Raw genomic sequence first — 52,727 nt, 5'->3', positions numbered from 1 at the left:
CTAATCTAGTGTGGCATTATTTCACCAAGCTTGTCAATCTGGCCCTGGTGGCTGGGTAAGATGTTCTCTGGTCTCTAAAAGCATTATATCTAATGGTGGACAATTTTGCTCACAATTAATAGAGCTCCTCAAGAGACCAGGAGCCTATAGACTTGTGGAAATACTGTAGCAGCCTTCAGGCAGCTGGCTAGATGTGGCTTTCTTCCCCGTCACTCACATTTGTCGTAATGGCACAAGAGTCTCACTGGCTATTCCCCAATGCTGTGTGTATGCATGAGTGTGTGTGAGCCCACTGCCCCAAGCATGTCTCATTTCAAAGTGCTGTCACTCCGTGCTTCCTGGCATCTATTCACACCCACCATTATCATGCTAATCTACGTTGTATGATTACATAAAGTAATTTATGCACAGTTCTATTCCATGGCTGCTAAGGGAGGCTTGCGCCTGTTGTTGAATGTTTCAAAAGGAAGATTTTTATGATCATCAGATTCCTTTTATTTTCCTTCTTCTTTGAACCTTATCTATTTTGCTTTCTTGCACTTTTTACACTTGCCTCCCTACTTTATAAACACAATCCTAAAAGCTCTCACAAAGATTTGAAGGCCTGTGCCTACTGAGAAAATAATAGCGAAAATCTAACTGAGCCATGCTGCTTTGTTCATGAGGAGCACGATGAGTTGAGCTCACTTTCCTCACAGTCCTCTTTAGCTCCATATTGGAAATGGTAAGAATGTGTTTTGTGTTGAAAGCAGAGGGCAAGAGATGAGCTCTCTTCCTCATTTATTCACAGCTAGTGGAGTAATTAGGAATGCAGAGGGCTGTTAAATTAAAACCGAATTGCACTTATTAACATTTTAACTACCAACCCCACCCTCTTTAGACACTAAACAAGGACAGTTTCAGCTCTAATATGCCTGAAGAATCCCGCTGAGGGGACTCTTTATGTATCTCTAAAACAAAGACGTTCTTTAAAGTAAGATCTCCCTTTTGTTTAAACAACCAAGCATTTAACATTCAGTGTAATATGCCAAGGCTTCCTCCATGCTGTCAGGAGACGCACCACCAGAGCTTCTCAAACTCTTTGCTTAATGGAACACTATTTGTGGTCAGATTGGATAGCTAATGGTGGTCCCTTTGAGGGTAACTCTCCAAATTAAATAGCATGGATTCACATCTGTCAGACAAAACCAGGAGGCTCTTTGTAATCAATGACCCAAACCAAGAGAGACTCCACAGGAGGCGCCTCCTCTATGATGGCAGCAAGCATAAGGAGCCACCAGGGACAGAGGCAGCTCACCTGCAGTAACAGCCACTGTGCTGGGCTTGTGGAGCACTACCAGGGTTAATGTACATTTATAGAACAGGTCAAACTACTTAAGCCGGCCACTGATTTATAATGCAGGAGTGCAATGTGACTAAACTGTAAAGGGAATTCTTGTTTTTCTGTGCAAACACTGCCGTCGGTGTTGTGTTAAAATGTTGAACCCCATTAATTTTATCACTCCCCCTCTCTTGTTTCTCTACGTCTTTAAATTTTGTTTGGAGGAGAGACTAGCAAGACCTCCCGCTGTTGTGGAGAATTTCCTCTCGTTGTTAATTTTCCCTGCTCCATATGGCGCCGCAGACACTTCACCTGCAGGCTGTAGCAGGCCGCGTGGCAGCCAGCAGACATCCTCGGGCTCAGGCTGTCATTTACACAGGCCTGTGCATCTGTCTGAGCAGAACAGAGCACAGCAGAACAGAGACAGCAGTTCCTTTCACCTCACAGCCTGAGTCCAGCACCATCCACCTGACAAAATCAGATGCTATTTCTGAAATACAGTGAAACAGAAAGATGGTGGCAGGTTAGACAAGACTCCATTCAAGCATTAACCTCACACCTTCTCTACCAGGTTGTAAAGTCAAGATGGAAAACAGCCAGAGAGGTCATGCCAAATGTGTGCATGTGTCTGTCAGTCTGTCTGTGAGTGTGTGTGTGTGTGTGTGTGTGTGTGTGTGTGTGCGCGAACGCACGCGTGTGTGTGTGTGTTTTCAGGGGGCTTGAAGTTTGCCTGTAGCAGAGCCATGGAAGAGAGGGTTTCATCCTGGCTTGTCATTGATTAGAGAGGGGTCTTTAATTCCATCCCACCCCATGTTGTGATTCATTTGCATTCTGTGTCAGGAGGTAATGGAGTTTGCTCTACGCCTTGCTCTGAAAATCTTGAAGATGTGGTCTAATGTGCATGCAGCCGCTAGCAAAGAGCTTTCTGATTTATTATGTCTGGTGTGTTAACTCATTTTTCCCCTTCTTCCTTATCTTTGGGTAGGACTGTGAGCTTTGAAACAGCTTGGAGACAGAAGAGGTACAAACGCTGTAACTAGATTGTGAAACTGTACAGCACAATAGAACCATGTATGCTCAGATTTTCTATGCGGTATTTAGAAAAATTCTGTTTTTTTTTTTTGGTTGCAATTTCAGAACCATTTGTCTATTGTCAGATTTGGTAACTTCCTAGATACAATAACTTGTCATTTATTCTTACCAGCCAGTAATAAATTATTTTACTTACTTTCTAACTTTCAATGTAGTGCAATAACGATAATGGCCTAATACAATTTTGGATTATTTATTCTAAATATTTAAGTCACTTTAATTAATTATTTTTACGTTACTTACTAAGCGAGCTGGAAGTTTGGTTAAAAATATAGTAATCTGAATATTAATTCTCTGTAGTAAAGGCTGTAAGAGCTGACTGACTCTTATCATTCCAGGACATGCCCTTATTTTTCATGAATCTTAAAAAATTCCTGTTAAGATAAGTCTGATTTTCCCATTATGTCTGAGATGAGATATGAGGTTAGGGGAAACCTAATGGTGGGGCTGAATTGGTTGTGGGTTTGTGAGCCGGGTTGGTTTTCCAAGCGAAGTTGGGTAAATGTGGTGATAAAATTTGGCAACCTCTGGGGGAGGCCGTGCTCAGGGTCACAGCTAAATCTGTGTGCCGCGGGCAAAAGGCTAGCCCATAATTCCAGCACAGATGAGCAGAGAGCTGACCTCAGTGCAGCTGAGGCCAAGCCACACTGATTTCTGCCCACCTGCAGGATCATCAGTGGGATAACAATGAAGGTGAGGAGACAGATGGGGGTCTCTCTCTCTCTCTCTCTCTCGCTCTCTCTCTCTCTCTCTCTCTCTCTCTCTCTCTCTCTCTCTCTCTCTCTCTCTTCTCACCCTTTCTTCTTGGCCTGTCTGTGGAGACACCTGAATGTCCTTGCACAGACCGTCTTCCTGCTATTTCCTTTATTCCTGCTCAAAAGAATATAGGCGTTCACATAACTGTGTGCCGCTTTTGAAGTAGAAAATGAAATTTTCAAGGCATCCATACAAATACTTACTCTATCAAAGAAATAACTCAATAAATAACTAAAATGGCACTCTTACAGTTGCTCTCCATTTTCATCCACATATTGATTTTCTATTATATTAAAATGTTGTATCAACAAGCAATCATGTTAATACATCTTACCTATTGTGAGTCATGGCTCATTCAACTGATAAATATGTAAATTAAAATGTTTTATAGTTGATAGCCAAACTTAATCTCATTTTGGGTGTCTTAAGCTAAATTAAATGCGAAAGTGTAGCACATAGCAGTTTGGAAAGTGTGCTGTGATTTCATCCCTGAATTAAAAAGAAAATGAGCAGGGGACAGAACTTGTTTTTTTATATTACAAATGTTAATGAAAAATGTTATTGACTTGAACAAATGGAGAATACACCTGGAAATGTATATTAAAACCCCTTTCCAATTTCTCTCTCTGTGTAGTTTGCAATTATAGTTATTTCAGCAATAGTGGTGGAATTAATTTTGCGTGCAGACTGATAATGTTAGCAGGGTAAGAAGAATGGATATTGTGTTGGATAGGGGGTCTCTAGGTATTTACAAGGAGTGGAGAGAGCAAAGCTTTATTTAATTGAAAGAATGAATCAATAACAGCTGTAGTGCTTTGTCAGAGAAGGCCTTGTGAAATGAGCAAGTAATTTACTGTGGACAATCTGAGGCCCAGTGGATAACTGATTGAAGGAGTGTATTCTGAGTGTAAAACCAATAAGGACGGCTACATGCAGGTGGGTATCTTAAGAAACTTAACAGATTACAAGGACAAGCACTTGCATGATGGTTCGCTTCAAAGCTGAGTAGTGACAGAAAAAAAAGTGTCTGCTTTTTTCTTATCACTAGATATCGATGACAACAACGACAACAACACAGGATGCATCACAAAGTGCATAAGTGTTTTTAAATTCATAATTAAGAATAAGTAAAGGTGCTTTCCATTTTCAGGTGGACCCCTCTGCCACAGCCATGAAGTCCTCCAACTATCTACACTGTTTGTTTGTGAATGTTTCAAAAGTTTGAAAAGTGAATTTGTTTACTTTCATATTTGTAAGTTTGCAGAAACTCATCCTCCTCTGTAAGAAAAGCTTGCCAACTATGCATGAATAGAAGCAAAATTTGTTTTCCATCACCAGTTACATCTTGAATCCAGTTTTTATTCCTGCTGGATGTTGGTAAATGTTTTCTCAGATCTAACTTATGCATCATTGCTCTCACGCCGTCACTGAGATCCTTTTTTTTTCTTTTTTGTTTTTCTTTTTTTTTTTTTTAAATCAATCTTTAAGGTAAATTAGTCTCCCTGCACACTGGCAGCCATCCCAGTATGTAAATTCATGTGCTAATTCACAACATGATTTCATTTCAACTTCCAAGCAAATGATATTTTAATTGAAAATGAGATCTTCCACAGAGTCTCTCACTGGAGATGTGCGGCAGGGGAATGATACTTTTCACGGATTGTTTTAAGAGACAAGGAGACTTTTTTTTTTTGTTCTTTTTCCTATTTTTCCAAGCTATTTAACCAAACATTGTATGTTTTCATAGCCTGGCATTTCCCCCCCCTACCTGCAGGTTAGTGAAAATGCTCTGTGAAATTAAAAATTGTGCTTCAGCTCCTGGCCTGTATGAAGAGGCAGGCTGTTAACATTTGTGTATTTTCATTATGTTAATGGTGTTAACACATGCCTACAGATTGCCACCAGTGGTGCAGTAATTTTGTCTTGCTGATCATAAAGTGTCCGAGTGGGTCATTTTGATTATGACACGCTAATTACATATTGCTTTTCCTATCTGTGTACTCTTCCCACCAAAGTCAGGGCAACCTACATTCTTTAATGGTAAGCTTTTATGAGTTGGAGGAAAGAAAATGGCAGAGAAAGATCTCTGTCTATGCTCCTGACGGCTATGTTGCACACATGCTTCACTGCTTCCCTTTAAACTTCCTAAATTGTGTTTCACAATAAATAGATGCCCAAGCCTTTAACTGCCAGTATTAGATTAGATACCATTAGGTGTAATAGAAAATTCTCTGCCTGTAATATTTTCATAAGAGTTTGAGGCATTTGATTAATCTGACCACATTTTATTGCATTAATGATTTTTTTTTCCTTTCCACTCTGCTGTAAAGACATTGTATACAGGCTAATGCTGTTTTCTCTCTCCCCTCTCTGCTCAGTCTCATTCATCCTCAGCCGTTATTGCAATGCATTGTTGATGAGGTGAGTCGGCGTCTTATGTGCTTTCACTCCTAAAGTCATTCCTAATGGAGTGGAAACCTTATATTTTGTTTCCTAATGAAGCACAGGAGTGGCAGACAGCTCCGCTTGGGCTGTCCTATGGCTGCCTGCAGGTTGAAGCCACCGGCCCGAGCCAAGCTGCTCTGAGGGAGTCAGCAGGGGACGTTAGGCCGGGGCAGCAGACAGTTTACACTTTATACACTTATACACAGTCCAGAGTAAATCTGCAGACAAAAAAAAAAAATGTAATGTAGGGAAAAGGATTACGATCTGTTACTAAAGTAAAAGTGCTAACACTGCAATTTAAAAATATTCCATTCCAAGTAGTGTAAAGTTTTTATCAAGAAAATGTGCTTAAAGCTAACAGCAATCATTGTGCAGGCCCTGAGAATGATACTGTATGTGGTAGAGTTGTATTGTTGTAGCCAAGTACAAGGAAACACATTTTAAACAAATTTATTTATATATATATATATATATATATATATATATATATATATATATATATATATATATATATATATGTATATGTATATATGTGTATATGTATATATGTGTATATGTATATATGTATGTATATATATATATATGTATATATGTGTATATATATATGTATATATGTGTATATATATATGTATATATGTGTATATATATATGTATATATGTGTATATATATATGTATATATGTGTATATATATATGTATATATGTATATATATATATATGTATATATGTGTATATATGTATATATGTGTATATATATATATATGTATATATGTATATATGTGTATATATATATATGTATGTATATATGTATATATGTATGTATATATATGTATGTATATGTATATATATATGTATGTATATATATATATATATATATATGTATGTATATATATATATGTATGTATATATAATGTATATGTATATATATGTATATATGTATATATGTATATATATATATATATATATATATATATATATATATATATATATATATATATATATATGTGTATATATGTATATATATATATATATATATATATATATATATATATATATATATATGTATATAAAAGTTGGGTTTTTTAATCTGTGACTTGCATCACATTTTAGAAGCTAATGACACTTGTATGTTCAATGTCTGAAAAATTTTATAAAAAATATCTAAATTATGTATCATTTATTTTGGGGGGAGATACTCTTACTGGTTTACCTGCAGAGAGTTAGTGATTTATTGACATCACTCATGTCTTTTTTATCATCTAAGCCTCAGCAAGAAAATGTGCACATTCTTAAAATGCCAAACTATTACTTTCATGTGGATATAGTATTAGCTGTCAGACAAATTAGTGGAGTTAAAGCTACAATATTTTATTAAAAAATTTGGTGAGGTAGAAGTTGCAAAAAACTAATTGATCTCTGTATTGTTCTGAAGGACTAAATGTATTACAGTTACACACCTGTGAATTAGGGAAAGCTAACTGTAAAAACTAGGCACTGCAGCTGTAAATAGACAAACACATGAAATGTATCACAATTTCACCATAATCTTAGCCTTTTTAAAAACAGAAACTACAGATTATATGGCCCTGTTCACTCCTTAAAACTCAGTTTAATCAGAACCTGAAGTGAAATGTCTGTGCACTGAGAGTTCATGGAAAACTATCTGAGCTATTCTGAGCTGCAGGTTTCATAGCAAGGTCACTTTTAAAACAAAATGTCTCCTCCTTTATCTAGGTCAGAGCAAATTCTGTTACTTTCCCTGAAACTTCCTTCCTGCCACAGCTTATAATTAAACACACACAATTATCCCAAATTTAATGGGATTTCAGAACCAGGCTTTTATTTAAGAGGTAATGAATAATATTTTAATTGCATATGTAAGTGTGAGATCGAAATGTGCTTCTCTCATCACGTGTAATTACTACACCGGATTTGTCTAGTGTGATATTCAGAGAATGCGATCAATAGCAGATGGGTCTCTTTTTCTGTATTTTTAAGGTCACTGTGTGACTGTTCCTAATAGTGAACTGATCCAGTTGGGAAAAGAGGAGGATTAAGCACACTTAAAGTATATGGACAGTGTACTATTATTTATTGATGTCTGTAATTAATGATATAGTGCATAGCACTGAAGTAGTTTGACCTCTGAACTGATCATTATTCAGAGTGTAGCAGTATCAATCAAATTGTGCTTTTCTCAAATCTATTTCTGCACACCCCCTCAGGGACAGGCTGAGCACCCACTGTATCCTCATTTGTATTCAGCTGACCAAGGCCTTGGTATGAATGATTTAAAAGTCTGTATGACACATAAACTGGATTAGAGGAAGTAATGTGAGATTTTACAAGCTGCTGCTGAAGTTCATAAAGCGTCTGCTTGCTGCCTCAATCTCCAAAAAAAAGTCATTCTCTTTATAGGACTTTGGTGTATTTACTGATTCTGTGTCTCTCCGTTCCACCACAGAAATATTATGTGGTTTCTGGGGGTCCGGTAATGACTGGCTCAGCAGTGTTATTCACCCTCTCCACATTATAATGACCATATAAATGTCTGCCTTTTGGATGGAGTGCTGGCCAGATTATTTGGGCTATCTGGAAGGAGCGGCACGCATCACTACCCAGCCTGAGGTTCAGAGGTGGTGTGCAGTGTTGATGTCCCACTCCAGCAAGCATCCCAGGCTCTCCTCGGGACGGGCGTATTAGAATAAGTCATTCCATTGTTAATTTAAATGGCTTAATACATCACTTCAAGGTAACAGAGTGATGTGAGAAGCAGAGGGAAAGAGTATGAGAGAGGCAGTGAGATGCCAAAGGGTGTTTCTTTAATATCAAATGAAATTGAATCCTGCATTACCTCACTTGTGCCGTTTCTCAAGCAGCTCCCAGGCTATTAATGGAACGCTGTAACAGGATTGGTTCAGTCTTTCGGTTCTTTAATTTCACTGCAGCTCCCAGATGTTAGGTCTTTGTCTCATTGCTGATCCCTGCCTGATCTATAGTTTTGTCTTCATCCCGCCTCCAGTCCATTGTGGCTGTGTGTTGTGTTATTGGGTCAGGTGAATCTATCAAGGACGGAGAGTTGTGCAGTTCACACACCAGGGGGATAATTACAGGGTGATTGGTGTCCTTACGCTCTCTGCTCTCACTGTCTTTGTCTCCTCTCTGTTAGCCTCGCCCTTACATAAATGCACACAGCACGTCTGCCCATTGGAAGTCGACCAAATAAGCTGCTCAGTCCCAGTATCCCGGCCCTCTTACCTGTTCCATCTCCAGGGCCCTATTTTAAACAGCTGTGTTTGTTTGATAGGAAACATGTGCCCCATTGTTTACAGATGTTTGTGGACTTACTTACACCAGCCGATCGAGTGGAACACAAGAGACGGTAGACTTTAATTCTCCACCACCACATCTACTGCTATTATTAACCTAACCTCCTCCCATAGATAATTCATCAAAGTTACCTTCCAATCACACACTTTTTCTGTCTCTCTCATCCTTGAATCCTCATCTATCCTTTCTGGGTCACGATGACACACTCTCACAATCTGCTGCTCAAGTTCACATAGAGGGGACACCAGTTGAATTAATTATTATGTAAAAGCAGTTCCAGTTGTGACCCTTAAAGTAACAGGTAGACATTTTGGGAAATACCCCCGTTCACCTCCTCGCTGAGAGTTACTGCACTGTAGCTTAGAAGAAAACACTTTGTCTGTTCCTTAAATGTGAAGCTACATTGAGCACCTGGTTAGCTTTGTTTAGCACGAAGACAGTAAAGACAAGACAAATGCTAATTTGTGGAATGGTACTGATCTTGTGAACCGTGCAATTTTTAAGCTTTGGGTTTTGTACAGAACAAGCAAACACAATGCTGGAAGTCTTGCTTATACAATTCCTTAGACATTTAGCTGGAGACAATGGTATTGTGTCAAGTCAGGACTCTCACAACGGACCACTACAGCCTGCAAGACAAGGTCATATGTTGGAGCCAAAGCTAGGCTTGTTTTTGGGCGGCTTTATTAGCTTATATAATTGTTGATAAGTTAGTCAGCAAAGAAAACCAAAAAGGATTACAAGAGAAACTAACTTAAAAACTTCCGCCAAAATTATTAAAAAATAAAATATAAAAAATATAAAAATTTGTCCAAACAGAACTACTATTCAAACTTCTTTTAAAACATTTCTCTATTACATTTCTCTCTAGTACTTTTTGTGCAAATGTTTCACATACATTCTTTAACATTTCATGCACCACCTGTCAACCAGCAAAAGACGTCCATGAACTCTATTCAGAAAGTCAAGCTGGAAAAATCATCAGACAAAACACCTTAAACTTTATTTTCAGTTTTTGTGGCAACATAAACTAACTAGGTATTTGTAATCTTTAAACGTGTTTACCAGTTACCCAATATATTGAACTAATTCTTCAATCAGAACATCTCTGCTCCCACAAATGTTGGATACATCATATGTTTCTAAGATGTGTGTGCTTTTAGAAAGCAACATAAGAAAGATTTCCCCCAATCTCTGGTGGTGACAAAGTATGTTGCACACTCTCAGCTGCATGTGATCTTGATGGACATCTCTGGTCCTCACACACACACACACTCCCACAGAGGCCTAGCTCTTTGCACTTCTCTACTTTTAAAGCTATCAGCCGAGCAGCAGCAGGTTGTTTCAGTACTGTGGACAGTTCCTCCACCGAGACCTGCAGAGTTGCCAAACCAGAGGCTCTCACCTATCCCTGAAGTCTTATTGGGGACACCAAAACTGAGTCCAACACCGAGATTTCCCTTTTCAAGATCATGATGTGTGTATACGCGTGTACAAGTGTGTGTGGAGATGAGTTCACAGAGTCACCAAGCCCTTCCCCCATATACGCATATCATCCACCCAGAGCCATTCTATCTGTATGGAAATTTGGGCTCCACAGCTGGAATCCCACAAAGCACTGTCATCTACTAATAGTTATTATCTCTTTGGCCTGCTCCCTCACAAAAACCCTGCAATACAAGCACATCGCATCTTTATGGTAATGCCCTACAATACAGCCCCAAGCTATGGTGCATAGACCTTTGTTATCATTACGATAATTCCCATTCTCACTTGACTCCTCATTACACCACTGAAACTGCTCGAGGTTGGATACAGACAAATTCCTGCATTTTTTTTTATACACTATAGCATAAAGTGTTTGTACACAAAACTTAAACTCCCTAAATAAACTCCTGCTAAACATAGCGAAACATTTGGTATAATGACATGTAAATATGAGAGTAGTCAGTATGAACTAGTAATAGGGAGGCCTGTTTGCTCTAATCCTAGTGTTTATTTGTGTTAGACGGGGCTAATTATTGTCCAACACATATTGACTTTGTGATTAATCATGACTGCACTTATAAAAAAATGGATTTGTCCTGATTAATCGTGCACCAAAATGCTATCAACATCGTAGTGTGATTTTTGTCAACTATGGTTTCAAAGCTCAAAAATGAACTTTAAATCTCAACAAAATTAGGCACAGAGTTTGTACTTTACGTTTGTGAAGAGTTTTATATGATGTGATGCAGTGGATAACATTTGCACTTAACAGAAATAGTCGTTTTTTGCTGTATTTCTCATCATCAGATCATTGCCTTGCACATTGCACTTTTGTACTTGTCACATATGACTAATGTTTTGTTTTGTTTTTTTTAAGATATTTACATATTAAATTTCTCTCCCTTACAATTCTTATTTCTAACGGATATGGTGCATACCCGTCCCTTAGCCCCCCCAGAGTCACACCATCTTGCATTTTGATACACATATTGCTTACAATAATAACAGATAAACCTTTTAGTCTTTCCCATGTAAAATGTAATCCTTCTCATCTCTTTTCTTTCTGGTTGACATAATTCCAAAGAGAAAAGGGGGCGAATTTTCCAGTAGTTTTCTGCAATCAAATCAACAGAGGGTCAGGCGATTGCTTTAGATTTCTTTCATGATGAGCTTCAGGACACCTCTATATACCTAAGAAGCAAAATGCAGAGAGATGTGGATGCTCGTTGTGGCAGCTTGTGTCTTTGCATCTCCCAATGAATGCCCCCACAAGGCCTTTGGATTGCACAAAAAAGTAATTGCGGAGTGATTGGCACAGCTTGTCCCATGCAGCCTGTGTCCCACACTTTAAGGCTCTCCTCGGAGCACCCTCATTGTCACACAGCCTTTTAGCACCTTTGTTCGTCCCTTCCCCTAGGACCTCACAGCTCACCATTGGCAGATGAGTCCCTGTCTGTGACAAAAGGGTCCCTGCGCTCAGGCTCATTTGATGCAGTGATGAACTCCTCCAACTCCCCCACCTCACTCTCTCTCACACACACACACTCTCTCTCTTTTTCACACAAACACACATAATGCACACCTCCTCCTGCGAGAAGAAATGTTCCGTTTAGCGGTGGAGGATGTGGGGGTCAGGACCCAGGGGTGGGCTTTTAGGAGACAAATAAACATCAGAAGAGGAGAGAAGTGATGTCTTGTTTACACATTTGCAGCCATTTAGCAAGTTACTGTTTTCACTGTGGCTCTGCGGTGGTCTCTCAAACAGCTGATCTTTCTCTTTTCTTGTCTTTCCAGCTGAGGATCAACACTGTGGTCAACAGTGGAGGATCTGAGTCTAGCTTTAATTATCTACTTATACCATGCAAAAGGTCACATATTATGTCACGTTTCTGATAAATGACGGTGAATCTAGTAGTCTAATTTGGCCCGACAATACCACAGAACAAATGACATGACATGGCAGCAAAAATGATCACACAGTTGGATCAACACTGGTCATTATCACCTTCATGAAGAGGTGTTTATTGCTTTACTGTTGTATTAGGCTGCATTAGTTCTAGTCAGGTGGACATAACAAACTATTGGTAATGTCCAGACTAATTTGCCAGCAGCCCCTTTCTCACTGATTGTTAACAGTCTCAGCACATTTTGCTCCACTTCCACCCTTTTAATTTTTTTGTGATACCCAATCAGGCAACATATACAAAGTGGCACACACACTTACAAACTGCATCTTTCTAATCCCATCTAATGAGGTGATGACCAACCACTTGTTATAATTGCTTCAGTCTCCTTTTAATTTTCAAGCTTATTAATCATATGTAGAGTTATTTAAGAATGCATAAATTAATCTTAGATTAAAAAGCCTATCAAAGCCTCAAAACAATTAAAGAGTAAGGTAAGATTTCCCCTGGGCTGGTACTTTTATTTTAATAGAGTGTTCAGGTGATTATCATACTTTGATGCAGCACTGTGATTAATGCAGACACACTTTTAAATGAGCTGTTCTCTCCTGCACAAAAAGGTAGAAGCATGAGCCTAAAATTGACCTCTCTGACTCTTTGGGTACTTCACTTATTTCCTCATCTCATGTTTAGGTGAAACTAACCTGTTGCACACTACACCTGCTTCCTGCTGCGAATGAGTGTGTGAATGTGAATCTGTAGTGTCTGTGAGCATTTTTAAGACTTTATATCATTCACATCAGTCTGAAAATGTCAACACTGTCAATAAAATGAATCTTTTCAGTAACAATGACTTGTAATTGAGAAGTTTACGTTGATGACAGTCGGCGTTTAACGAACCGTGCCCGTTTAATAATCGATAAACAGGATGGTGGAGATTGCTGCTTGATTTGAATATGACCTGCAGAAGTCGCCTCAGGTTGGGCCGCTGCTTGTTTACGGACAACACGTGAACACGTACAACATTTATACTGCTTGTTGTTAACGTGGTCCTAATCCCAGGCGCAAATGGGTTAGTGTGTAAAATGATAATCATAACTACACAGAATGGAGTTGAACAAAATTATAGTTTCAGGGATCGAATTTTACATTTGCATTATTTCATTACAACATGGATACAATTCGTAAATGTAATGTTAGTCGTTTACATTAAATTATTTGTATTATTACTATTGTATTATTATTATTATTATTATTATTATTATTATTATTATTATTATTATCGCATTTAGTAACGTTTTGGGTTTCTTTCTTTTTTTGAAATTGTTGCCTATGATCTGTCTGCATTTACACTGCACTTCCCTTTCGTAAAACAATAATTATGGACACATTGTCATTAATCCTGTACAGATCTGTCCCTGTGCGTCAACAGGACCGACAGGAACGTGTCCTGTTACCTTCATCAATATTGCATCAGTGCTCTGCCCCTCACGTGTGCCACATGAAAGTGATTAAGCTGAACCTTTTATTGACTTTAAAAAGTTAAATGTCCGTCGCTTATGGCTCAAGGGTGTCCCTATTGTTCTTGTGTCTGATCTTGGTCTTTCAGCTTGGGGGACAGAATTGAGCGCAGATCACAGAGAGTGACCTTTAAAGCAGCTGGTTATTGTCAGAACGCGTGTAGGCGGTGTTTAGCTTGTAAACGGTGAATCCGTGGGAACTCAGCACATGATGCAGGCCTGCACCCTGTATTCACCAGCGGGCCCCGGCTCCATGCGCACAACAATGTGTCGGTGGGTCCCTGCTGTTTTTAGCGGAATGCCAAATCCCACTACAACCTCTTCCATGCATAATATCAATAGCGCTGCAGTATCTTAACAGGAGAGCGAAAACAATTAATTTAATGCTATTTTTTTTCTTTTTGTCGGCACAATGCGCAACAATGTAATGAAAGATTAATGAGGTTGTGTTTTATTTTTTTAAATGTTGAATTTATTTAAACCTATTTTAGTAGGTTTAGGTGATTAGTAGGTGTTTTTATTTATTACTCGAACCCCTTTGTAGCCAGCACCATATCCATGTGTGTAGACCTGCAGGCTGTCATAAGATCAAAAAAACTCAAACCACCTTCACTGGCCACGAAACCATATAGTTAATGCTGACTGCCTGTGTGAGTGGGAGTGCCTCGCCATAAGTTTTCCCGTCACTTGATTGTTGTCATGTCGTAGAGGGGGCTGTACTACAGTCTGTCTGCCATGTGGACACTGCTACTGCTGCTGCTGATGATGATGCTGCTGCTGCTGATGCTGGCGCAACACAAACTATCCGCACACACCGACACCACAGCAGAGAGAGGAGGACGGTGAGAAGGAGGGAGGTGGCGCTACACGGACAACTGAGTCCCAATCCCAAAGCAAACATCTTTACATCTTCCAACACAGACTTCTGATCGCTCCGACATTCACTTGATCACAGCCTTCTCATTCAGGACGGAGGGGAGCTGCGCGAGCTTTAAAGGTGAGTTTCAGACCCTGACTTCGGCGGCATTTCATAGCCGTGTAATCTTTTAGTCGGCATTATCATTAAGTGTCATTATTTCAGCCAGCATAGCACGATGATTTTGCGTATTGTTGAATAAAATTAGTCAGAATTTACGGACAATCGCGTGTCGTTTTTAATAACTAAAAAACTCAGCCTTTTAAAATTAATTTATGTGGAATTTTGCCTAAAATATACAATTTGCCAATCACCCTTACGATATTAACATATTGGTTAATAGGGCCGTGCTTTTATTCCTAAAAAATGAACAACCGCTCATGTAACTTTATTAAATCCTCTCTTTCTATGTTTATCAGATTGAACTATATGCAATGAAAAATTGGACTTAAGCGATGCACAGTATAAAGGCTAATTATAAAGCTTTACAAGAGCTGCAAATATTTGGACATAAAACTTACATGTTCATGTCAAACGACGTCTCTGCAGCCTCCAGGCCTCCAACGATGGACTCCATACCTGCAGGACGAGACTCCAGCTCTTCGCCAAGCTCCAAACAAGAACTTTCCTACCCGAGCACCAACAACTTAAAGCCCAACCAGGTCGGAGAGACGGTACTGTACGGAATACCTATCGTGTCTTTGGTGATAGATGGCCAGGAGAGACTCTGTCTGGCACAGATCTCTAACACCCTGTTGAAGAATTACAGCTATAACGAGATACACAACCGGCGTGTGGCTCTGGGGATCACCTGCGTCCAGTGCACCCCTGTCCAGCTGGAGATCCTTCGGAGAGCCGGTGCGATGCCAATCTCCTCCAGGCGCTGCGGGATGATCACTAAACGCGAGGCTGAGAGACTTTGTAAATCGTTTCTAGGAGCTCATTCGCCTCCTAAACTTCCAGAAAATTTTGCTTTTGATGTGTCTCACGAGTGCGCCTGGGGGAGTCGAGGCAGCTTCATTCCGGCCAGATACAACAGCTCCAGGGCCAAGTGCATCAAGTGCTCCTATTGCAACATGTATTTTTCTCCAAATAAATTCATATTTCACTCGCATCGCACACCAGAATCCAAGTACACACAGCCAGATGCAGCAAACTTTAATTCTTGGAGGCGGCATCTCAAATTAACAGATAAAAGCAGCCAGACAGACATATTACACGCTTGGGAAGATGTGAAGGCCATGTTCAACGGGGGCAGTCGTAAGAGGACGCTGCCAGGCAGTGGCTCAGAGTCCACCTCTCCATTAAAATCACATGGACCCAATCGTCCCCGAGACTCACCTGAGATACCTGCAAAAATGCTCAGCTGCGAGGACAACAGGGGCGGCATGACGAGCGCACGCAGCTACCCAGTGATCCCGGTGCCGAGTAAAGGCTTCGGGATGCTGCAAAAGATCCCACCGCCTCTCTTCCCTCATCCGTACGGATTCCCAGCGTTTGGCCTGTGCCAAAAGAAGGACGACGTAATGATGGGAGAGCAAAGCAAAGTGGGGCTCCCAGGTGTCCTGTGGCCTAGTACCAAGGATAGCGCATATCCCTCCTTCCCCATGTTCTGGCCCGCGGCAAGCGCGCTGCCCATGCCCCCGTACCCCCAGACTCAGCATAAACCCGCACAAGAGCTGCTATGTCCTCCTAGACAGGCTGACGTGGACATATCTGAGCACAGTGACCGAAGCACCAACACGTCAAAAGACAGCGTGGTTGAAAACGACCGATGCTCTAGCACGCAGTCCGCGCGTAACGAAGATGACAAGTCAGGGGACGAGTCGAGGCCGCTGGAGGGGATGACCCTTGCGCCAAGGAAAATCAGCTACGTCTCCGCGTTCAGACCCGTCATTAAAGACGCTGACTGCATCGCCAAGCTGTACGGCAACAGGGGCGCTTACAACGGGTGTCGCACCGGCTATTTGTCACCCGATTTTTTAAGTGAGAGCTCAAGCTACCGGTCCATGTCCCCCTGCGTGGACAGCGAGGGCGAGCCGGACGTGGATGTGGAGACAAACAAAACGCCAGAGGAGGAGGACTCCCGGCATCCGTCCTCAGTCTGTCCTCGGACCCCACCCGGGTTGCCCCACAGTGTTTCCACAAACGACTCGGAATCCAAGGGCTTACAGGACGGCGGGATGATGCTTGATTCTCAAAAAACGAGCCTCCACGTGGCCCAGTCCTCTGAAAGAGAACTGCAGAGCAAGCAGTTGTCCCACATAGCTGCGTCTTTCACTGAAGTGAGTGACATAATCGAAAAGCAGGACAGATGACACAAGCTGTAATATTTAACTCAAGTTTTCTGCAAGTGGCTTTGTTTTTTTCGGTTTGTGTGCATTTTAAGAAGATAAATGTTTTCCTGTTGGGGGGAAATTCCCTAATGTTAAAACTGTGTAAGAGCAGCAGCAAACAGCATGTTCACGCATTTCAGTGGGATAAATCATAAACAATTCCTTCAAATAAAAATATAAACACTTCAACTAAGAGTATATTTTTAATTATCAAGTTTAGATTATATTTTAATAGAGCTCAAAGGAATGGTATTTTTCCTTCTTTAGGCTTACTCACATGAGAGGAGTGATCTGCAACAAAGGAGCAGTCCGTACCACTTCAGACCTGCGAATTACCAGGCTGGGGTGCTCACAACAAATGGTTAGACATTGTGTTCTGCTTTTTTTTTTTTTTCTTTCTTTTTTTTTTCTTTTTTTTTTTTTTTTACATTTAGCTGTTAAAAAAACGAAAGTAGGGAAAAATTACATCGATTTATTTTCTCTTAAGATGAGAGTGCGAGTAAAGAAGAGCCGTCTTCTACAGTGGAGGAGATCGAAACCAAGTCTTTTAATGAACAAAGCAGTGAGGAGAACCAGCGAGAGCCGGGTGATGGTGAGTTATTCCCAGGTCAGCGAATAGGATTTTTCAATCATATAGGTTCTTTATTAGGGCACGAAGAGGGTCGACTTTCTTTTGCAAATAAAAGACAATAATGTATTTTCTGTGCATTTAGGCGAGGACGTAGCAGCAAGAGCTCCATCCCAAAGAGACATTGAAACTCTGGCAAAAGGTAAGGCAACGTTAAATCATTGATGTATTACAAACTTTATCTACAATTATGAATTATATACCGGTGCTATTTCTCATACTTACACAAAATGGTTTTCAATATAATTGCCAATAAATGTTAATATAATAATTGCAAATAAATTGCTACTAAAGCCTGAATAAAATTAGTTTTCTATTTTTAAACATAAAACGTATTTTATTCAAGCTTTATTAGCGATACCCCCTCACTTGTCTCCATGTCCTTTTAGTCCTGAGGCCTTGGGGCCAGACTTATCCCAAAGTATTTGTTAATTAACTGTCACTTGCTTATCTTAACAACTGATAACAGGTTTTAAAGAAAATGAGACAATGCTTTCAATTTTTGTTCACTTTCTGGTTGTGGTTTGAGGCAGATTTTGTGGGATTTCTTTGTTTTTTTTTTCTTACTACAGGTCCAGGAAGACCTGCTCTGAATTTTCAGTCTAAATGATGATAATGCCCTCATAACTGTCAGTAAAAATAGAAGAGTGTCCTAGCAGGAGGCTGATAATAGTAGGGGGCTGATAAAACAGCCTGTACCTTTCCTCCTCAAACACCCTTTACTGTTGTGTTTTTTAGAGGAACTACAGAAACAGCTGTTACAGCAAGTTGAGCTGAGGAAAAAACTGGAACGTGAATTTCAAAGCTTGAAAGGTAAGATCAATTTTGCAACAGTGTTATTTACACTATTTTGGCTTTCATCAGTCCCAGTGATTTCACTGATAGAGTCTCAAAAGTCTTTCTCTTTTTAATTGTTACTTTTCTGATATTGTTGTGATTCAAACTACAACCATGAAATCCAGAACTGTATAAAGGACACCAATCTACCAGAAATGCTAAGTGGTTCAGGGACATGCTCCATTGGGAAGAGGTGTTTTCATAACCCCTTTTAACAGTTATTTGGGAGGAATACGATTTTAACCTTCTCTCTGAACACTTACAAAATAGTTCTTTGTAGGAAACATAATGGAATAGCAAATATTTGGGAGCTCAATTTGAATTCAAATTACTTGGTTTAAGTTTATAGGCAGAAAGAGTTTTGAAAAAGGTAAGTGTGAAGAATGTCAAAATGTTTATGCTGTATAATAACTGAGCAGAGTATCGCTTTGATTAAAATAAGAATACTCAGCTTTTTGCACGGCAGAACAATTGAAAATGTTTCACAAAGCTTCATTCTGCAATGCAGATGTATAGAAGATCTGGATTCAGCATATGTGCCGTTAACTGTGGTTTTAAAATTTGTAGTTTATCTGTACATGGAGAAGCTTGAAGCTACATCATGTAAATCCCAGGACACTCCTTAGCACACTCACTGAAAATACATCCTCTAACCTTCTCTAAAAATGTTTAAAAAGCTACTGTTTCAATAGATTTACTTGGTGTAGAATCTAATATCAAAAATGAGAAAATGAACAACTCAGAACTGCTTTAAAATCAGTATTCAATTTAAAAAAAAAGGCAGAAAATTCTCATAGTTAAAATTGTGTGTAATTATAAAAAACCTCAAATTTCCATTAGATTGTGTGAACATAAACGTCAGTAATAAGGATGGATAATGGCTTCTGATCATTTTACCGGTGAAAATATCTCAATCGTGAGCTGTTGTGCTGTATTATCATTTGTATGTTGTATTATTGCACAATGGTAAAATACAATATATTTTGGACAATACGAATGGTGTCTTAGAAATGAATTCAATACTATTAAATTATTGTAAAATGTCCATATTGTTGGGTTCTGTAATGGACATTATTGTTCATTCCATAGTCTTGCTGGTTGTAAAATACTACATGTCATCACTTTCTAACAAATCTAACATGAGATTCCAGTGGTGCATACAAACTCAGAGCTTTGTGGTGGAGTTGGGCAAAACCTATAAATACTGTGAAATATAAATTTGTTCTGCTCTTATTTAAATTCAGCTATTGTACGTTTAATTAAAACAAAACAAAGAACAAGGGACATGAACGCTCATCTGCTTTGTTCTGCATTCATTGCACATTTCATTTCGCTTGAAATGACTAAGTCTGCAACTCACCCATTTTTTGAGAACCAACAATTAGATTAAGTTTTATAAAAATAATTTTCTCTGAATTATTTACAAAAATCTTACAGTGTTTGTGACGTCGTGTTTGCTTCATGAATTCGGGACCTGGTTTATGGCTTTATTTAGAGCACAGCGCCCTCTAGAGGCGGATAAATCTGCACCCTCCGCAGAAAGCACGACTCGATCCAATTAAACTAATCTAACATTGTATTCTTAAGTTCACATAAATAATTATGACAAAAGTCAGACCTACCCACGCGCATTTCAAAGTATTTTCGGTATTTATGCCGGAGTGAGTGGCCAAATAAATGTCTCAGACAACGATGACCTTGTACTGACTATTTTACCTGCAGCCTCACTGACTGAAATCTACCTCTGCCATGTGTTCCTCAGATAATTTTCAGGATCAGATGAAAAGGGAACTTTCCTACAGGGAGGAGATGGTTCAGCAGCTTCACATCGTCCGAGGTGAGAAAAATAAAGCAGAGGGAGCGGAAACAGCAGCGCTGCGACGTGCCTTCAGTTCCCAGTGTGGACCCACAGATTTACTGGGGCGTATTTGCCGACGTGATTGATGTTTGGCTATGTGCTTAAATGGCTCTGTGTGCACAAGATCTCATGCCTGGTTTTATCTGTTGGGTGTTTTCATATGTAAAGAAGTTTGTCAAGTTGTAACCAGATTTCCTCATGATTTACTCATGATCCGTTCATTATTTTCTGCATATTATTTGGCCGCTTATGCAGACTCAGACATTTAACCCAGCAGAAATTACACCTAAACATTTTTTTCAACGCTTGAAAAACAATTTATATTTTATGCAGTTTGCAGTTTAAGAACATTTTACACTCACGCACTCGTACACTATTGATGGTTTTATCTCCTTTTTCATAGAAGCTCACGACGCTTTACACCATTTCTCCTGTAAGATGCTGACTCCTCGCCACTGCACCGGATCGTGCACCTTCAAATCTCCTTTACTGCCACCCTGAATCAAATCCCTATACATTTATAAAAGGAGACCCATCCACAGCTTCTGTCAAACAGCAAAACACGGAACCCCCACCCCAGAGAAACTCTGAGGAATAACGTCGAAAATAGACTAACTTGTAATTATTTGTAAAAAATTTAAAACGTGTATCTACCTTCAGCATTTATGTACTGTGACCATCTTACATAGGTTAAATTTTGTTTTTCTGCAATGACACGATTGATGATATTTATTATTTGTGGCAAAGTGCAATGAAAAAATATGTATCTTGTAATAGTTATAGGTTGTTATTTGTTTTTTTGTTGTCAATAATAGCCAATTCATCGCTCCTCATCCTCACAGTATTGTGAATTAGCCTACTACTTTTGCTGTGTTCTTTGCAGGCCAGTAGCTTACTTGGGAAGTTATGCACTTTAAACGAGTGACGGGAATTATAAATAAAAGGCCTTTGCATTGAAATAGGTTCACACTGTAATTATTTGTGACGGTCAAACCAAGCCTAGACTCAACGAGGAAGTTAGTAGGCCAAATTGGGCTTCATCTGCAACCTTGTAAGTAGTGGCATATTTTACTCAGAGTAGTTTATTTGTTTTTGCAATATTTGTTTTCATCGCTAATGAATAAATCATTTTATTAAAAGAAATGTGGATTCTTGCCCTCAGCAGGCTCAGCAGGCATAATTCCCTTTCCCTGTTGTTTTTTTTCCTCTAATATTCACAAAACAACATACAAAACTAATGTAGCCCATAGGCTAAATGGTACCAGCAGCAGAATGTGACTCTATGAATGGTAGTTATAATTTTACACGTTTATCATAGGAGAAACAAAGAGTTTGCTTTTACTTTGAAATTAAGACCTCTGGGTGTTGGGTTACTGAGGCTACAGGTTGTAGCCTAAATGAAGGGCTGAATCATAGAAGAAATAAATTCAACTAACTGCTATGAAACCAATAAACGTTTGTCATTTCTACTTATTAATCATTCATTTTCTGTTGACTGACTCACCAGCAGTGGTGATGGCCTATTCAGATTCTTTACTTAAGCAAAAGTACCTCAATGTAGAATAGAAAAACTGCAGTAAAGGAAAATTGCAAAAGTATCTCTATGTATCTGTGTAGTAAAATGACCCCTGACTGATGTACCTATTATACAAGAGGTAGTATTCATAAATATATTGTTACTAATGTATCAGTGGATAAACAACATTTTACTTTTGAAGGCTAGCCAGTTGATGTGGGGCTGGTTTTAAACCACTTTACAGCTTGGTGAGGTGCCTGGAAAAAGTAAAAAAGTATAATAAATATGCCTTGATATGTATATGGCCTAAAACAAAAGAACACTACAATCGACACTGAAGAGTTTTTGAAAAGTAGAAGACAGAGGTTGGATGCAAGAACATTTTCAAGTCAATACGTACCTCTTGGGGTGCAGTAACATCCCTCATTGAGAAATAAGAGGAAAATTAAAGGTACACATGTGACTAAGCTGTTCTCAAAACTAAGCAGCTGTGCAAGATGGAGACTAGTTACTTAGACCACCAAGACACGTATGACTCCTCTGATGAAGATGAGCTTCAGCAGCTGAGATTGGAGAGATTGTACATATGACAACTGAGGCCCAGGTTCTTCACCAGCGTTTGATCTGATGAGAACATCGCTCTGTAACTCAGAAGAGTCATAGGTATCTTAGTGGTCTCCTTATTAGGCCAGTGAAGCAGTTACGCAGCATGGCTGCTCTAGGCAGATTTACTACTCCAAGAGACATTCAATGACTTGGAAATGTTCATTAGCCATCCCCCGACTTCTGTTTTTTAGTGGTTCTTTCCTGAGTTTTCTGAGTGTTCTTCAATATTCTTGGTGTAGTTTTTGTTCAGGATTTTATTTCACCAGTGACCGGACCTTCCAGATATAAGTGTACTATACATAGGTTCTTTACCAATCCTTCAAACACATTCACTGCACTCGGGTGATCTCTACTTAACCAGCTGTGGCTGCACTAGTGGTAATTTAGGTTTGTTACTTTTAATGGAGTGGATATTGCAGGTATTTTATGTTTTATATTTTTTAAATTTTTTTCTTGACTTTTATCAAAAAGGCTAAATTAAATTGACCACCTTTAAATTTTATAAAAACTATAAGGTGAAGATTCTATCCAGATTTTTAGGGACTGTAGTCTAAGCCACAGGTCACCAGACAAAGCCGAGGGGTCAACATAGAAGAACAAAAAATAAACAAAAACTCTTTGATGCGTTTTGTGTAATTGCAAAGTCTAACCTCTTTCACACTCCAAACGTTAGTCCATTCAAATAAAATCAGTTTCGATCCAAAGTGCTAACAACTCCAAGTGTCTGATTTATCTTTGTAACACCAGGACAAAACCCATCTCGTTGGATTTTATCGGTTGTGTTTGAATGTTATTTTTAGTGTTGCGGCAGCGCCCCCTGCTGGGAGCTGCCTCGAAGCGACAGGCAATTTTGAATTGACTACGCTGTCCCTTGAGGACGGCTGTTGCGCATGCGCACATAATGTAACAAGATGGCGGAGAGTGCGGAACTCAAGGTAAAGCGAATGCCTACATTAGTTAGAAATAAATAGACTCTTGAAATAGTGAAATTTGAAATTTAAATGATGGCACTGTGTGTACGTTATCCACACCCATGAAATTGTGTTATAAAGGCATATAACTAAAAAAAGAGCAAATCAGATGAGGCCAGACCAACTGCTAGCTGAAGGGCTAGCTCGCTAGCATTAGCTTTGTTATTGTTGCCGACGCTGTGTTAGGCACACTCTCTTGTATGGTTTATCTGCGGATAAGGCCTGGTGTTACTTTTAAAAGTTGAAAGCCGTGGCATGTAAGCATTTTGAACGTAATGACACCTTAGCGTTAGCCACCCGATAGTTCCAGTACTGCATCTGGCGAAACGCAATATCTGTTAAAAACGGGCTCTGTCTATTCCCTGCAAAGCAAGCGTAACGTCAGTTTAGCATCCATAAACACTTTCGTTCTTTCTAACCAGATGTGATGTTATTCTTTGAAATAGTGTCGCTATTGTCTAATTAGTTGAAATGTAACCCAGGTGAGAGGGTTCAAACACACAAGATTAATTAAATAATGTAACGTTACCATTAGGTTATAAGTAAGAATACACCAACATCACATATGCACTGTTAGCTATTTTATGCTAAGTAGCTAAATCCAGCCTGTTTCTGTTCACCTTCTACTGTCTTAATTTTGATAATTATCAAATGATGTAATAGAAAACACTCACAGTATAAACATTTTCTATCCAATCTGCTCCTTGCCTAAACGAATAGAAACCCTGTTGACACTCCTCCTCTACTACACGCTGTCATATTAGTGTGTTATTACTAATCCTGTAAGGTTAAGCAATTTGCGTGTTTCACAGTTTACAATGCGTTTAATAAAGCTTATAGGAGAGTCTTTATATTAATTATGTCCAAATATTCCGCTTATGTCTGGTGGCATGCCCTAATTGATTTAAATCAACAGGTTTTTATTTAAATAGCCCTTTAGTGTACATTTTTCCTCACTCAATGATGCTATTCGGACTCTTCAGGTAAATGGCAGTGACTGATGGCAGTATGTACATAGACAGGTTTTTCTTTAAATGCTTATTTAAAAGTAGGAACCCAATATGACAATATGCGGAGAAGCCCTATTAACATAATTATCTGATCAATGATTGCACAGTTTAATTGCATCTGTGTCATAGAATCAATCCAATTCTGTTTATTGAATGTTTAAAACATATTTGTGCCACTTAGCACATTTCTTTGTAATGATAACTATAAATTATGTTGTATGGAATTTTTTTTCTGTTTTGAGAACCTAATCAACGACAACATCCACAACAACACACTACTTTCCTAAATACTGGCAGATCTGAAGTAACTCTTCCCTGACAGTCTTTGGTGTATTGAATTCCATTATTTTTGCACAAGTACCCATGTTACCGCATACACGCCCTGCATTTTTACTTGCAGCATTTTAATAAAAACTTTAGTCTAATTAAAAAATTAGATCTAGTATAATAAATGTATAGTTGTTAGTTGTGAAGGATTCAAACATTTAAAAACATCAGTCAGACAAATCATAACTTAATGAATTGCAATCATTACCATTTTAAGTTAAAATGAGAACAGAAAACTTGTTTCTTAACTTTAGAGTAAGAAATGTGTTTTCTAGGGTGTAATAGCCCATTTTCCCACTCTTCATTTTCCACCAGCAAATGATAATGAGCCTTCGAGTTTCGGAGCTCCAGGTGTTGTTGGGATATGCAGGGCGGAATAAGCATGGTCGCAAACATGAACTTTTGACCAAAGCTCTCCACCTACTCAAGGCTGGTTGCAGTCCGGCTGTGCAGATGAAAATCAAAGAACTCTACAGACGACGCTTCCCAACAAAAATGGTTTCGCCAGTGGACCTTGCCCTGCCTGGTGTTCATTCTGCCTCCAGCCTGCCCGCTGGCCTTGCCCAGCTGGGATTTGACAACCACGGTTCCGCATCACCTCTGCTGCCTGTTTCTTTACTTGGGCCTAAGCATGAGCTGAGTTTGCCTCATCTTCCCACTGCCCTGCACCCTGTACACCCTGATGTCAAACTCCAGAGATTGCCATTCTATGACGTGCTGGATGAACTCATTAAGCCAACCAGCCTGTGTGAGTTCACCAATTTCTGTTCAGCTGTGTGTGTAATAACACTTTTCTCGTATTTGCAAAGTGATGGAATATTGTGACCACCAAAATCTGAAGTAAAACCATGCTCAACATTGAAAGTGAGTAGTGCATATTGATTTCAGTACGTTTCCCCAGTGACTGTCGTGTTGTTTCTGTTTATTTGTCATAGCGTCAGACAACAGCCAGCGGTTCCAGGAAGCATGTTATGCCTTTGCATTAACACCACAACAAGTTCAACAGATCAGCAGCTCCATGTAAGTGAGAATGTTTATCAGTGAGTACTGGCTTCAGCTAGAGATGAGAGTAAAGAAAAAATTAATACTGTAAAACATTAAACAAACATAAAACAAAGTGTTCTAACTGGCTTAACCTGATTTTGCTTTTGATTCTTTAGGGACATATCTGGGACCAAATGTGACTTTGCTGTTCAAGTCCAGTTAAGGTACGTGCAGTACACTTTTTTTCTGAGCATAAAAGCGTAATAATTTGGGTCCGTACTAAGCCTCGCAGTTCTGAATCAAACATAAATAGTTGTGGTATTTATAGCCATGTGTAGTTCCTTTCATTACAGTCTATAGATTTAAAACATATCTGTGCAATGTAGAATCCTTTCTAGCTGTGTAGTCTGGCTTTCAGAGTCAGATTTAACAACCTAAAGCCTAAACATAATATTCAATTTTAACCTAAATTCCTACCTAGCTTATTGCTATATAGGTAACTTTAAATCAAAGAAAGTATCAATGGGAATTACCTTCTGAATTGTGTTCTTATTGTGGAAAGGGAGATGCAGGTGACAAAAAAATTTGGAATCTGGATATTTTACCAAACTGGGCAATATGCCCAAAGTCGCAAAGCCTCTAATCAAATAAACCATAGCATTTTCACCAATATGGTAAAAAAAAATCATTTGTGGTTCAGTTCTTTGAGTGTAGTTTTCAGTTCGCTTACAGATAAGGAAATTTAAGCGAGTCCTGTAGTGGAGATAAAAACTCATATAACACAAGGTAAACTTTGGGGGCATTTTTTGCTTGAGGACTAATGATATAAAAAACTGACATTTTTCCTTAGTTGCAGAATTAATATTCACTGTATGGATGAATGCCATCCTTTAAGAAGTGCTCTCCTATATCATAGATGGAGATGGCTGTACTTGACACAACTGAAATGGTAAAATAAGCAAGCAAGCCAACCTTTTTTTGTGAAAGTGGAAACTTAAAAGAAACAATTTGCTTTTGAAATTTAGTCTCACAACATTTGAATTGATTGCCAATTTTCCATTGTCTTCCTTTTCAGATTTTGTCTATCAGAGACAAGCTGTCCCCAGGAGGATCATTTCCCCCCTAATCTGTGTGTGAAGGTGAACGGCAAACCCTGTAATCTCCCGGTGAGTCTAGATCATTTACAGTCTATCTTTTAATATTTTCCGTAACTGAAAATCAAAGTTGTTGATGTTGGATTGTTTTTTTTCTCTGCAGGGATATCTTCCTCCAACCAAAAATGGAGTTGAACCAAAAAGGCCAAGTCGTCCCATTAACATAACCTCTCTTGTCCGACTGTCCACCACAATTCCCAACACAATTGTGGTCTCATGGACCTCAGAAATTGGAAGGGTATGAAAGTCTATTTAGAATAAAAACATTTTATGAATCATGTATGAAGTGTTTTTTCTGTAGTCCAGACCAAACTCACCTCAGTATATTCATTATTTTTCATTTGTATTTTTTAGAGCTTTTCTATGGCTGTTTATTTAGTAAGACAGCAGTCCTCTGCAGTGTTGTTGCAAAGACTAAGGGCCAAAGGAATTAGGAACCCTGACCACTCAAGAGCTCTGAGTAAGTTTCTATAATTTAACTTACTATAATAAATCTAAAACTACATCTGCAGAGAAGTAAGAATATGATATTAATCAGCAGTTTCATATAGTAAATTCTTGGTCTTTTGTTTGTTTGTTTGAACGCATAGTCGGGGCACATTGGATGTCCCAGGATTTAGACTTGGGACCTAAAAAGGGAACAGTCATGAATAGACCTTTGTTGTATTGTGCATTGTATGTTAGCACTGATGATTTCAGTTGATTGTTGCATTAAATATGCTTATTCTACACTTTGATCAAACAATCTTTTTTCATATTTAATCTTGTTTTTTGCTTGCTTTTTTCACAGTCAAAGAGAAATTGACAGCTGATCCCGAGAGTGAGATTGCCACCACCAGTCTACGCGTTTCTCTCCTGTGTCCTGTAAATACAACAACACTATACTGCTTAGTTTAGGGAAAAAAGGCCAGTGTCATTGTAGTAATTTTAAAGATAGAATTGGCTAATTTATTATCTTATTCTTAGATCAACCAGAAATGACTCGACGTGTTATAACAAATATATTATACAATAGGGGAGGATTATGGAGTGTAACCATATTCTGTATTTTATGCCCAAACCAACTAGTAATGCATATCCTGTGTGTTCTGTTTTGTTTGAAAGCTTGGGAAGATGAGGCTGACAATCCCCTGCAGAGCCATGACTTGCTCTCACCTTCAGTGCTTTGATGCTACGCTTTATATCCAAATGAATGAGAAGAAGCCAACTTGGGTATGTCCAGTCTGTGACAAGAAGGCACCCTATGAGCACCTCATTATTGATGGGTGAGCACAACACTTTTATCTGATGCAAGAGGTCCAGGTGTACTATTTTAGTATAGGGTTTGTTTTGAGCATGTAAGGTAACAAACAAGCTGCATTTATCTGTAGATTTGGGGTCAAAGATTAATATTTCTTAATGAATGTTTTGTTTAGTCATTTGTATATAGAGTTTAATTTTCTGATTTTCAGAAACATGTGGTCAAACATTTGGGATTAAACCCTCATTTGCACCGGTGGATTTCTACTGAAAAATGCCAATTTCTCTGCCATGTGTGTGCATACCAAGGTTTCTAATCATCTTTGTACAAGAAAAGGAGCTCTTCAGCTCCAAAACACACAAACAGCAAAAAAAATACAGAAAGTAGTTTGTTTTGTCACTTTGCTATTGAAATCTGTGACTTGTGCTTCCAAAAAATTATCAGAGATAAGTGAGAGATCAAATTACTCATCTCCTGCATGTGTACAGGGATTCACAATATCCATGTGATTGAACTGCATTTAAATGCACTGTGCCCATTCAGCAAAAACAGAGTTGTCTGGAATTGTGCTCAAATTTCTCCACTGCTCAATTCGATGTCAAATATTCCGAGTAGGTTATATTTTACTTTGCAGTTACTTTGGGAATAAAATAGTCATGACATCTCTACAGTTGTACCCTTCTTTATAGCATATATTTTTTTTTGTAGTCAGATGCATTTATCTTTTCCTTTAAGCAGACTCGGATTGTATTTTATTGTGTCATTTAAAGTTGAAGCAGAACTCCACCCTTGTATTTTTTCAGTTTTTCGTCTGACTACCTGCTTCAAAAGTTGATACCAAATGATACAAAAGCCTTATTGAGATTCATGGATTATCACCAAATCTGCTCATACCATGGTAACTGTAACTCATTGTCGTGTTGTATTTTCAGACTGTTTGTGTCTTATTGAAGCATAATGCTGTTTTCACAGGTTGTTCATGGAAATCTTGAATGGCTGTTCTGACTGCGATGAAATCCAGTTCAAAGAAGATGGAAGTTGGGCCCCCATGAGGTCAAAGAAGGAGGTGCAGGAGGTGTCTGCCTCATACAATGGTGTAGACAGCGGTACGTACCGTGCATTTCTGGTTCTTTGAGTAGTCTATATTGTGATCTGGGAGTACAGTTTAACTTTGGTTTGTCATTGTAGATTTGTCTCGAACAGAAACAAATGAGAATAAACGGGGATCATCTAATGACAATAGTAAGAAAGTGGATGTGATTGACCTGACACTGGATAGTTCATCAGAAGATGAGCTAGATGATGAGCTGCCTCCTAAAAGGGCCTGCTCCTCGCTGTCCCCCATCTCCCCACCTGCAAGCAAGGGGTGAGTAACCAAATTAGGAATGTCTCGATGCCAATATCAGTGTCATGTTCAATACTGCCCTAATGTACTCATAAAACCGATATTGCATTAACCTCAACAGATAGGTGGACATGGAACAGTTTATGGTTTAGAGCTGTTTTAAGATAATTGATAACGTCTAAAGTAAAGCTGAAAGAAGGCTTTTCTCTGCTTAAGTCTTATGTTCCAGTTACTAACAGTCACACTCAATATTATTTTAAACATGTTTAATATTTGCAACTGGTAACAGTGAAAACCAAGGGATAGCTGCAGTAATTACAACTTTACCTGAAGTTTTTTTTAACCTCCATATTTCTCTTTAGACTCTACAGTCCATGTTGTCTGCACCTCTCATTCCAGGATCTGACCTCAAAGCTGTGTTTTGTCTTTTTTTGTTTGTTTGTTTTGTTTTTTTTTTCTTTTCTTATCAGCAAAAGTAGCTCTATTTATAAAAACCCAGACTAGCTTTATTGGCTTAACTGCAGTGGATTGATGAAGAATTTATTACTTGTATCGGCAAGTACTCATATATAAGAACTTCTAGTTGTAACCAGTGAAAAATACTGTATCAGAACTTCTGTAGACCAAAAGAAAAAGAGGAAATGACATCAATTTAGAGAAATGTTGAGGATCTTTGTGCTCAGCTTTTTCATGTTACTTGTTTTGCCTATAACATGATTTGTATTGCCTCTCAGAGTACTGAACCTAAACAACCAGGCTTCACCTCTGGCTAGAGCTCCCAGCATGCCCCCTGTGGAGACCAGCTACATTCCTCCTCCACCACCTCTTATTAAGGACTATCGCCACTACTATCACACAGCTAGTGACCTGCCAGGTAAACTTTAGTTTTATTTAAATATTCGCCTCGAATTATTTGTTCTGTCTGTTCTGGTTTGAAGCAATACCCCCCTAGGGCAACTACATTGTAAGAAATTAGGACCTAAATCTGAAGTGCTGATTTGTGCAAAAACACATCATGAAGCCAATGCTTATTTACTGAATTGTAATGTAGCATATCTCCTAATAGATGTGTCAATATATTTATTTGTTTGTTTTTAAATGAAAAAAAATCAGTGAACAACCTATAGCGTGACTACAGAGCTGAAGATACTCCCTTGAATTATAGAAGTCGGCCTTTTAAACAAGACCGTCTATTACAGCATAGTTGCATTAGGAAGGCATCACTTCTCAGCCAGTATGAGCAGGACTGTAACAACTCTTTGTTTATAACCTGGGTTTTTAAAATTAAGACAGATTTGACAAAACGTTTTTCCACACAGATTTTTGTTCTGTGTTAAATCAGTGTGTAACTTCATCTACAACTACTGCTGAATGCAATGAATGGACTGACTCGTTTTCCTTTTCTTGCAGATTTAAATCTCTTCTCCTTCTTCCAAGGTGACAATCAGGTATGTTTACTGAGACACTCGTTATTACAAAATATCTTGTTTAACCAGCAAGTGTCCTCTTAGGTGGCTTTCCAGCTGAATTGGCATTAGCCTGACAGTCAAAGACAGAGTGATGTCTTTCACTGTCAGCTTAGCGAATCAGTGCACCAGAGGAGACCAAAGCATAAACAACACCAGTACAACTTTTAATGTTGTTGTAACCTGTTATCAGACATATGTTCCATTAGAGCTAGTTATAACTCTTTGTAGTCAGGGAGATTGTTGTGAAAATGATAAGCTCATGCTGCTTTGCTAACAATTTGTATACGTGTAGTCCAAGGGTTCCTGTTTCCCCACTTCTCATGAACATATACATGCTAGTTGGTAGTTTACGGCAATCTTCGCAGTGTGGACAAGTGCCATTCGCTGTCCCAGATGAAGATTTGGTGTGGAAATGCAATAGTCAGCATCAGTCATGGCTACTTCTTTAATGTCAAATGGGTGTGTCTCTTGCCCTTTTTATAAAGAAACCCTGCCACATTTGTGTTCAGCTGCCCTCTTTGTGAGACACTCCTGTCAATTTGCACTGAGCTAAAAACACCATGCTAAAGACACTTCAGTGTTCATTTCACTCAGGAACCAGCACCCTGGTTCATACTATATCTGCAAATTACCCATAGCAAAGCTCATGCTTTGTTAAGTGCTTTTACTAATTTTGCACATATACAACTTGATTTGGGCTTAAAGTTGTTGTGATACTAGCAAACAAAGCTAATTACTCAGTGTTTGATAGTAGCTTTAAGATTTAATTCATAAATATATAGATATTTTACAAAACATCATACAAGTTTAATAAATAATAAAAAGAAACTATTGTCACATCTGGCATTAAATACATATTTTTCCAACACACCAAATTAATATTTTATGTAATAAATCTACACATAACACCAGTTTTAACAGACTGTTCAGCATAGGCTGTGCAATAGTAGTTGGTGGTTGGTATTTATTTTAGTATTAGTACTTATTGTACTTTTGATGAACAACCCATCAAAGTGAGGTATCCACAAATTGGTTTAATGAATTATTATTACAACTGAGGTTAGATATTCAATGTTCATCATATAAAACTCCTTTCAAACCTAGGAGTTATTTTCGGAGTTGAAATACCTTTTTAGATAACTTTGCCACTCGTGATGGTCTGATGGTGAAAGTAGTGTCAGTCGGTAGCATCATACTGTAGTATGTTTGTTTATTAATGGTCCTTCTCTGTCTTGTTAGCATTACAATATGGTGATGGCTGCCGCAGCAGCTGCATCAGCGTCAGCCTCAGAGGAACATGACCTTCTACTCAACCGTTACCTGCCCTACGGCTCCCCTCAGATGTTGCGGGAGCAGCCCGGCACACCAGGGAGCAGCACGTTGGCAGCCACCAATGGAGGTAGCAACAGTGGCAGTACCAGTAGTTTGGTGTCGTCCAGCAGTCTGCGGGATCGTGACAAAGACAGAGAGCGAGACAGAGAAAGGGACAGCCACACAATCTCAGGATTATCAAGGTCCTCGGTGGATGCAGCAGCAGCCATTTATGGTTCCATATCTGACGTTATCTCTCTTGACTAGATCTACACAGGAACTGAAAAACAAGTGAGACCTCGAGAACAAGAGTTCTTTGTAAATAAGGAAGAGGAAGATGAAAGAATACAGTGCTATGTACAGAGAGGAAAATCTATTTTCAATTTTACTTATCATATGTATATAAACTTAGGACGCTTCTTGTCCAGTGAGTTACTTCAGTTGATATTTTTCTGTGGATACTGAAGGTTTTTTCACACCTCTTCATGTGGTCCTTTGATTATATTGTACCTTTTGTACCTGGTTTTTACACTTTTGTTTCAATATTCCATGTCAAAGGCATTATTTCAGTATACTGTTGTCTGCACACAACCCAGTGAGGTGACACCTTGTGGAACATATTTAGATTATTAAAAAAAAAAGTGGGCATTGTTATAGATAAAGGCAAGTCACAGCAAGACAGGAACATGTGAAACACTTCTAAATCTCTCCTTTCTATCAAAAATGTTTGGACAGCAGAAAGATCTGGCCAATTTTGCCAACACTGTAGATTTTTTTGAAAGACATTCATGCTGTGGTCGTATTATTTTAAGAGATTATTTATGATGTAAGTTATGTTTATGCTGTTTTTTTAAAGAAGCATTCCTTATGCCTCTAGGAGCTGTTGCCACTAGATTTGCAAAAGCAAATGCTAGATCCTTCTGTTGTCATAACAAAACATTTTCCTCTTCCCTTTTTACTTAAATAAAGTTATATTTATAGTCCAGACTATACCTAAATACCTACAGTTAATTGGGAGTCAGTATTGTAAGACCAGGCTTGTTCAGTGTGTGATTGAATGCCACTAATGCAACAAGCAGCCTTCGATTGTACACATCTAAGATTTAAATTATTGTGTGTTTTGTTTTGTGTCCTACATTTACAGAGACAACTACAGTGAAGTGTCCATTAAACATTCATAATTTCAAGACCAGGCTGATTTCTCATCCACTTGAAATTATTCTTTATTTGAGAGACCTAAAAATGTTTGGCTGCGAGTGGGTTAAGGACATTTCATGACTTCATATTTGATTTTAGCACTTGCTTTTTTCCAAACAGCTGTCAAGCAGTCAAGCATTTACAGTTGCAATAAAAACTTCTTCAGTAGGTTTCAGCTTTGCATGTCTGCAAATTACCTAAGATCTCTCCTGCTACGCTGTTCTTTAGTGAGGACAAAGGCTGCATAACTGTTTTTCTTTAGTGTTTTTGCAGCAGCGTTCAAAGTGTATCACGAGCATTTTGGCCCAGAAGTTAAAACTACTTAAGTTATTATTGACGCCTCCACCTCCCTTTGTTTTTCTTGACTTGTGCTTATGGTTAGGATTATTTATTATCATATATGTTTTCAGCATTTGTTTGATGCGTGAATATGCATTGCTGTCATTGTATGTGGTATTTCTTTTGTAATTATCTAATTAATGCTATTTAAAGATGTCATTGTTGATTGACATGCATTGTAATATTTTTAATTTCTCTGCCCGTTTTACTACCAGATGATGTCAATAGAGGCTTTGATCAATTTGAAATGCTAAGGTCTACTGTGCTGTTTGATATTTGTAAGAATTAAACAGTTACATACTGCATTGCTTTGGAATGTCCAAGGACAGTCACGATTCCCCTGTATGTTTATTTATTTTTTTTGTATGCATAAGCTTATGTAAATGCACCTTTTTAAATACTAATGCTTATAAAATGATCAAAATAAGTCACAAAGATAGGGAAACTTCATCTGTGCATTGTTGTTTAAAGAAAATATCAAACCTATAGGACCTTTCGGCCCATTATTAACTGCCAAATCATTGACACTGGAAAAAAAACTAACTTTTTTACCTGCTGTTGGCCAAATGTGGAGCATCTGTGTATCCCAGATATTTAGGTTGTGGCTCAACAAGCAGTCTGTCTTGAGATTCATTTGCGTGTTCTTATCTGAAGCATGTACAGAGACCTTCATTTAAGGTTTAACCGGTGAATCTGTGATTTCAGAAAAGACTTATTTCATTTCAGTTAAATTCTTGTTAGTTACTACAATAAAGGCAGTTCAGTCCAAATTCAAGAGAAAACTTATAAAATCTCTTTGTTCAGTGCTCAGCAGTCTGTCACTGCTCTTTGCACTGTGGTTATTGCTTCAAGACAATAATGAGGTTGCCTATGACCTTATGGAGGTTAAAAGTAGTGTTAAATAATAATGGACCTTTTTACAACAGCAGAAATTTCAAAAAACCAAAGTGGAAAGAAAATTAGTGATGAATGAATCCTATTTAGCAGCTGATGAGAGCATGAGCAGAATGTCACTTCATTATATCCTTTCCACGGGTAACAAAGGAAAGAGAGAAAAACAGTGAAATACACATATGTTATCACATCTAAACAGCTGCATCAAGTGGACATGTGGAACTAGTTATTAGGAGCTGGATACTTTCAGTGGCTGGATTATCATTAAGCAATGAGACCATATGAATTTAATTGTTTTGATGTTATAACAATCTGTGAACAAGACGTCCATTCCTAAGAAAGCAGTATTATATCTGTCTTTGGTATTTGAACATGTTTTCAGCAGGACATCTTGATTATGATGTTGCCAAATCCAAATCCAAGAACTTTTGTAATAATTAGGAGGGAGGCTGCTGAGTGTGCAGAGTTTGGTAGATTGTCCACCAACATAGGATCACTGAGCTGAAGAGCTTTGCACCTGCTTTGCTGCAGGTGACATTTGTTATCAGCGTGCAATGGACAGGAGCAATTGTAGACCTGGATGACAGTGTTCAGGTAGGAAGGTGCTGTTGAGTTGACCACTCTACAGGTGAGAGTCAGAGCATTAAATCTTTTGTGGGTGGAAGCCAGTGCAGAGATCTGAACAGTGGTGTGATATGTGAAGGCATGAGTAAAACTTAATTGACAGGTAATGATAAGCCCCCCCCAGAGTCTCTGGGAGACTTGGTGGGGACAATTACTAATGATCCTAAATTCATGCTGACGCTGTAATGTATTGAAGCTTTGGCTGGGAAGACAAAAACTTCTGTCTTAGAGAGAATGTGTTGAAGATGTCTCTCGCTCGTGTATACTTTCCACCAGATGACTCCACTGTCTCATCATGCAATCTGTCTGTCTCTCTCTCTCATCCAAGCAGAGATGTCAGAGGGACAGAGAGAAATGCATGATGAGCAAGTGGAGTCATCTGGTGGAAATTACAGGAAGAACTGTGTGTCATCACCATAACAATCATAGAAAAACCAAGGTGACTGGATTATAGAGCCCAGAGATGTAATATAGATAGAAAAAAGAAGAAGACCAAGAACTGAGCCCTGCGGTACACTGGCGGAGCGGCTGTAAGAGACTTGCAACATCTGTCAAGATACCTTGAAGGTTTATCCAGATAGATAAGACTTGACCTAGGCCAGAGTGGTCCCAGAGATGCCCAAGTCAGTGAGTGTGGACAGGAGGACCTGAGGATCTGGTCCACAGTTTAAGGGTGCAGAAAGATTGAGTAAGATAAGGATGGAGATTGGGTTACTTTCGCAGCCCACATGTATTTCATGAGAATCAGGAGGACAGTTTCTGTAGTATGACCACTCCTGACCAGCCAGACTGGTTAAAATGGAAGAGACAGGTCTATGAATATAAATTACCTGATTATTGAAGAGCAGATGTAAAACATATCTGGACTAATGTACAAACAATTTTTGACAATGAATTTAAATTTCAACACTGATTTCAAACAATTTGCTGTAGTACAACATGCTGTAATAAAAAATCCACATGCAGTGCTCATATTCTTTCGGGCTTCACTTGTTCTCAGCAGCCAGCAACTTGTCTTCTCGCTTTTATCATTGCTCTTCTTTGGCCCGCTCATGACACTCCCAGCTGGAAGTGGTCTGCAGTGGGAGTGCAATGGGGTTATTCTGTTTAGAACCAGTGATCAGCTCAAAGATAGTGGCAGGTAGCAAACTGAGCTTCATGACAATCCTGTGATTTCCATCATGTCTGAAATGCCCCTGTCCAGCTCTGCAAGGTTCTTTTCCTTTACTATTATTTTGCAAAGGCGTGGACTTTTTTCGAACACTTTGAAAAACAAGATTAAAAAAAAAAAAAAAACACCACTACTTCAACCTTAGCCCCTACCGGAAAGATTGCATGGTCGCGGTGCTAATGCGTCATCTCGTTTGTCATGACGTTTTTAGAAAGCGGCACCGTTTTAGAGTGGAATGGGAGCTAGCGCTTTTTCCCATATTTTGATAGTTTAATCCGTGAATGGCGCCGAAACAGGACCCGAAACCTAAATTTCAAGAAGGTAACAAGCTCTGTGCTTTCTCTTCTGCTAGATTTGTGGCGTGGTTTAACGCCGGAGCCGGTGGAAAGGCCCACAATGTTAGCTAGCTACTGATGGAAACAAACGCTGCCGCCGCCAAGTAGCTGCTTAGCATTTTTAGCTTTCATTGTTTTTTACTATGGAAACAAAACGGGTGTCACATTATTCCCCCACAATGGTTACATTTCACTTTATTTACTGCATAGCCTGAGTAGTACCAGGCCGGAAAACGATAACATATGGATTTTAGCAATGTCTTTAGCAGCTTGCTAAAGCTTCATTCATGCAACTTTTAGTCATTCATGCAGTTTTAACGTTAGTTCTATTCACATAAGCAATAGGTAGCTGCTAGCTGAGCATAGCTAAGGTTAGCCTTCTGTTCGGCCAAGTATTGTTGTCTGTAGTTCTCTCTGTGCTATGCGCAGTGTATGGTTAATATCTCACACCTCTCTTTTTTATGATCAACCAACGTCCCCCAAGTATACACCTAATAATGGGTCTGTTGTTTTAATAATTTTAATAAAATGTTTAAATGTTTTATTGTTTCATTCTTAACTTATCTAAACTTGCAATAAAGGCCACTTTGTAATATGGAGCTCAAAACTTGAAACAAATCAATTTGGTGTGGGTAGTACATGTACATAAATGCCATTAAACTTCCAGTTGACTTCCTTATATCAAAGTATCTCTCTACTTCTAGATGAAAAATGCCTCCAGATGACATCAGTTGGAGGAGCCTTCAGTTTAGATTATGCCATCTTGTTGCTCACACTGGAGTTTGTAATCATGGTCAACTTGCTTTTCCAGAGCTCCCCCATCTTAACTCCTAATGTCGATGTCATCTGGAGGAGTTTTTCAGGTAGAAGTAGATATACTTTAATACAGGGAAGTTAGAGGGAGGTTTAAAAGCATTAATGTACATTTACACCCTAAACTAAAGCCAAAGAGAACAAGTGAAACATTGGTGAAGTTGCCCTTCATTAAGTCAAAGTTCTATTTAAATTAAACACTGACACAATTCAATTATGTTGTTCTTGGACTGCTGATTTTAATTGACCACAACTCTGTTAGGTGAAAGAGTGCTGTGTTTTCATGGGCCATTACTCTACGAAGCTAAGGTAGGCCATCTTAATTAGCCCTTCTGTCTGATCATCTGATCTTCTGTGTTTTTATTAGTTTTGACTTTGAACTATGTCTCTTTCTCTTTGCAGTGTGTTAAAATAAATATCAAGGACAAACAAATCAAATATTTTATTCATTACAGTGGGTGGAATAAAAAGTAAGTTCTTTTTTTTTTAATATGTGAAGCCTCTCGAATTGATTCAAATAATTGATATTTAACAAGTCCTTGTTTTATTTTATTTTTGTGTGTGTGTTTTAACTTTCAGCTGGGACGAATGGGTTCCTGAGAGCAGAGTGCTTAAGTATGTCGACAGTAATCTGCAGAAACAGAAAGAGCTTCAGAGGGCCAATCAGTAAGTTTTGAATTGCTTTTGCACAATTTACATATAACAGATGTCACTACAATGAGAGAACAATGGTAAAATGCGATTCTAGTTAGTAGACCATGACAAAAGATATTTTAATATTAAACTATAAATGTGTGTGCTTGTCTATGTGTGTACATGCCTGTTGGTTACACAGAGAACAGTCTATTATGTCCAAATCCATTGGCAGCACAGAAAGAATCCACAAAATACAGATGAGATTTACCACAATATTCAGCTTAAAAATGGACTAAATGACTGACTTACTTTCTCTCTCCCTTGTAATATGTAGTATGTGTTTCTAAGTATTTATCTTTTTTTTTCAAGAGACCATTATGTAGAAGGAAGAATGAGGGGTGCTGCACCAAATAAGAAGATACCTGCTGCATCGCAGAAAAATGATGTGTGAGTGCGAGTCATCAGCTGACATGTCTTCTGCGTTACTGTTTAAGAAATTGTTTTGGTTTTGTTGTTTTATTATTATTTTAACACTTGAAAACCATTGTTTCCCACTTGTAGGAAAACCAAAAAGAACAAACAGAAGAGTGAGTATAATAATCGATACTTTGTGTGTGTGTTTCTGTCATTGTTAGGATAAAAGCTGTAAATTATCAAGGATATCCAGGGGAAACTCAAACGTCAGTGTCAAATTAATTTGAAAATTTACTACTATTATGCAGCTCCTGGAGCAGGGGAAGGAACAAGTTCAGGAGGAGACCCAACACACCCGCCACGAAAGAAGAGGGCACGTGTTGACCCAACTGTTGAAAGTGTTAGTCCATAAATCTACTCATTTGCTTTTTGTAACAATTCTTTTTTAATTATTTTTTATATTTTTTGGGGGGGGGTTCCATTAACTTTCCAAATAATGTCATATAATACTGAGCTGGATTCAAGTATTCAACAGAGTATGAATAAACAACATACTGAGCAGTTGGTCATGTGTATGAATTCCATATTCAAGTAGTTGTATACAAAGAATATTTGTATAATTTTCACCACAAGTCTTAAACTGCAGCCAGTTATATGGATAAATATTTGGGGTTTCTCCCGTGCATTTTAGAGGGCACTGTAACTAAGAAATATGAAAAATGAAATGTGTTGTTGCAGCTATAATAGAAAACAATATCTTTCTGAAGTAAAACTTAAGTAGTTTTCTATCCTGGCTTCTGCTTTTGTCTGCTCAGGAAGAGACATTCATCAACCGAGTGGAGGTTAAAGTAAAAATCCCAGAGGAGCTTAAACCATGGCTTGTGGATGACTGGGACTTGATCACACGACAAAAACAGGTTAGTAACCAGTAACTATAAAATAAAAGGTTAAATGCTCTTGCAACCTTTTATTCACTAATATTGTGACGTTATGTTTGTTTTTGTATTCAGCTTTTCCACCTACCTGCCAAAAAAAATGTTGATGCTGTCCTTGAAGATTATGCAAATTATAAGAAATCAAGAGGAAACTCTGACAGCAAGTAAAAACACACACTGCTTACACTGTTGTTTTCTTGCACAAATGCAGTCTAATGCTTCACTCTCTTGTATTTCATTGTCATTCTCTGTGTGACATGGAGACATGTTTTTGTCTTCGCTTCTCAGGGAGTTTGCTGTGAATGAGGTGGTTGCTGGTATCCGTGAATATTTCAATGTCATGCTGGGGACACAACTTCTCTACAAATTTGAGCGGCCGCAGTACGCAGACATCCTGGCTAACCACCCAGATACATCTATGTCACAGATCTATGGTGCTCCTCATCTACTCAGGCTCTTTGGTACAAACTCTCACACTAATTGCATTAATTGGGGCAGTAGATTGTACTGTAAAACTGCATAAATATTCTGTGTATAGACTGGAAATTTTGGCATATTGGATGACTGCATTACTATTAAAGTAATAAGAAGAATTATCACTCATAAAAATGCAGTGTTGATCCGGCTGATGTTTGCATTCAGATAACATAAATAAATAAAATAAACATAAATCGGGCTGAAACACAAAACATCTACACTTGTGTCCAAAGCTGTCTGCATCAAATGCTCCCCAAAAAGCCACCAATGTATTTCTACAGAAAATGGAGAAATACCTCAAGTAAACACAGACACCGATTAATGTAAAAGAAGCTAAATAATTTGTTTCAACTAAGAATTTGCAATGTTGATTGCAAGAAGAATTAATTCAGTTAATAACCCATGGATTCTGTGCAACCTTGTAAATTAAAGCATTATAAATACATTGTAACATGCATCCCAGTTTATTTTTTTAAATCATGCTTTTTAGTCGGAACAATCAAAAAACACCAGTGAAATCTTGGAGGGGCAATTTTTTGATCTTACTGAACACAGCCTTCAGGGTTTTCTATGTTTAATAACCTTATTAAAACATATTCTTGTATTCCAAGGGATGAAAACAGAAATGTACGTCATCCTATCTGTTGTTTTAAAAGGTGTATAATACATGCGGATTCAAACGCAAATCTCACAGGACGTCTGTGTCCTTTTTTCTTTTAGATTTAAAATGGAATAAGTGCAGCCTGTTATTTATTTGTACATATAAGTATTTATTGTGTCTTGTCCTGCTTCAAGCATTTGAATTTCCTCATTTTGGAAACAACAAAGTATTTGTAGAGCTATTATAAAAAGCACATGAATGAAGTTTAAAATTCTCTGTTTGGTTTTAAAGTGAGAATCGGAGCCATGCTAGCGTACACTCCCCTGGATGAGAAGAGCCTTGCACTGCTGCTCAGTTATCTACAAGACTTCCTCAAGTGAGTATTCTAGACTTCACAAAGCTGTTAACAAAGCTCATTTTCAGTCATCTGCAGCAGAAATAAATACCACGTTTCTACATTCCAGGTATCTTGTAAAGAACTCTGCATCACTCTTCAATGCAAGTGACTATGAAGTGGCTCCTCCAGAGTACCACCGCAAGGCAGTTTAAGTTCAAGCATTTTTTTTTGTTTATGTGTTTCTTTTATTGGGGGGAGGCCATTGTTATAGAAGTGCGGAGATGACATGGTTTCACTAAAAGCCTTTGGAGAGTGGATTGTGAGAGATCTGTGGATTTGTTAAGGAAAATTAGAAGCAAGATGTCACACTAATCCCTGGACAAATTTTTAATTTTCTTTCATGTGGAAAGCTGCCGAGTATGCTCTTCCTATATTGGTATGTTTTTGAGTACCACCTTTTAGTTTCTGATAGTCCCCCCCCCTCCAATGTTTCCAAGAGCTTTGATAAGGAATCATGTTTGTTTCCTGTTCAGATGCTGGCTAAATTTGTCTTGTAGTCTGTCATCATTTTTTAATAAAAGTCTTTCATTCTCTATTTGTTAATTCACCTTTGTTCTGAAGCTAATTTATGATAGTTCTGGACAGACCTTTAAGCTGTTCCCACTACAGACCTTAATGCTTAGGCCAGATTTTTATTCATAAAGGTTCACCTTTATTGTAGTATCATGCTGCCACAGATACAAAAAACACTTTTGAAATCTGATACGACTGTACTGACTGACTGAACACATACCTGGGACTATGTATGTAACGTTTATGCCGTTGCTGAGTGTTTTTTTATTTTTAATTTTTTTTTATTTGAGCGCTCAAATCACTTGGTTTGAGTGCAACAGCTACATTAGAGCTTTTCATATCAGATCTGCTCCATTGCCATATGTGGCCTTACAATGATCAGATGTTTATTCTGTCCCTGGCAGTGTAACCACTGTTGCACTGAATCATCATATTGGAATTGATTGTTTTTTTTTATGTTTCTGAAGCCACTGATCAAGCCAAACTTAATATATAATTAATATATAATTCTGCAGTTTTTAGAAAACAGCACAAAGTGATTATGTTTTTGTTCCTATTTGTATGCACATTTAGGTTAAATCTATGCATTCATGCAAGAATTGGAGAGTATGAAAATTGTTAGACCTGACTAAAAATCTAAAGTGACTATTAGCGGCTGTAATGTGATGGCAATATTAGTGTCCACAATATGATATGAAAATATCTGATTTAGGTTTTTCTTAGAGGGAAAATCTTAGCAAACTTAGCAAAACATTAGGATTTTCGCCATTTTAATGCTTTGTTCACGTTAAATGCTAAAGTACACATCTCATTTTGTCTTAATTTTTTTTGTTTTGTATTTCCGTTTTGTTTTTTGTGTTTAAGCTGTTTGATATGTAATGTAGTTGGAATAATTACACCGAGGCCTATTCTTGTCACCTGGGTTCTTGTTAAAAGAATGACTAGCTTCCTGCTCTGAATAACCAGAAAATACAAAACATCAAATAATTTTACAAAAGACATTTTACTATGTCACTGTAGGAAAAAGCAGATTTGGTAATAACCTAATCGATAATGACTGAATTATTTTCAGTTTCTTCATTTTTTAGGGCCATTTGTCCTGCTGTCTCACTTTCACTTACTGCGACACTTAAAGAAAACAGTCCATCCGTGGCTGCACTATGTGATGTAATGGCACTGCTTGTTTTCACTGTGTCACTTGGAGAAACTAAACAGTCTTGAGCAGAGGTCTAATCCAACATCAAAAGTAAAAAACATGTAGGTGGATTGGAGCTTTAACATCACTCCTAATTGTTGATTTAGTAGAACAGTTTTCTTCTTGCTATCTTGTCCTTGACCTCTCCATCCACTCTATCGGAGCTCTGCTGGGATTAAAAAGGTATTTGATTATTTTTCCAAATAATCTGCTCTTGTCTCTCCTCTTGGTCTGTTTTGTTTAGTTAAGCTAGAATGTCAGAAAGCGTCCTCGCTGTCTGTAGCTTGTTTTATTTAAGATAATTGTGGCTTACTGACTGCAGCCAAGATTCCATCCTTTAAAAAATATTTAATGTAATATATGCCTTAGTATAAACTGAACATGTGCTTTTAATTTAAACACTTTAAAGACACATTCTTGGGTCTTGTGCTGTAGTTCTGTCTCAAAGCTTTTATTCCTCCCCCTTCGAAAATGTCAAGCAAATTGGTGAACGTGATCAGGCTCTGGAATTACATAGACACCTGTGAGCTTTTTCTGCTCTGGTGCTTTGAGTAAGGTGCACAGAGTGCCAACGGTGGAATAACATCCTGATGATGGAAAGCATGTGGTGGAGACAGGGTGTTTTGTTAAGGAAAGAAAAGTAATAGGCTGTTGAAACCAGGCCAGAACGCCTTCCTTCTCTCACCTCTCTGCACCAAAATGTGTTGAGCTGAATCCCCTTCAGCATGCTTCTTTCCCACTGTTGTGACTTACTTGACACCAAAAAAAAAAGAAGAAGCTAAATATTAGTTTCAGACAGATTTGTGGTTTCATCCATGTCAGCTGCTCACGATTGTTATGGCAAGCACAATCCAGAGCAATTCAAGAAGAATTTTTTAATGCAATTTCCTTCTGTACTAACCAGCACCATATGTGTTTTCACTGGAGTGAGTGCTCACATCATAGGGCCCTGATGGCTTTTAACAGGCCATCAGAAGGACTGACACGCACACAGGACTGCTCTGCAGATCAATTCCAAAGAACGTCAGTGTCTGCTGCTTTCTCGGCTAAGTTTACTGCTGCTATTAACACTTTACAATTTACATTAGGAGCCAGGTCAGCCAGAGGCTTTGGTGTGGTGTGCAGCCTTTTATCTCACCCCTGGTGACTCTCAGCCTTAGTAATGTCACTGCACTCTAGATGAGAGAGACAGCTTAAAAAATGCTACTTTGAGTCACTTTAAGCTGGTTTCAGCAGCTTTTTCTCCCCATGTGCCTTTTTCAACAAGACACACTGCTCTAAAGGTTGCTGGAACTGCTCAGATCATCAGAAATGTCCTGAGTGTGTTGGACTTTAGGGAAATTTATAGACAGGCTTAAATAGTTTAGCATCTATAAGTGGTTCTGTTTTTAATATGTACTTATTCATCTTAGTGTAAAACAATCATATTTCATATGAGTATTTCAGTGGTAAATTACTGTAAGAGATAGGTTGCTTTGAATTGAAAATAAAAAGTTATAGCTGTAAATTCTAAATGATTCAAATGAGCTTGATATTAACCACATATCACATTAAAATGCTTTTTTTCTGTGAATTATGATTATTAACAGCTTTTACTTAAAAAAAATCAAGCATACGTTGCTGTTAATAATTTTTTTAGTAGTATTACTACCTTTACTCAAGGGCGACTGTAGCTCAGTTGGTAAGGCAATCATCCACAAACCACAGGGTCAGTGGTTCAGTCCCCGGTCCCGGCTATATGTCGAAGCGTCTCTGGGCAGGACACTGAACCACTAACAGCCCATTCCCATCCCCAGCTGTGCAGTGCCAGCCCAAAGCCCGGCAGAAATTGGGGGGTTTCATTAGGAACCCTGAACTCATGGGATAAGCTGGAAGGACAAAAAAAAAGTATTACTACTTTTACTCAACAGGAATGTTGAGTAAACCTATATTTACAATTTGGTCCAACAATAGTTGGTCAGTATGAAACCAGTTCACAAATAATCCCTCAGACAAGCCAACATCCTATGTTTTCTTCAAAGCTGCAGTAACTTATTGATTTTCTGGCCACTTGGGGACAACATAACAAGTGGAGACCACAACACTTACATAACCTTTAGCTGATACAACACACTTATGACCAATCAGTTGCCAGTTTACAGCCACCTGATGGGGAAAGACATTATCAACCATGTGGGATTGTTTTTATGGTCCCCCTGGTTCATATACAATTTACAAGTACAATATTCACTACCCTTCAGGTTTGCTTTAGTCTCGCCTTTGTATTTTAGATGCTGAATGCAACAGTATTTTGTGACTCTGTGGGTGTGTTAGTATGGAAGAGAGAGGGAGCTGGTTAGTGTACAGTGGCTTTATACAGTAAGAGTGAGTGAGAACCAAAACAGCAAAGTTGTAGCCAGACAGTGAGCAGAAACGCACTTTAAATTCATTTGGGTTGTGAAGTTATAAGCAGTTTTCTTTTGGTGTAATGTTGCATGGGAGCCACTAGACGGCAGACATGTGCAGAACAACTACAAAGCCACAAAGTCTTGCCTCTCAGTTACAGATTAGACCGTGTACAGTGGTTGTCACCGACACTGTTGGCTCCTTTGATTCGTTTTTCCAGAGTCATTTTTCATTGAACACAAAGTGCATAAGAGACAGTCACTCCAGGGAAAGATTAAGTTACTGCGGGGATGTAATGCCAATAAAAAGATAGTCATCCAATCCTTCTGTCCTCCAGCTTCTTTCAGACTGTAAACTCAAGACAAACTCCTGCAGGGACTACTGAGAGCCCCTCTCCTATTAGACAACAAATGTTATCATTTTAACTGATGAAATCCATTTGTGCTCCACATGACTCTTTTAGAGCATATCCATCTGCTTCGGGCTCTCTGAGGTGAAAAACCGTCAGTGTTTAATGTGGTTGTGAATGTTTCCCCAGACTAGGAGTTAGTGGTAGACTAATTACACAGTGGGCACTTAGCCTCAACAGCTCAATGCTGCCAGAAACTGGTGTGACTGTATGTCATTAGTATTGGAAAACTGCATTTGCCACAAAGGGCTGCGGTCACTTGGAGCCGTTAAAACATGAAAGAACATACCCCACTCCTCTGGAGAAGGAATTTGCAAGACATAAACAGCCTGTAAAATGGAAAACTACATCTGTGTCCATTTGTTTTGCTGAAAGGCAGCCAGATTGGGTAATTCTTGCTGAAATACTTTCCAATAACAGAGAGCAGTCCAAATAAAGAGGAAGGGACTGTTTGATCCATCTGTTTCCAATGTGGTGTGGTGGTTTTGGAAACAGGAGATTGATTCAGTGGGAGAAGCTGTGGATGCTTCAGAGCATGTTGGGGCCTTTACTGGATTTACACTCTGAGTTTATCATGTGTGTGATGAGCCCTTCTCTCAGCTGAATTATAACCCACCCTACAGCAGTGCTGGAAAGTAACTGTGTTCATTTACATAAGTACTCTACTTAAGTGCAATTCTTAAGGTACTTGAATGTTTACAATCTCCTTTATTCTTCTATTCCACTTGCAAATCATAAAAGCCAACACTGTACTATTTACTCCACTATAAAGAGGCTATATAGTTACTAGTTACTTTGCAGATTAGGAGACAATACAATTGTGTTTAATTAACTCATTCAGAGAATTTGGCATTTTACTCTTTACGGTTCTACTCCTATTTAATCCGCATCCACTACATCTGTGTGTGCTTGTATACATTTATATCTATTTATCTATTGAGAGAGAGAGAAATGTGTGGAGTTAACATGTTTTGTCTCACAGTCCAAAGACATGCATGTTGGCTTAATTGTTGACTCTAAATTCCTGTAGGTATGGATGTCTGTCCATGGTGGACCCCACCCCTCATCCAATGACAGCTGGGGTAAGGTTCAGCCCCCCCATGACCCTGATCAGGTAATGCACTTAGAGATAATGGATGGATGGGTGAACATATATATTTTAAACAGGGCAGCCAAAACATTAGAACCACATTTTAATACTATAATGACCTTAATAATAAACACATAGTAGAATTATCACTTTTGTGAGAGTTAGAACCTAAAAACTGAGAAATTACAACCTTGTAAAAGTAGAATTCATGGCAGAGCTGCTGTATTGGATTGCATTAGACTTTACAAGTGTACCTAATAAAGCAACCACTCAGTGTATATACAAACACACAGCTGGCCCCCACGTTGAGAAACAGTTCCCTGGAGTCACAAAACCCACCGCTGTGATAGCTCACCTCGGCTAGTGCCCAAGTGTAAGTGAGTCTGTCAGTGAAATAGTTAAATGTTAATTTAATCCACAGGGACCTGACTATTATTAGACATCATGTTGCCAGAAAATTGAGTTTTCTTTTGATGTCGAGTAGGGATGTAAAAGGCTGTGAACTGGCAGCTCTGAATATCTAATAAGATAACTCTCTCTCTCTCTCTCTCTCTCTCTCTCTCTCTCTCTCTCTCTCATTAGGCTGAATACTGAACTAAAACACCTTTTCATGTCACCTCAGTAAACAGTTTAACATGTACCTCTTTCATCTGCCATTCCCTTGTGTTTCCCCACGGCTTTGATCCACGCCTGAGTGTCTGGATATGATTGCACCTCTGTGCTGTAGATTTGGCTGCATGTTAATTTATTTCCTTTTTTTTTTTTTGATAAGCCATTTCTGAAATATAATGCAACTCACTTTGCATTATATATAGTTTAAAATCACAAGGTATTTTTGATGCAAGTTTTAATTTAACTTAATCCTTAAAACCAGGACTCGCTTGCATGCTAAAAAACAAATGATAAAGGGAAAAAGTGCCTGAAACTCACTGAAAGCACAGTAAGAACATTTCCTCTTTAACTGTACAAAATATGCCTGAAAATATCTCACTTTTCTTATAAAAAGATGAGGTCTGTTATGTATCAAATGCAGAGCAGAAATGTCTTTTGACCTTTTGACACCTCTGAAGTGCGATGGATCCCCATCCCAGGATTTTGTGGCCTCTTAGTTCCAAAAAATAGTCTTAACTTTTTGGGAACTCTAGAATGTGGATTTTTTTGGTTTGGTGCGTTGTTTTGTTAATTTTGAGATAACAATTTGACATAAATGTCCCTATTTAGAATTTATAGGCCCAATGGAAACGTTTAATAATTTGTTTATAGCACATTATAATGTTGTTGTACACAGACGTGACGACATTTGTCAATAGTTTTGTAGACATGTTTTATATTATTATTATTGCGTTTTATCATATTTAACTTGTTGAAGGATTGTTGCTGTCTTTTAGAGATTATGTAAATTTCTCAAAATAAATTTTCAGGTTTAACCATTAATTTATGAGTTTGTTCAGTTTCCCTAACTGTGTAATAATTTATTTTTGGCTGGGTTTGTTAGTATCAATAAGTTGTTGTCTCAAAACAGTTGGTTCTGGGGAGAGAATGTGATCTCAGTTTTCACCTGCCCTTGGACACTTAAAAAAGCCAGAGTTGTTGCTTTAGGTAGAACCCGCATTTTTCTGTTTGGATTCAGTACAGTGGAGTAAATGTGGTGCTTGTTCAAGCTCTTCTTGGTTTTTATGTTTTTTAAGTTTTTCAAAGTTACTAAAAATGCAAAAAAAAAAAAGTCATTATATAAATGAATCACTTTAGATAATAAACCAAGGCTAATCATTTTGTGTTAACCTGCAGAGGGCAGACTTAGCTGTGAAATAGAATGGTGAATTGAGAGCAAACAGTAGGAGAAGCTGCACTCATTTGCCAGTTTATTATTATTTAGTCTTCAATAAATACTGCCTTTATGAAACTTGTAATGTTGAGTTTAATTATCATCCCATTTAAATCTCAGGGTTTGATAAATATTAGAAATATCTCACATTCACAGTGTGCCCCACATAACTTTTAAATTGTTCTCCTTGGGTCACACAGCCTGATACTGAAAATTATTACCGTCAAGAAGGGAGTGATTATTTTTAGCCAGCTGTTACTAATAAACTAACAACTAGTCATAGTTGTCATATAGCATGCATTTGTAGCTCCGTTGCCAGTGAGGTAGCACCGTACAGTTTAATCACACAGTATATTGTTAAACTTAATAAATCAGAAGTATAGTTACAGTTTTAATTAAGAAATAAATAAATCCTAGCAGAGCAGGCAGCAGCATACTTTAAATTTGTAGGAATGTAATGGTTACGATATATCTCATTAGGAGGCCCATACCACGACAGTTACATCTCCTCCAACTGTGCTGCTGGTCAGTTCTGGGTTGAGTGATTCCTCCTGACCTCGGCACGCCACAGCTTTGCCCTCAGTGTGCAAACTATCCATGTTGCTTGTTGACAGCAGATCCCTTCTGGGGCTGCTGGGGATCAGCCTGATGCTGACCTCCTGCCAGTCCGCTGGAGGAGAGGAGGAGAGTGGTTTGGACTTGGAGGAGAGGGTGAAGACAAGGGGAGTAATGAGGAGGGGAGGGGAGTTTCTTGACAGCCTTTTGCCTTGCCTGATACACACACGTTTGGCAGAGTTAGTATGAGGTTTTTCTGAGCTTCACTCCTACACATTTCCACTGCGTGAGTCAAAGGGTAAAGTGTTCATTTATTTAATTGCTACTTTCTTTTAGTTTACAGGTAATTTTTGTACATTATAATTAGTTGTTAGGTGTATAATGGCACAAATATTTTGCTGGTTGTTGTTTAATTTGCAACCTGATGCAATATGATCTGGCTTCGTGTCCAGCAGGGATTGTTGACTGCAGGAAAAGAGAGCAGTGTATTATTATAATAGTGAGGGAAAATGATAGGTTCCTTCTATGCTCATAAATAGTCTAGCTATCATCACCAAGCAGCTCATAGTGGAGCTAAATTAGCCCAGAATTTTGTGTTGTAGATCAAACAGAAATGGCAGAGAATCAATTAATGATTAATATGCCATCTGTTGGCTGTGGCGCTTTGAATATCAATACGACTCCCATCGGATGTTTAATCACCTGATACCATTGTGTTGGAACACAACAACAGAGCTGTTGGAAGTGTCGTAGTGCCAGCGAGCTCAAATGTTTTGATCCACCTCCACAATGCTCATAAGATATTCACCGCTCCAGTGGAGGAACATGTCTACAGGGTCCCAGCAGTGAGGCGTGCATGCAGATATCTGCTCTGTGTCTGGGGCTGCTGTGGAGATCCCACCCAAGGCAAGGCTTGAATCATGATGCAGCATGGAGGATGTTATGGATGTGGCCTTGACAGCGTGCTCTAACCCCGAGGCCTGAAGAGGGACAGGAAACAGTTGGCCCTCAGTCGACTGAAGTGGTGCCTGGGACTTTCCCACACGCCTCAGGATCCTCCTCATTCAGCCTGGTCTGTGGTTGGGGCGTGTGTCTGCACCACTTCACACCAGGGAGAGGAGCAAGGGGTGGTGTGTGTGTGTGTGTGTGTCTGGGGGGGGGAGCTTACTGTAGAAGTTGGAGAAAACTTTTCAGAGGGGATTTATTGCCCCTTAGCTGAGAGAACAGCATAAATTATTTGCGCTGGCAGATGTTCACAGACCCAAATATGCATGAATTTGTAGAGCTGGCAGGCTTCCCTCAGCCAAACGTACTGGTTTTCACGATGCATGCAGGAGCAGTTGTTATTCTGGCTGTTTTACAGAGAGCATTAATCTGAGCTGTCAGCACCACCAACCACTTTGGTGGAAATTATTTCACTCCTTAATAAGGGAACTCTGGTGCTGTATTACATATGGTGGTCAGGGCAGCATTCTTGGTGGGTCTGTCATCATGTAGCTGTTCCCCAACTGTGGGCCTTCTGTGCTTGGCCTGTAGCAATCTGTGTTACTCAGAGATGAAAAGTATACTCTAACTAGACATTAAATAAAACCAGTGCCTCACACCCTCTCTGCTGGTGCTGATGAAGAATACCTCCTGTGGGAGAAATCCAATATTATATTGACCTGTCTCTGAATTTCTCTTGTTGTTTAACTGAAGCTGGAAATATCATTTCTTTGCTGGTGTAGCTGATAAGACTTGGGAAACGAGGCAGTTATAGCTGGCAAACGTAAAGATGAGGGTCGTGGACAAAACAGTACGAATGCCTCGTTGTGTCGTCTTATCTGTTATTGCAAAAACACAAATAGCAACCTCAACTACCAAAGACTTAAAACCTGTGTAGTTAATGATGCGAAGTAATAAATGTATTTTTAAATGTCAGTAAAAAAAAAAAAACAGTTTACCAAAATTACTTTACAGTGGAATCAACACCTCTCATATGTTTGCAACAAACACTACAAGTGTCATTATTTGCGCAGGACTGTTTCTGTTTATTGGATTAGATTGTGTTCATGAGTCTTTATATATGTCTGTGTTGGAAATAGGATTAGGAAAATATCTGTCTCAGTATGCTCTGCGGTCAGTTATTCTGGTTTTACTGAGCAGTGGTCATTATATGGGTGCTAATGTGCAATTTCAGATGCATTAGACAATGTTTGTAAGACATTGTGTTTCTATTTTCTGGTCCTTTAATAGGAATGTAGTCATAAACTAAAGTCTTGTCACAACTGCATGTGAAGCACATAACATTATGGACATTGTATAATCAAGCTATCATCAGTGTTCCAAGATGCAAATAACAATAATAAAGGCAGTGAGTGAGTGAGACAACCTGCATCTGTCACGGTGTATCTAACTGCAGAGGGAGAGGTGACTTACAGCCTTTCCTACAGGAGGGCTTTGGCAGACTGCCACTTAGTGTGGTCCCCCTGAGGGCTCTTACTCATGAATCAGAGAAAATGGGAATTACACATATTAAAGAGGGTAAACGTCAGTAATCACAGCACTGGGAGGATGCTTGAGGACTCATCAGGCCCGCTGTTGCTTTTTAAAGACACTTGTTTCAAGGAGCCACCGTGTTTAACAGCTGACGGTACGACGGGCAAAATTACACGTTTGAGGAAGGCGTCCACCTATGAGATTCACCATCAACACACCTGCCTTTATTCTCCAACTGTGTCATTGACCTCCTGATCCATGAGTCATGCAGCAGCCAGGTCGGGCTTCAGCCTGTCATGTCAGTTACAGCTTCTTTCCATTGATATTTTCAGCATGTTTGACCTACGCTGGCTGCTTTGTTGTCCCTGACAGAGGCAGGCTTGGTAGTTTTGACACGGAAAAGTTTGTTTGTTTGTCTGTCTGGTCAGCTGAGGTCACGCAGCGGTATGTTTGTTTGCCGGGTCAATTGAGTCCACTAACAGAGGAGGTCGGTGAGGAGAAGTGATGGAAGGAGAAGCGCTCATTAGCAGGCCTTCCTCCTTGTGTGCTGCTCTTCTGCTGGAGGTTGCCAGCCCACCATGCCCTTTACTTTGACTCCAAGATAAGATGTCTGGAGTCGCTCCACATGACTTAGAGTTGTTGGTACTTTGACAGCCCTCAAGGGAAACTTAGGCTACCATAAATATTTAGGCACCAAAGACCTTTATAGAGTTTGTTGTAAAAGGATTTATAGCAGCCTGGGAGGCAATGCATCAGTGTCAGAGGGCTTGAGGCAGCCAGTGTTTACAGCATTGCATGTGAATCCTCTCACAACTCTCAGCCAAGCATGGAGAACTGAACCAAATAAGCACTTCAGCACTAGGAATGCAAACACCACAACTTTTCCTAATGGGTTTCAGAAAACAGGTGTGAGCTTGGCCTGTGCTCGGTTCAAAAATCGTAATCTCCCACAGAGGAGTACACAAACAAGACAAGTCAGTGGCCTTATATGGGCCGATTTGGAAATGATGGTGATGTACCCTGGGAGGACTGGATACAATTATTCATTCTAAATCACTGAAACCAGCAACTGTGAAACACA

The 52,727-nt window shown here is 38.8% G+C and overlaps 3 protein-coding genes across 8 annotated transcripts; all 3 read left to right on the top strand.

Annotated features, from left to right (window-relative positions):
* The first annotated feature begins 14,549 nt into the window (after positions 1 to 14,549).
* skor1b (SKI family transcriptional corepressor 1b) lies at positions 14,550 to 21,874 on the top strand. 3 transcript variants are annotated; one of them, XM_067502820.1, is made up of 8 exons: positions 14,550 to 14,852; positions 15,321 to 17,056; positions 17,375 to 17,468; positions 17,595 to 17,714; positions 17,821 to 17,877; positions 18,474 to 18,548; positions 20,335 to 20,409; positions 20,837 to 21,874. In XM_067502820.1, the coding sequence occupies exons 2-8, from the start codon at positions 15,338 to 15,340 to the stop codon at positions 20,929 to 20,931; spliced, it is 2,235 nt and encodes a 744-aa protein (XP_067358921.1). In that variant the 5' UTR covers positions 14,550 to 14,852; positions 15,321 to 15,337; the 3' UTR covers positions 20,932 to 21,874. The 3 variants fall into 3 exon arrangements, with proteins under 3 accessions (XP_067358921.1, XP_067358920.1, XP_067358922.1); XM_067502819.1 differs by having other exon boundaries at positions 20,834 to 21,873; XM_067502821.1 differs by having other exon boundaries at positions 14,551 to 14,852; positions 17,595 to 17,699; positions 20,834 to 21,873.
* A 1,554-nt stretch (positions 21,875 to 23,428) lies between these two features.
* Positions 23,429 to 34,227, top strand: pias1b (protein inhibitor of activated STAT, 1b). Of its 2 annotated transcripts, none has more exons than XM_067502210.1 (14): positions 23,429 to 23,487; positions 25,290 to 25,608; positions 25,796 to 25,880; positions 26,021 to 26,068; positions 26,920 to 27,010; positions 27,102 to 27,236; positions 27,353 to 27,458; positions 27,789 to 27,862; positions 28,103 to 28,263; positions 29,211 to 29,344; positions 29,427 to 29,604; positions 30,318 to 30,457; positions 30,994 to 31,031; positions 32,292 to 34,227. In XM_067502210.1, exons 1-14 carry the CDS (start codon positions 23,464 to 23,466, stop codon positions 32,628 to 32,630), a joined length of 1,872 nt encoding a protein of 623 aa, XP_067358311.1. In that variant the 5' UTR covers positions 23,429 to 23,463; the 3' UTR covers positions 32,631 to 34,227. The 2 variants fall into 2 exon arrangements, with proteins under 2 accessions (XP_067358311.1, XP_067358310.1); XM_067502209.1 differs by having other exon boundaries at positions 23,443 to 23,487; positions 25,176 to 25,608.
* A 2,546-nt stretch (positions 34,228 to 36,773) lies between these two features.
* On the top strand, positions 36,774 to 41,731 carry morf4l1 (mortality factor 4 like 1). 3 transcript variants are annotated; one of them, XM_067502600.1, is made up of 13 exons: positions 36,774 to 36,909; positions 37,628 to 37,786; positions 37,999 to 38,045; positions 38,139 to 38,206; positions 38,316 to 38,402; positions 38,742 to 38,819; positions 38,934 to 38,959; positions 39,095 to 39,186; positions 39,602 to 39,703; positions 39,797 to 39,885; positions 40,010 to 40,182; positions 41,091 to 41,175; positions 41,264 to 41,731. In XM_067502600.1, exons 1-13 carry the CDS (start codon positions 36,870 to 36,872, stop codon positions 41,346 to 41,348), a joined length of 1,131 nt encoding a protein of 376 aa, XP_067358701.1. In that variant the 5' UTR covers positions 36,774 to 36,869; the 3' UTR covers positions 41,349 to 41,731. The 3 variants fall into 3 exon arrangements, with proteins under 3 accessions (XP_067358701.1, XP_067358702.1, XP_067358704.1); XM_067502601.1 differs by lacking the exon at positions 37,628 to 37,786; XM_067502603.1 differs by lacking the exons at positions 36,774 to 36,909; positions 37,628 to 37,786 and having other exon boundaries at positions 38,744 to 38,819.
* The last annotated feature ends 10,996 nt before the right edge of the window (positions 41,732 to 52,727 follow it).

This window comes from Channa argus, chromosome 4, assembly GCF_033026475.1.
Source record: "Channa argus isolate prfri chromosome 4, Channa argus male v1.0, whole genome shotgun sequence".
Taxonomy (NCBI): domain Eukaryota; kingdom Metazoa; phylum Chordata; class Actinopteri; order Anabantiformes; family Channidae; genus Channa; species Channa argus.
The sequence above is the reverse complement of the archived record's forward strand: the minus strand, read 5'-3'. Positions and strand labels throughout refer to the sequence as shown.

What these genes read in the sequence shown, in the direction of transcription:
- skor1b (XM_067502819.1), top strand. Translation starts at nt 15,338, where the DNA reads ATGGACTCCATACCTGCAGGACGAGACTCCAGCTCTTCGCCAAGCTCC. An exon ending in TGATGGTGAGTTATTCCCAG is followed by an intron (nt 17,715 to 17,820) that starts GTCAGCGAATAG and finishes CTGTGCATTTAG; the next exon opens with GCGAGGACGTAGCAGCAAGA. An exon ending in CATTGAAACTCTGGCAAAAG is followed by an intron (nt 17,878 to 18,473) that starts GTAAGGCAACGT and finishes TGTGTTTTTTAG; the next exon opens with AGGAACTACAGAAACAGCTG.
- pias1b (XM_067502209.1), top strand. Translation starts at nt 23,464, where the DNA reads ATGGCGGAGAGTGCGGAACTCAAG. An exon ending in GCTGTTCAAGTCCAGTTAAG is followed by an intron (nt 26,069 to 26,919) that starts GTACGTGCAGTA and finishes CTTCCTTTTCAG; the next exon opens with ATTTTGTCTATCAGAGACAA. An exon ending in GCAAACCCTGTAATCTCCCG is followed by an intron (nt 27,011 to 27,101) that starts GTGAGTCTAGAT and finishes TTTTCTCTGCAG; the next exon opens with GGATATCTTCCTCCAACCAA.
- morf4l1 (XM_067502600.1), top strand. Translation starts at nt 36,870, where the DNA reads ATGGCGCCGAAACAGGACCCGAAACCTAAATTTCAAGAAG. An exon ending in CATCTGGAGGAGTTTTTCAG is followed by an intron (nt 37,787 to 37,998) that starts GTAGAAGTAGAT and finishes CAACTCTGTTAG; the next exon opens with GTGAAAGAGTGCTGTGTTTT. An exon ending in TCATCTACTCAGGCTCTTTG is followed by an intron (nt 40,183 to 41,090) that starts GTACAAACTCTC and finishes TTGGTTTTAAAG; the next exon opens with TGAGAATCGGAGCCATGCTA.